The sequence below is a fragment of the Silene latifolia genome, chromosome Y, assembly GCF_048544455.1.
Source record: "Silene latifolia isolate original U9 population chromosome Y, ASM4854445v1, whole genome shotgun sequence".
In the NCBI taxonomy this organism is placed as follows: domain Eukaryota; kingdom Viridiplantae; phylum Streptophyta; class Magnoliopsida; order Caryophyllales; family Caryophyllaceae; genus Silene; species Silene latifolia.
The window spans coordinates 394,201,474-394,273,562 of record NC_133538.1 but is presented as its reverse complement, the minus strand read 5'-3'; the positions used below and the strand labels follow the sequence as shown (position 1 = coordinate 394,273,562).

The 72,089-nt window shown below is 37.1% G+C and overlaps 1 protein-coding gene and 1 long non-coding RNA gene across 2 annotated transcripts in view; both read left to right on the top strand.

Annotated features, from left to right (window-relative positions):
- Positions 1-23,099: 23,099 nt before the first annotated feature.
- Positions 23,100-24,707, top strand: LOC141634443 (uncharacterized). The gene is made up of 2 exons (XR_012539161.1): positions 23,100-23,226; positions 24,482-24,707. It is a non-coding gene; the product is annotated as an uncharacterized LOC141634443 (long non-coding RNA).
- A 46,764-nt stretch (positions 24,708-71,471) lies between these two features.
- Positions 71,472-72,089, top strand: part of LOC141632105 (uncharacterized) — a 3,078-nt gene continuing 2,460 nt past the window's right edge. The window contains exons 1-2 of the mRNA XM_074444684.1: positions 71,472-71,859; positions 72,040-72,089. The exon at positions 72,040-72,089 is cut by the window's right edge and continues 527 nt beyond it. Of these exons, the coding sequence (XP_074300785.1) occupies positions 71,472-71,859; positions 72,040-72,089 (438 nt within the window). The remainder of the gene's footprint in view (positions 71,860-72,039) is intronic.

Genomic DNA, 72,089 nt, shown 5'->3' with positions numbered 1-72,089 from the left:
TTTGAAAAGGAAGGTTTAGTGCTGAAAGGGAGCCCCGCTGTTTAGAAGCTAAGTGATGAGATGACTCCGGGACTCCTTTCCCAAATGAGCATGGAGATTCGCAATGGAAAACTGATGAGGACAAATCAGGGAAAGGGTAATGCAACTGCCGGATCTACTGTTGAACAGGGGGTGGTTCTTACAAAATTGGATCAACTTGTTGGGATCGTTAATCATTTGATCATGGAAAATGCAAAGCTACGGGATGAGGTGGCCGGTCTTCGTACCATGAACAAGGATCTATTTGAACGTCTTGATGATAAGAAGCCAAAATTCACGGCTTAAGCTCATGCCTACCTAACCCTTTTATCTATTATCCTACTTTGGCTCTTTGACTTTGAAACTCTTATGCACTTTTGGATGTTTTTTTATTTTTCTTGACCAATATTTGCGTGTGTTTTGAACTATTTAGCTATCCTTGAACATGTTGATGCTCTCTCCTTGATGATGTCAAGAGGGGGAAATGGTTTAATGTTCGGTCCGTTTCGTGTTCACAATTAAAGGTGTGGTCGTTGGGTCACGTCCGAATCAAAACACAATTTATAGCTTTACAAACAACTCTACAGTTAGTAAAGAGGCAAGTAAAGGTCGGATCCCAAGGGACGGGTATTGAAATGAGATTTCTATTGAAACTAGTGGTGTCTTGGGGGTGTCACAAATTGGGTTGATGTAGAAGGTCACTAACTAAAATAGCAATGAAAATAAACTAGCAAGATGAATTAAAAGGGGTGTAAACAATTGATTAAAAAGCACTAGGGTGTCATGGGATCATAGGGGAATCATGGGAATTGATCATACAAACATGTTCTCAAATTATAAGCAAGCGATTATTGTTGTGATGGATTGAGTTGGGTTATATCTTACAATCCTAGGAAAGTTTGGGTCCCGGAGCCGAATCGATTAGATTGTGCAACACCTACAAGTCGACTTAATCTTCCCTACTCAACAACATGCATGGTCTAATGAGACTCGAGTTGGGTTATGTCTTACAACTCTCATTGAAAAGATAGAAGATGGTAGTAAATGCAAGGATTCATAGGCTTAGCATTTCATCAAATATAACATGTGCATGAGTTGAGATCAAAACAAGCAAGCAAATAAAACATGAAAGCATATTAATTTAAGCATGAATCATTCCCCATGTTGGTTTCCCCTAATCACCCATTAACCCTAGCTAATAGACTACTCACTCATTATCATGTTGATCATGCTAGCAAGGTTGTCAATCATACCAACAAAATGAAACATGATGAGTAAATGAAAGTAATTAACAATAATTAAAAGGGATTAAGAGAATTATACCTACTAATGATTCCAATAATAAAGCAAAGATAAAAGAAGTACTTGAATGCTTGATTAAGAGGTTGTCAATCTCTCAATAATAACCCAAATAATCTTCAATTACCCAAAATAAAGGATGAACAAAAGAGAGATTAAGGAAATAAAACTTGTATTAGAACTTGATTAATTGTTGATTACAAAACTAAAGAGAGATTTGATTGGTATTAACTACTCTAATTGTTGATAAGAAGAACATGCTCCTCTAATTTAGACTAATGGGGTATTTATAGTGGAAATTAGGGAGGATGCATTAGGGTTAACTAAGGGCTAAACTAGTAATTACACTTTTTAGATTGAGCAGGGAGGAGCCGGTATTTTTCGAAGGAAGGGCTTCTTTCTTCGTAGCTTGGAGAAGAGGAAATCGCGTTGTGCTGGAATCCGGGCGGATTAAGGTCGGGACGGGCGGATTCTGGCGATGGAATTCGAACGGATTCAAGAGAATCCGGGCGGATTGTGGAGGTGGGATCCGAGCGTCTTGGTGGAAAGCCGCACGGATTCTACAGCTGGAGGACGGCCGGATTGGGGACAATCCGCACGGATTGTGCCTTAGCAAGGCTTCTTCTTCTTTTCTTCCCTTTTCTTCATAAATTCCTTGGGGATTTCCTTGGGGACTCAAGGATCCTTTCTCAACATTGCTCATCTACTATCATATGTACAAAGGCCTTCTAATCTTGTCTCTCCTTGATGCTTGGCCATTGAATTCGATCAATTTAGTCTTGTTTTGCCATGAAAATGCAAGATTCTTACTCCTTTCCTACCAAGGGATCAAAATCTCAAAGAATATGCAAAACAAAGAACTAAAGATAAGAAATGACCCAAATATGCACTAAAAAGCATGGGAACAAGGCTAATTCGGGGGCTAAATATGCGCTAATTATGGTCACATCATTTAAGTATGCTTATGTGTGATCTCTTAACTCTTAGGCTAAGGTTCACCGTGTTTATGTCTTAGCCACCATGATTAGATGTTCTACTTTAGCCAAGCATGTTGCACCCTTCGAATACCTTGATCATGTTTATAAATTATGTATATGTTGAAATGACCAAAGACCGACTAACCATGGGCTAAGGGGGAATATCACACATGTTTGGACTTGTCATCATCAAAGGGGGAATTTGTTAGAACACATTTTGTTGATGATGCCAAGTCCCTTTGTTATTTGATTGTTTGCTTTTAGTTGAAATTGCTTAGTAATTGAAGCAATCAAATGGACTTTCAAGATGATCAAGATGAAGCAAACAAGAAGTCAAGACAAAGATATTATCCTAGCCTTAGTCGAAAATTGTAAGAGTAAGTGTAACACTCTCACTTATGTCAAGTAGCCGCAAAACCATGCAACAGTGCACTGCACTGTGGTTTCTGATACTACCGTATGGAGGATCTTTTTACTCGAAATATTTAAGTGTCAAAATATTTACAAATTTGATATTCTCAAAGATTTTACAATTGAATTATCCCACTTTGAAAACAAATAAATCAATTTGCAAATCTCACATGTTGACTCTTCTAAAGTTGTGCATCTACTTTTACATAAATGGAAAGTTGATTTAGTCAAGTACTAAAGCACTTTTCCATTTGTGATAAGTTGTCACTTGTCAAATGTGTTGAAATTTTAAAACTGAAATAAGAAGCAAAGCAACCTGGTTGTTGCACTCACACGCAACACCTAACACTTACAATCAAATAAGGCTAGTTATTTTATTGTGTGATTAATTAATCTTAAAGTATTCACCTTAAGACTACTACTTCAACTATAAATATCAAGTCTTAGCATCATTTATTTCTCAAGACTTTCCAAAGCATTTATTGTAAAACCTTGCAAATCATTTGTGCATTTAAAGATTGTAATCTCCATGTTCATCAAGTGAACTCTTGAGATTCAAAGATTCTGTACACCTTGAGATAGAACCCATAAACTTTTGAAGCGGAGTAGCTTTAAGTTTGAGTTCAACCAGAGTAGGTTGGCAGTTATTTTCATTGTAAGGGGTTTAGTAAGTTTGAATAAATTTCTAAACAAACAATAAAATAACGGTTGGACGTAGGCCTCAGAATAGAGGCTGAACCAATTTTTAAATGTCGTTTGTTTGTTCAATTACTTTTACGTTCTGTCACTTTGCTATTTGTTGCTTATATCTAGTCAAGTTCTGTGTCACAATCAGCTATACTGTGACATAAAATGGCTGTACAATCTTGTGAACTTACATTCTATTATGAATTTCAAGGTTTGTACTTCAAGGTTCTTTACTTAAGTTATCAAGTAACTAAGTTAAGAACAAAATTTTAAAAAAGGTACACCTAATTCACCCCCTCCCCCTCTTAGGTGTTTATCGTTCCTAACTCTTCATATATGATCTGTTTTTTTCTAATTATAGCCCTAATTCTGCAAATACAGAAGGTAGCAAAATCTCCATAATTAGTGCATTACATATCTGAGAAATATATTACGCAAAGAATGCTATTTATTGTAACACCCGCAAAATTCCCGTATTGGAATTTATAACTTAATTAGCCATTTTATATTTTAAATCCTTTTTTTAATAAAAAGTTGCTTTATATGTATAATAAAAATAATGATGATGATATTAATCGTCATAGATTATAGTAGGCTTTGAGACGTGTTTTTAGTAGTAATCGACTCAATGAGTGATGTTGGGCCTAGTATGTCTATTGGGCTTTCTTTCCTACCCTTTTCTCTTCTCTAAACACTCCATCTACCTTCATATCATCATCTTCCTACTTCAACAATTCTGAAAATCCTCCTAAAAAATCATCATTGTTACACAACCTCCATACAAACCTAGATCCACCATAACTTGTTCATTTATCGCCAATTCTCGTGATTTTCGCGCCATTCTCTTCCTCTCCTCGCCATCCATCTATCTAGGTAAGAAAGTTTAGTCTTTTGTACCTTTTAGAAAATCCATCTTTTTGTGAGATGAGTTTTCTCACCCTTTTTGCCATAAACTTGTTCTAGGATGAAGCTTTAGCATTCCGGGATAGTATTGAGTCGGAATCGTATTCATAGAAGAGTTAAAAGGTAACGGTGATAAGTTACTCGATATTATGTCAATTTGTGTGCTTAATTGTTATTGTTTAGCCTTTTGATTGCTAAAGATGGAAACTTTACATGTTTCTTGCTTGATAAATTGATGTGTGAATTTGTCTTAAGTTAGTATGAGGAATTTTGAGTATGTTGTCACATTTACTTTCAATTGGGTGAAATTGGTTGTTTACATATATTAATTAGAGAATAATCCGTCTTAACTATGCCATGTTAACATGTTTAATTGAGTCATGAGAATGATTGGTTGGAAATACTGATATTGGAACAATTGGGTAAAGATGGATGCTTGAACATGTTAACTATTGAATTCCATCTCATATATGCTCTAATTTACATGTTTTAATTAGGTTATAGGATAATTGGTTGGAAGTGTTGGAATTGGGACAATTGGGTGATGTTGGATGAGAAATTAATTGCTTGTTAATTTCCAACTCAAGTTATATAAACTTGTTTTAATTACATATCTTGTTAATTAATTAGATGAAATCACATTAGAAATGTTTATGTTTTTAATTGGGTAGAAAAGCATGTATAAAACCGCCTCACTTGTGTATGGAATGGGTGGAACGAGCTTAGAACGAATCCCAAATCAATTAGACTCATCCCTTGCTCTCCCTTAGGCGTGCCCGGCCGTCCCACCGGGACAAATCCATCCCTGACGGGGACGAAGTCCAGCACTTGAGTTTTATTAGCCTTGAAGCCGTCCCACCGGGACACCCTCCATCCCACCGGGATGAGCCTCACCCGTACCGGCCGGGACACCTGTCATAGCGGACCGGGACGACCTCCAGCACCTCTAAAAATATGACAGTTAGATCAGCGTCGAAAAGCTAAGTGGTCTAGCCACTTGAATCATTCGATTCGGAGTCCGTATGAGTAAATGGCGCATGTTTTACCGTTTCAAGTCCTACCTTTTAGGTTGAGTCCATAAGTCCTAATTTAAGCCTTTGGATGACAAAGATGAAGGGCCAAGATTAGATCAAAATAAGGGAATGAAAGGCTAGGATTAAATTAAAATATGTGGCTGAGAGTGAATTGAATATAAACCCTAATTTCTCTCATTTCACTCACTGCACTTCTCTCTCTTCCTTCTCTCCTCTCTCTAAACAAACCCTAAATCTCCCCAACCACCACCTCTTCTCCTCTCCTCTCGCCTGCCACGACCACCACGACTACCACTACCACCACCACCTCGCAACCGCTAACCCAGCGCCGCTTGCCCTCCTTCTCCCCCGCCGCCTACTAGCTGCCGCCTCACCCCCCTTTTTTTTTCCAGATCTGAGCCACCGTCGCCTCTTCCCCTTCTTCCACCGCACTGCCGCCTCTCTCCCCCTCTTCCTCTTCTCCCGCCTACCCACCACATCTGTCGCCTCCCTTCCTTTCTCCTTTTTTTTTCAGATATAAGATAATAAGTGTTATTATTGTTGTTGGTTGTTGCTTTTTGGACATGGGAGTTGCGGCTGGTGGTATGGGTGGAGATGCGGTGGTGATTGGGTGATGAGGGAGGGGGAGTAGATCTGAATTTTTATGTTTGTTGAAGGTGTCAGGTGGTGGTGGTGGTAGGGTGTTGATGTCGTGGGTCAGGCGGGGGCTTGGGTGGTGATGTCGTGGGTGTGGTAGTGGGACTGGTTTTTTTCAAATTTTTTTTATTTGTGCCGTTTGTGGTCGGTGGTGTTTTTGGTCATTGCGGTTTGGAGGTGGTGGTGGGACTGGGGTGATGGTGGTGGTTGAGAAAGAAGAGTTATTAGTATAAAGTTACACCTTCGAGGACTAAAATTACAAATTCAAGGATTAGTATTACACTCGTAATACAATAAAATTACACTTCTATTTACTAAACTTACACCTTTAGATTAAAGTTACATTCTTGAAGGACAAAAGTTACACTTGAAAGGACTAAAGTTACAATAGTGATGTATATTAATTCAAATTTTTACATACTGAGAAAGAAGAGTTATTAGTATAAAGTTACACTTTCGACGACTAAAATTACAAATTCAAGGACTAGAGTTACACTCGTAATACAATAAAATTACACCTCTATTGATTAAACTTACACCTCGAGGACTAAAATTACATTATTGAAGGACAAAAGTTACACTTGAAAGGACTAAAGTTACAATAGTGATGTATATTAATTCAAATTTTTACATACAAACCACTATACGTCTAAAGTTACGACTCCAACGACTAAAATTACACTTGAAAGGGGGTAAAGTTACACTCGTAAAAGTTTATAAATTCAAATTTATGCATAGAAACCACCATACGACTAAAGTTACACCTAAAATGACTAAAATTACACCTAAAACGACTAAAGTTATACTCGTAAAACAATAAAGTTACATATATTTTTGTTAAAATTTATAAATTCAAATTTTCATATACATAATGACCTTAAAAGCTAAAAATTCAACTCATAAATCAATAAATGACTAAAGTTACGATCATAAAGAAGTAAAGTTACACTCAGAAAATGAATGGCTAAGAATAGGACTTACGGACTCAACCAAATTTGTGGACTCATCTGAACCTGACTCTCTCTCTATATATATATTGTGACACCCGCATATACTCAGGAGCCTTAACAAGACCTTCCCTAGCATATAAGGGCGTCACTATCCCGGTTGCCCGAGGACAGTAGTAATCAAATATTGATAAAAGAACAATTAAGTTACATTATAGTGATTAACAAACTAAAGGTACATGTATATAAAGGTACAACTCAAACTACTGTCAGCTATGTGGACTACTTCTGTTGTAACTCGTGAAAGACTCATCCCGCCAAGCACCCACCTAACATCCAGATCACAACCTGCTAAGACTAACTGCTCACCATAAGGGATCACGGCAGACACAACAGAAACAAACAACAAGACATAACCACACAAGGTCAGTAACTGAACAAACACACCAATAACCACAGACACAACACAGGGACAACAGAACATACACACATCACATCTCCTCCAACCAATCACCGTCACCGACTGTCCACTGGACCATCCCTGCCAGTGGGGGACCGCAGACGTACCCACCAATCCCTGCTCATCATAACAAGCGATAAATCCATGTCCATTAATGTGCACATCCCCTCCTGTGGTGGATTCCACGGAGGGCGAACAACGGGCGTGAAGCCACTCCCGCAAGTGACTCCACTCAGACGAGGACGCACCTCGAGAACCATAGACAAACAATCACAATCAGGTGCACCACAACAACGATAAATGAAACAACGCAACAACAACCAGTTATCACAATTGATCAACCACACCGACATTACAACAACCAAACCACATCAGAAGACACTTTAGACGACCAACAGTACTAAGTAGGCGAACCTACCTGAGATAGCAATCACCACAGACTATCTAGCAGCTAATCAGAAAGTCTCCTCTACGAATCCTCCTCCTATAACATGCATACATACAAATATACAATTACCACCACAACCATACAAATCACCCAAAACCCCCAACATTACCCAATTAGGGTTTTAAAGAAACTCAACGAAACACATAAATTATACAAGAATCTTACCCTTAACGCGACGAACTGAACGGTGTAAAGAACAAGACGATCCGACGATCCTAGTCCTTGGGATTTGCTAATAACGCGATGAATGAAAGCTACGTAACTTCTTCTTCTCTTTAAAAGGTTTTTAGAAAACTTAAAACTGATTAAGAAGGGTGACAGAACCCTCAAATACTAATCACGCGTTATTAACAAAACCCGGCTAAAATAACCCGTAAGAACAACTTACTCGATCGAGTGCCACACATACTCGATCGAGTACCCATCAGACAGACTACTGTTTCGTATAAAAACATACTTACTCGATAGAGTAAGCCCCACTCGATAGAGTACCCAAAGACATAGAAAACCGTAGTATTACACACACACACACATACATACACACACACACACACACACACACACACACACACACACACACACACACACACACACACACACACACACACACACACACACACACACACATATATATATAATATAGATTTAGATTTAGGATCCTATGAGAACCCCCTTCTCATGAGAACCATGAGAACCCAAGGTTCAGAACTTTAATACCAAATGTTCAGAACCCAAAAACACCCTTATCACCACCATAGCCGTACCTACCACACTACATCATTATCACCACCATTCACGCCTACACCAATCACCACCATTCCCGATTACTACCATCGCCCACATTTGCCGCAATAGCCTGCCACCCGACACCAACGCCGCTACTGTGACATAATAACCACCATTCTCCCTGCACTTCGACCAACATTTTTGCATAAATCACCATCATCATCGATATAATTAACAACAAATACAAACAACCCAAAAAGCCAATTTACCTCCATCGTTAGTGTCGATCATAAAATCGACACCGTTAACCGAACTTTATTCACCACCGTGAACAACCTGGTACTCACCATTGGCCGCCAATCACCACCATAAACCACCACGGCCTCATACTCCTCTGTTTTCCCCATTTCTCGCCGATCTCCTATTCGTGTCGCACCAAAGCCACCACCCCTGCTCCCTCATCCTTTCGTCGAGCCCAGTTTAGGCCAAGACCACCGCGTCTTCCACGCCGCACCACCGTGGGCCGCCGCCTTCCTTTCCTTCTTGCTTCTTCATCTCCTTATATCGTGTCCCTTCATTTTTCTCATCTAAATCGCAATTTAGACTGGGAACCTCCATAATATGTGGATAATCAAATACAAATTAAAAGGTGATAATAATTTACTTGTACCTTGTATGGTTTGATCATCCTGCATAACTACAAAATCAGCACTTTGATAATAACGGTAGACAACTTCATTATATTTAAAAGCACCATTTGTGAAAATCTGGTTCCGTGAGACAAAACAATTACGCGGATATCATGTATGTACCTGAATTAGAAGTTGCAGTGATTACCATACTCTCTTAAATGACCGAGCCTTTGGTATTAAAGTTCTGAACCTCATGTATAAAAGTTCTGAACCTTTGGTACAACAGTTATGAACCCGAGATTCTCACGGTTCTCATGTAAAGATGGTTCTCATGGGATCTCAACCCTATATATATATATATATATATATATATATATATATATATATATATATATATATATATATATAGAGAGAGAGAGAGAGAGAGAGAGGGGTTCTTATGACTCCTCCATATTTTTTGAGTCTCTAAGTCCTATCTTCAACCACTAGATCTTCAAATATGGGTGGTTGAGATTGAAGACAATAAACACACTTAACACTAATGAGTTTCCTATACTCTAATTAATCCCAATTTTTCTCTCTAACTTTAATTATATATTCACTAATTCATTCTCATACACACTTAACATTATTTTTTGTCTTCTTATACTTCAAAGTATACAAATTTTGTAACACTTTTAGTATTTTACAAATGTAACTTTAGTCTTTTACGAGTGTAATTCTAACAAAAAAAGTGTAACTGTAACAAAAAAAAGCGGTTTTGACGTATAGTATTTTGTTTTTTGAATTTTGAGATGAGTTTACGACATTTTAGTATTTTTAGAGTGTAACTTTAACAGAAAAAAGTGTAACTTTAAACTACGAAGCGGTTTTGAGGGATATTATTTTGAAATTTGTAATTTTAAATAAAGTTTACGACAATTTTGCGTTTTTACGAGTTTAACTTTAGTCTTTCTCGAGTGATTTTGACGAATAATGTTTTGAATTTTTGTAATTTTATCACAATTTATTGTAACTTTAGTCTTTTACGAGTGTAATTTTAACAACAAAAAGTGTAACTTTATTCTTTTAGAAGTGTAACTTTAGTCCATTGAAAATGTAAATTTAGTCCAATGAGAGTATAACTTGGTCCATTGAGAGTATAGCTTTAGTCCATATTAAAAGTGTAACTTTAGTCCATTGAGAATGTAATTTTAATCCATTGAGAGTGTAACTTTAGTCCATATTAAAAATGTAATATTAATCCATTGAGAGTATAACTTTAGTCATTGAGAGGGTAACTTTAATAGAGATAAGTGTAAGTTTAATGCAGATAAGTGTAATTTTAAAGGAGAAAAGTGTAACTTTAATAGAAAAAATTGTAACTTTAATAGAGATAAATGTAACTTTAATAGAGAAAAATGTAACTTTAATAGTCCATTGAGAGTATCACTTTAATAAAGATAAGTGTAACTTTAACAAAAAAAACTGTAACTTTAATAGAGAAAACTATAACTTTAATAGAAATAATAAGTGTAACTTTAATAGAGATAAGTGTAATTTTAGTCCATTAAGAGTGTAACTTGAATCCATTAAAGTATAAATGTAACTTTAATAGATAAAGTGTAACTTTAATAGAAATAAGTGTAATTTTAAACCATTAAGAGTGTAACTTTAATCCATTAAAGTATAAGTGTAACTTTAATAGAAATAAGTATAATTTTAAACCATTAAGAGTGTAACTTTAATTCATTAAAGTATAAATGTAACTTTAATAGATATAAGTGTAACTTTAATAAAGATAAGTTAAAATAGAAGATTAAAATCAACAAAAAAAAGTGAAAAATGAGATTTGAAAAAACAAATCTAAAAAATAGAAATGAGATGACATTTTAAATATATCTAAGATTAAAATAAACAAAGTATATAAGTAGATCTATGAATAAAAATAAAAAAATTACACTTAAAAAATCAAAAATCTACTACATATTCTATAGATCTAAGATTAAAATAAAAAATCAAAGAAATCAGGAAAAACAAAAAAGAACCAAAGTTTTAAAGAAATGAAAACACAAATAAAAACAAAAATTCGAAATCATAAACAAGAAAAGAACAATATTTTGAGAAAGAATTAAAACGAAAAAAAAAGCCTCTTGGATTTGAAACGAGCCGGAGAGAGGAAGGACGGCTGGTTGTCGTGATTTTCGTGGGATAGGGCGCGGTTGTTGGTGGTGGGAGGGCGGATGTTTTTGTTGTGTGGTGGTTGAAGGACAGACGGATGATGGTGGGGGGATTATATCTGGGAAAAAAGAAAGGGAGAAGGTGGCGGGGTTGGTGGAGGTCGTGATGGTGGAAAAGAGGGAGTTGATGCGTCGGGTGGTGGCCGTCGTCTTGGGTGAGGAGGTGCGTTGGTGTGGTGGCCGTGAGTGGTCTTGTTTGTTGTGGGTGGTGGCGAGGGGTGGGGTGGTGTTTGTTGAGGGAGGCCGATGATGGGTAGGTCCGTGGTTGTGCGTGGTGTTGTTGGCGGTGAGAGAAGAGGAGGAAGAAGTGGGTGGTGGTGTGTCGGGTTGTGGGTGTTGTTGTGGTGTGGTGGCTGTGTGGAGGTGGTGGCCGGTGATGGGTTGGTCGGTGGTGGTGGTGCAAAGTAGTGGTGGGTGGTGAATAAATTTGGGTTTTTTTTTGGTTAGGATGAGAGTATTTATTTGGGTTTTGAATTAATTTGGGTTTTAAAGAAGGAGTAGACAAATGAATTGTGTGAATGAGAGAGAAGTGGGTAGAAAAATAAATGTTATATAGTGGATTAATATTTGATTAATGTGGATTAGTAAAATAGAGAGGGAGAGTGTTTAATTAGGCATTAATCCCCTCTTTTTTGCTTTCAATCTCAGCCCTCCAACTCCCTCATCCAATGGCCCTAAAGAGGACTCCATGGACTCACACTTAGGAGGTGAACTCATGTGATCCAAATACTAATATATATATATATATATATATATATATATATATATATATATATATATATATATATATATATATATATATATATATATATATATATATATAAGATGGTTGTTTATGCTTTTTATTCGTATCGTGACCCAAGTTTCCCTTGTTGACTCGTATATATGTTTATGGGTAGACCTGACAAATCGGGTTAACGGGTTGGGTTCGGGTCGGGCCAATTCGGGTCAGGTCATTTCGGGTTTCTAAAATATTCGAGTTAGTTCGGGCCGGGTCATTTTGGGTTTACGGGTCTATTTCGGGTTTGTTGGTCGGGTTGTTTCGGGTCAAGCGGATCGGGTCATTTCGGGTCGGGTCATTTTCGGGTCAATGATTAAGAAGGAAAAAGGAATTTTAAGTCTTTTAGGGCCAATTAAAGTTATGTTTTGTCGGGCCATTTTCGGGTTGGGCAGTTTCGGGTCGGGTCATTTCGAATCGGGTTAATACGGGTCTATGAAAGCTCGGGACATTTTCAGGTCGGCTCGGATTAATTCGGGTTTCAGGTGTTATCGGGTGCGGCAGTTCGGGTCAATTTCGGATCTCGGGTCGGGTCAATCGGGTCGGGTTGGTTTTGTCAGGTCTACTTATGGGTGGTTCAGATTTTGGTTTGTTTACGTTTTGCCTCGTGTTTCGTATTAGTTAATTCATTTGTTATCGGTTGTTTATACTTTGTTCAAGTAACATGTAAATGTGAAATAAAATATTTATTCATGATAGGAAAGTATGAAATGTTGCTATATACTTTATATTTGAGTTCATATCCATTTGTTTACATTTTGCCATGTGTTTCGTATCACTTAAGTCATTTGTTATCACTTGTTCGATTTTAAGCTCAAGTGACATATAAATATGAAACATAATGTTTATTCATGCTATAAAAGAATGAAATGGTATAGTATATTTCACTTATGGGTTGTTACTTGCTCCTTTTCATTTTTCATCATATTTGAAGTATGAGTGATTTATTCTAAGTAACTACTTGTAATGAGTCGTATTCTTGTGAAAATACCATAATGCTATGTCTTCTTGCTTAACTTATCTATACGCCTTACTTGTACCGTTCTGCCAAGTGTTGGTTAACTCATGCTCTTTCCGCCTCTTTCGTGCCGTTTGGCCGAATTCGTGGTACTCGACTTTTGTTTTGTTGCTCGAGTCTTGGATGTGAGATGTTTATCACATACCGAGAGGATAGTGGTCTAGTATTGTTGTTTGGTTGTTTAATTATGGTAGTGTCATTGTGCATAGCATGCTAGCTTGACATTGTTTACGCCACTTCCATGCCGTTCTGCCGGATTTGATTAACTCATGCTCTTTCCGCCTTTTTCGTACCGTTCTGTCGAATTCGGGGTACTCGACTTCCGTTTTTTCGATCGAATCTTGGTTGCGAAACGTTTATCACATGTCGAATCGGGAAAAGTACACCCCGAGAGTCTGGCCAGATTTAGACTAGGACCGTATTATGATCGTCATCCTACCGGGAGGATTTGAGTCTTAGAGAGTAAAAGTCTTGTATAGTTATGATGCTTTACATATGCCATTCCCGTGGGAGCGATACCTTGATTGTTTCGATGATGTATCTCTCATTTAGAGTCTTTTGATCGTATCGGCACTAGGAGGTGAGATGCAAGCCTCTTAGTCTCAATATGATCGGCAAGTGATGAATGTTTCTCTCATTTCTTTCGTACTCACAAGTTTTACATATGTCGGTCTATATTCCATTGCCTTGGATAGTTGCATGTGCCATCTTTCATTGGAACTCGCACTGGTGTTGTTCTTATCATACCTATGATTATTTCTTTTACTTCACTAGTTTGAGTATGCCTTGGACATTTTCAATTGCTATTCTACTATGCTTTCTCTTATCATGTTCGACATGTATGATCCCATGATTATAATTGTTCAAGTTATTTACTTCTTGGTTAACATGCCTTGTTTATTTGAGTTCTTTGTGATGTTCATTTTGATATAATGTGGCTGGGAGAACCTTGAGTTACTCCCCACTGACTGTGGCGTTCATGTTTACATGAAAGACATGTGATAGTGTTGCTTCTTGGGGGTGAAGACGTGTGAGCTAGCGAGCGTTGTACTTACAACGATTGCCTTCCTCGTTGTAGTTTAGAAATGTACATAGTTTTTATATTTGAGTTTTATTTAGGGATTAAGATTCCGCTCATCTTGCTAAGTTGTATTTTGTATAAAAGCTTTATTAAAACTCAACTTTTTGATTTGCATAGTGACTCTGTGGTTTTCAATATAAAGTTTTAAAAACATCGCTTTTTCCGCTGCAAAGTTTGCATTTTCTTTTCGTAGAAATCCGAGGGTGTCACATTTATTGCCAGAGGTCTCATGGGCATCTCATTGTAAAATACTATAATACATTCACCAGGTCAAGTCTTTGTGAAGGAATAATCGTGTTTCTTGTTAGGTTGAGCTCTTAATAGATATATTTATTTGTTTATAGCTTTTATCCACACTTTTCAACAATATTGGAGAATGATTTTGTAGTTTGTTGTTTATAGATTATACCATTGGTTGTAGTACAAGTGGTCATGTATAGTTCCTCAGTTTTATACTAAAGTTATAGAATTTTGATTTCATGTTTGTGATTTCTGAATTTTGTTTTAGTACATTTTTCTGATTAATTTTCCATATTTTCAATGGAGCCAAAGACTCATTACTCTTTGGTTATGGATTATAATGGAATAAATCAAAATGGCTCACAAAAGTGTATGTGCTTCTTTCTTTTGTGAAGTAGCGGTCCTTCGATGCAGTTCTTGACGCAATTTTCATCTTGGGTCATTCGGAAATAGCCTCATTGTATTGCTAACACAAGGGTAAGGCTGCGTACATCTGACCCCCCTTACCTCGCAATTTGCGGGAGCCATTAAGGCACTGGGGTAATGTTGTTGTTGTTGTACAATTTTCTAATTAAGATATGGAGTACAATACGATTGTATAGTTCCTGACATTTGTTGTGCGGAAGCGTGAATATCTCGTGTTGGGCCTCTGCTGCACCGGTGTCCACATTTTGGAGCTTGTGTCCTCCACAAATTAGTGTGATAACAATTGTAAATCTCTTACAGGTTCACAAGGGTATACTTCGTATTTTAATCAGTTGATTAACGATTACCTAATAATGGTTGGCTTGCTAGAAAGTTTGACGTTATTATCATACAGATGGCGGTGATCAACTGGTCCCTAAAGGTCACACCTATAGGATGTGTTTGAGAGATGTGGTTATAGAAATATAATCACATTGATGCCTTATATGACTAAACAGTTAGTCAATGTGTTGATGAGACAATTATTTAATGAAGATTAAATAATATTAGTTGAGACGAATTAACTGTCAATTCGTAAATTGAATATAATAAGTTATATTTAATTAAAAGTATGTAATGTTAGCTTGGACGAATTAATATGTTAATTCGTAATTAAATGTAATTGGTTATATTTAATATCAACAAGATGAATGTGTCATAGTGGTAATAGTGAGGGTACTCAAACCAAGAGGTCATGGGTTCGATCCTCACTAGATGACAATTTACACATTTTATACATTTTTGAAATAACCGAAAATAAGAGAAATAACTCTCCTAATTTCGGATTATGGGCCGAGTAATTAGTAAAAAAATTCTACCCTAATCTCTCTCTCATACACGGTTAAAGGGAGAGATAAGATTAAATTTTTTTTACCTAATTTTTCTATCTCACTCTTGCCTCTCATCTCTACGAAAAACACAAAAAAAAAACCTAAAAAATTAATCAGTTAATTCTTGGATCGATTCTAGCATAATCAAAGGACATTTCTCATATCGTCTTGGGTGCAACTGATAGGCGAATATCAACTTTGATATTGTTCTTAGGCCGTTTCTTCTAGGACCGAAGGTTATTTCTTAATCCTTTATGTTTTTGTTTATGCAATTTAATTTTATGACTAGTAATCATCACTTTATGATTCGTTATAATCCTTAAATTAAAGGGATGCATACAGATAAATCCCACAAGTGGTATCAGAGCTAAGGCCACGAATTTTAATTTTGATGATTTTCATAAAATTGTTTGTAAACAATAATTAGGGTTAGCGAGAAAAAAAATATAATCGGCTGGATTTTTTTTGAGCCGTGGAATTTTTGTTTTTCGTTTCCGTTACTGTTCACGGATGAACAGTATTATTTACAAAAAAAAATTATTTTATGTTTTTTTTTATTTCGGTTTTTCCTGAAAAACCGATTAAAGTTTTTGTTGCGGCTGTTTTTGTTTATGCCGATTTGAAAAGCATCCGAGAAAAGAAATTTTTTTCTTGTTACTGTTCACGTGGTTACTGTTCAAAGAGGACAAATTGTTTTTAAAAAAAAAAAATTTTGTCTTGTTTCGGTTTTTACAGATAAAACCGTGTACAAAATAAGAAAAAACATGTTTTTTTTTTTTTTTTTTTTGTTATTCTTAAAAAAAAAAAAACTTGTTTTGTTTTTCCTTTATTAGCCGAGACATATAAAAAAAAAGGTATTTTGTTTTTGTTTGTTTTGGCCAATATTAATTATACATTACCTTTACAATGTATGATTAATTGTTGTGAAACGGTTCACAATTTTAAGATACCAAATTATTTTAAAGCAGTTTAAAATATTGATAGATTAAATTCATATTACAAGTTTAATATGAATTAAGATTAAATTTAATGTGATTAATTGAGGAATTGTCACTTAATTTGATTTAAATAGGTGGTTTGGATAAAATTAATCAACATAATTAAGGAATTGTGTCATATATGTTTAATTTATTTTTAGTTGATGCATTTTATTTTTGTTGAATGAATCGTTGAATGAATTTATTTACGTATTTTTTTTTTTGCAATCGGTTGTAATTTGTAATACTTAGTGTGGCCTTAGTTAATTATGTTTTCGTAATGAAGGAAACATAACTTTTATGTAATTATGAGATCTCGAATCTCCTTTATTTTTCTTTAGTTTTGGGTTTTGAAATTAGAATGTAATAAATAGGTTTATTATGTAAATTTTATTTATTGTATTTTTCAAAAGAAGACTAAAGATGGAGATTGGAGCTCACTCCCGCTACATGGATCAAGATGAAACATCAAGACAAGCTTCGCGGGTCCAAGGATGGATTCCAAACTTGTATTTAATGTTTATTTTGATAGGATAGGCCACACTAGGACTTTTATTGTTTTACGTTTTCATTCATATTGCTTTTCATTCACATGATAGTTTATGCATCATATTCCGCCTAAAACCAAACCACCTACTACTAAAATGCATGAAAATTGACTCATATAGGTTGTATGTTAGTTTTCATGGACATACAGATGTCATAGACTTATTAAGCCATCACCTTAGTTTATTCATTCTCGCATGCTAGATATTAGTTCACTTAAAATGAATTTAAAAAAAAGTTGATGGGATCTTCCTCTAAAACGGAAATTGAGATTAGTCTTTATAAGGTCAAACAACTATGAATCTCTTCTTCGTCGGTAGGCATAATATGACCCCTTCTACGTTGGGTAAGTAGTTGTGTTGACTTAGTTTACCTCAACATCATAGTCCGAAGAGTTTCTCGTGGTTATGATGGACTAAAGATAGAATTTATAGAAATTTATCGACCAAGAATTCTAACGGTAGAATTAGCTAAAAGGTTAGCTTATCAATTTACAGAGAATTGAGTCTTGGGATCATTTATATAATTCTTGAGGGAGGTCAATTGTATAAATGTTTTGAGTCTTCGCGTTATGACAGTAGTTCATTAGACTTAAAAATATAAACGATGCACATGCTTATTATTTTTATTCTTCTTCTCGCAGTGTAGAACACGTTTATTTTGATAATACTGTTACAACAAAATGTCTGGAAATAACGCAACCCAAATGCCTAGTGCCACACTTGAACGCGAGTCCTGGCTGAAAATATTCATGGACCAAATGAATCAGTTCACACGTCTGAAAAACGACGGGTCCAACTTTTGCGGATCGGGAGGCAAAGACTACGGAATGCCGCCATTCTTGACGGTAAGCTCGGTACTTAATCGAGCCAATACCGTAAACCAGGCCCCAATGCAGGAGTCAACGAGTCACTCGCTTATAGTGACTTTGTTATGGAAGCGGGTGCGATAAAGAACGTACTCATCTTTGCAATGGAAACCAATTTGCAGAGACGCTTCATTGCTTAGGGTGCAAACAAGATTTTCACCACGCTCACTAACGAGTTCTCAAAGGCACCGAGAATCGTTACTTATGAGCATACCTGTCGCTTCTTTGATGCGAAACTCCAGAAGGGCCAACCGGTTAGCCCACACATTCTTCACATGATTGAGAATGTCGAGAAGCTGGAGGCACTTGATTGTAAAATCAGTGAGAGCATTGTCATAGACCGAATGCTTCATTCTCTTCACGATGGTTTTGCCCTTTTCAGGGCGAACTACTATATGAATGACTTGAAAAAGAGTCCTCATGAGCTACACTCCCTTCTCGTACAGACCGAGAAGGATATGAAATTGAGTGGGAGCATGAAGCAGGATGTTCTCACGATTTCCAACAAGGGTAAAGGTAAGGGCAAGGCTCATGGCGACCTAGCTGTAGGTAAGCCAAAGTTTAAAAAGCCAGGAAACAGTAAGAGTGCGCCCGGTGAGACTAGTGGCTCACAGGGCAAGGCAAAGAGCAAGGGCTTTGACATTGAGTGCGACCATTGTCACAAGACTGGACATTGGAGGAGGAACTGTCCCGTCTACCGTGATGACATCAAAGCAGGCCGCGTCGTTCCTGTTGGTATGTCATCTTATATTCATATGATTGAGATTAACCATGCAAGTTTCGGAACTTGGGTACTTGATACTGGTTGTGGTTCTCATCTGTGTAATCATTTGCAGGGCCTAAACAACATCATACCTCTCGAAAAAGGTGATGTAGACCTGCGAGTCGGGAATGGAGCACGAGTTGCTGCTGTCTCGAAGGGAACATACGTAATCCAACTCCCTAGTGGTTTGGAGTTATTTTTATATAACTGTTACTATGTACCCAGTTTGTCTAAGAACATTATTTCTGTTTCTGTACTTGCTAAAGACGGTTTTGCATTTTCAATAAAGGATAATAGCTGTATTTTCTCTTTCAATGAAATGATTTATGGCAAAGCAGTTTCCATGAAAGGAATTTACATCTTAGACCAAACCACGGAAGTATTACACGTGAATAATAAGAAAATAAAGGTTGGTGACAAAGATCAAACCTATCTATGGCATTGTCGAATGGGACACATAAATGAGAAACGCGTAAAGAAACTCGTCGATAATGGGACTATTCCCGCATTCGATTTTTCTACATATGGCACGTGTGAATCATGTCTCATTGCCAAAATGACTCGAATTTCCTTCAAAGGTGTTGGAATGCGCGCTAGTGACCTATTAGGACTCATACATACTGATGTTTGTGGACCTATGTCAATTACAGCTAGAGATGGCTATAGATATTTTATCACTTTCACGGACGATTTGAGTAGATACGGATATGTCTACTTAATGAAGCATAAAAGTGAGTCCTTTGAGAAATTCAAGGAATACCAGAACAGGGTTGAGAACCAACTGGGTAGAAAGGTTAAAGCACTCCGTTTAGATCGGGGTGGCGAATATCTTTCAAATGAGTTTGATCAACACCTTAAAGACTGTGGAATCGTTTTACAGTTAACTCCACCTGGAACACCTCAATTAAATGGTGTGTCCGAACGGAGAAATCGAACCTTACTTGATATGGTTCGATCCATGATGAGTCACACGGTAGTGCCTGATTCATTATGGGGTTTTGCTCTTTTGTCAGCTGCTCTTATACTTAACCGAAGTCCGACTAAAGTTGTCGACAAGACTCCATATGAAATGTGGAAGGGAACGGTCCCTAACTTGTCCATTATTCTGGTTTGGGGCTGCGAGGCTTATGTCAAGTGGAGACACGAGGATAAGCTTGGCCCGCGATCGGTCAAGACATACTTTATAGGTTATCCAAAAGGAACATTTGGGCATTACTTCTATTCGTCTACCGAACATCGAGTTTTTGTTGCGGCTAGTACGACGTTCTTAGAGAAAGAATTTCTCAAGAACAAGACGAGTAATAGAACCTTCGAGCTGTCGGAGATTCCAGAACCAACAACCGAGGAACAGATGGAGGAAGTTATTCCTCCAACTGATGATACGGTTAGTATTCCTGAGGAACCTAGGAGGTCGGGCAGAGTCTCTCATCCTCCGGACAGATAAATTGGTATGGTCGAGGAGAATGACATTTTACTCCTAGAGAGTAATGAACCCGCTACATATAAAGGTGCTATGGCCTGTTCCGACTCAAAGCTATGGCTCGAAGCCATGCAATCCGAGATGGACTCCATGTATGAGAATGACGTATGGGATCTAGTTGATTTACCTAATAAGGTAAAACCTCTACAGTGCAAGTTGGCTTTACAAAATAAAGCGTTCTGTAGACGCACAACCAGATACCTATAAGGCACGACTAGTGGCAAAAGGTTTCACTCAAGTGCACGGATTGCATTATGATTAGATTTTTGCACCTGTAGTCATGCTACGTTCCATTCGGATAATCTTAGCGATTGCCGCTTTTCATGATTATGAAATTTGGCAAATGGATGTGAAAACCGCCTTCTTAAACGGTTATTTGGAGGAAGAGTTGTACATGGTGCAACCCGAAGGTTTCATAGATCATTAACATCCTAAGAAATTATGTAAACTTAAGCGTTCCATTTATGGACTTAAGCAAGCTTCTCGGAGTTGGAATCATCGTTTCGATCAGGTGATAAAAGAGTATGGTTTCACTCGATCGGTCGAAGAACCATGCTTATTCATCAAGTCGAGTGGGAGCAAGATTGTATTCTTGATATTGTATGTCGATGACATACTCCTGATTGGGAATGACATTTCTCTCCTATCTTCGGTTAAAGAATGGTTGAAGAACCATTTCCAGATGAAAAATCTGGGTGAGGCACAGCGCATTTTGGGAATCCGTATCTACAGGGATAGATCACGATGGACGTTATCACTTAGTCAGGAGTCTTATTTGGATAAGATTCTTGAGAAGTTCAGCATGACCAACTCCAAGAAGGGGAACCTTCCAATGACGTCTGGGATGCAGTTGAACAAGTCTCAGTCACTCACGACGCCTAAAGGGATTGAGCGCATGAGTCGTGTTCCTTATGCATCTGCAATAGGATCAATCATGTATGCCATGATATGCACACGTCCAGACGTGGCATATGCATTGAGTATGACGAGTCGGTACCAAAAGAATCCAAGTGAAACACACTGGATAGCTGTTAAAAATATCCTCAAGTACCTACGGAGGACTAAGGATAGGGCATTGACTTATGGAAGCGATACTAAGCTATGCGCAATCGGTTACGCAGATGCTAGCTTCCAAACGGATCGAGATGATTCAAAATCTCAGTCCGAGTTCGTCTTCACTCTTAATGGTGCTGTGGTCAGCTGGAAGCGTTCCAAACAGAGTGTTGTAAAGATTCTACATCGAACTGAGTACTATCTTTGCTTCGGAAGCAGCTAAGGAAGCGATATGAATGCGTCAATTCTTACAAGGACTTACGATAGTTCCTAGTTCGAATGACCCGATATTGTGACAATAGAGGTGCCATCTTCCAGGCTAAGGAGCCAAAGTCTAGCAACAAATCTAGACATGTACATCGGAAAGCTCACCTGATCCGTGATTATGTGGAGCAAGAAGAGATAGTGATTGACAAGATTGCGACGGATGATAACATCGCGGACCCTCTAACTAAACCGTTGAATTTTGATAGGCATGAAGGGCACGTTATTTCCATGGGAATTAAACGTGTTCCTGAGTTGTAGTAGTCGATTATGGATTTGATACATTATCTTTTTCATATACTATTTATAACTTCATCGTTTTATAATAATATTTTGTTTTTCATGTGGATTGTACTGACAACTTTGAACGCCACAAAGTGAACTGAATTACATTATATTTTGTTTTGGTCCGTAATCGCCTACAAGAGCTGATAACTCTGGCTATTATATTGTGCAGTCGATTGATGGTGGGTTCAACGAGCCATAAGTCAAACTGTTGACTGATCGATCACAAATGCGAGATTATAACGATACCTCGTAGGACAAATTTTTGTGACAACGTAATGGAGTCCTAAATGTTTAAAAACATTCGGTGCCAGGTCGTGGATAGGACATCCATTGTGTTCCTAGAGTCGATTCTTTTGACTATCGACTGTCTCTTGAGATTAAGGCAGTTTTTGGGTGACTTTGGTTTCTTTCTCAAGGTCTGCCGTAACTGGAGGCTAAGTAGTTTTTTTTTCTGGGTCATTTCATACTGTGCTTACATCTGCAGGATTCGAGTTGAGGAAAATATCCAGCCCTTATCAGGTATAGTTATTTCTCAGGGCCACACGAGGAGTTGTAACTGAAATGCATGGCCATGCTCGAATGTTGATTCGTTTATCAGTTAAGTTACTCTCTAGTCGGGGAAACCATTCTTGATAATGATCGCTTGTAAAATACGACCTTTGTGAATACGGATTTGCAAATTGTTTTACATTGAGTGGGAGAAATTTTAGGATATGAGAATCGGTTATCGCACATACACTTGTGAGGACAAGTCGGAGTTTGTTGGAGCTTGTGTCCTCCACAAATTAGTGTGATAACAATTGTAAATCTGTAATACCCCGCGCTTTTGGTCAAGTCAAACATAGTCAAAGGTCAAACCGAAGTCGGAGATGAGTGAGAATTACCAATAATAATAATAATAATAATAGGAGTAATAATATATATGAAATATATATAAAAAAAAGGGAATGGGCCATGGATAGTACCGATTGTTATGGCTTGGGAGCCCACTTTGTCTTGGATTTGTCTTAGATTTATACCAACAAAGCTCACCCTATTTTTCTCACAAAAACTCAACCATAAAGAGGGAAATCAGAGTAGGTGAAATCGAGAGACCAAGAGAGCACGCAGAGGACGAAAGGGACGAAGGAGGACGAATTCGGAAGACAAGTACCGACCTTTATTCATTCCGCTTCATAGTAAGTTTAATCTAGCCCTTCTAATTAGTTTAATTGTGACGGTTAGTGTAGTAGTTGGTAGTGAAATAGTGTCAAGCCCTTTATTACCGATTAAAGCATGTTTAAGATGAATTGGGAAAGGGAGTTGCGGGATTAGCTTATTATTAGCGATTTATTTACGTTATTGATGCACTGAACCGGTGATGTCGCGACCTTGGCCCGTCTTGACCGAGATATGGCTGCTCGGTTGTGCTGGCTGGACTCAGCCGGGATGATGGTGGTGGACTAAGATTGGTTAGTTGTGACTCGTGGCCGAGTCGGGCAAGGGGGATGGCCGTGGTAGTTATGGGTTTCCATTCAGACCCGAGATGCTCACTTGACTGGACAGTCGGTCTAAACCAACCTGGATAGGAATGTAATTGGTAAACCCTCTGTTTATTTACGTATTCAGGTCTTGGTGTAAGAGTTGACAGTGCTAAAGTATTGTTGATTTGTCATTAGTGTTTCAACAATGAAACTCTACTTTCTAGCTGCTGTCTTTAACAGTAGAAAAATTAGCTCCTTTTAGTTTATGAAAATTTGGGAATTAGATTAGATTAATTTGTTGAAGGAATGATAAAATTGATTGTATGTTATTAATAAATGCTAGGTGACGGGTTCGTAGAAGAGTCTTTTTAGTCATTGCTTGTTGAGACGGAATATTTGCTGAAAAGGTAGGGAATCCTACTCGACTATTTAAGTGTTGATCTTGTGCTTGGCATATTTGTAGTAACGGAATATATTTAATTTTCGTAACTGTGAATGAGCATTCTATTTTATGTGTATTTATTTACAAGTTGTTTGGTATTGGAAGTGGATACAGAAGCTGACCGCTGAGTCAGTTGGCCGTTGTGCCGTATATATTGAGTTACAGAAGCTGACCGCTGAGTCAGTTGGCCGCCGTGCTGTATATATTGAGTATATATTGAGTTACAGAAGCTAACCGCTGAGTCAGTTGGCCGTCGTGCCGTATATATTGGGTTATTGAGGTTGACCGCTGAGTCAGTCGGCCGATGTGCCGTGTATTGTGATTTATTATTATTATTATTATTATCGTGAGAGGAAGTCTATTTGGTAATCAAGTAGTGGTCTGAATGATTCTGCTGCATTTACTAATTTATATTGTCTTACCGTTGTTTCTTACTCAACATTAGTTGACGTGGTTTGTTTCTGTTGTCTATCTTAAAAACCACATGTGATGAACCATATGATGTTTTCTTATCATATTGGGGAGCAGACTAATTTACAGGTTGGTTATTGTTGCCTTGAGACGCGTGATGGGGATGGACGGATCACTTGGAGGGCTAGGCGTCATTTCACAATGATTATTTACGAGTTTTAGTTTGAAATAAACATTAGTTATCAGTTGTACTTTATATTTATTATTCCATTTAAAAGACAGTTATCTTTTGTGGCAGACTTAACACTTATTTATTTTAATAAAAGTACTTCAATTGTTGTCTTATGATATGTACTATCTCGGCAACCGAGATGGTAACAACCCTATTTATTTGGGAAGGTCTAGTTAAGACTCCTAGATAAATGGGGGTGTTACAAAATCTCTTACAGGTTTACAAGGGTATACTTTGTATTTTAATCAGTTGATTAACGATTACCTAATAACGGTTGGCTTGCTAGAAAGTTTGACGTTATTATCATACAGATGGCGGTGATCAACTGGTCCCTAAAGGTCACACCTATAGGATGTGTTTGAGAGATGTGGTTATAGAAATATAATCACATTGATGCCTTATATGACTAAACAGTTAATCAATGTGTTGATGAGACAATTATTTAATGAAGATTAAATAATATTAGTTGAGACGAATTAACTGTCAATTCGTAAATTGAATATAATAAGTTATATTTAATTAAATATATGTAATGTTAGCTTGGACGAATTAATATGTTAATTCGTAATTAAATGTAATCGGTTATATTTAATATCAACAAGATGAATGTGTCATAGTGGTAATAGTGAGGGTACTCAAACTAAGACGTCATGGGTTCGATCCTCACTAGATGACAATTTACACATTTTATACATTTTTGGAATAATCGAAAATAAGTGAAATAACTCTCCTAATTTCGGATTATGGGCCGAGTAATTAGTAAAAAAATTCTACCCTAATCTCTCTCTCATACACGGTTAAAGGTAGAGATAGGAGTAATTTTTTTTTACCTAATTTTTCTATCTCACTCTTGCCTCTCATCTCTACGAAAAACACAAAAAAAACCTAAAAAATTAATCAGTTAATTTTTGGATCGATTCTAGCATAATCAAAGGGCATTTCTCATATCGTCTTGGGTGCAACTGATAGGCGAATATCAACTTTGATATTGTTCTTAGGCCGTTTTTGCTAGGACCGAAGGTTATTTCTTAATCCTTTATGTTTTTGTTTATGCAATTTAATTTTATGACTAGTATTCATCACTTTATGATTCGTTATAATCCTTAAATTAAAGGGATGCATACAGATAAATCCTACACCACAACCAATAATAGTACAATATTGTCCGCTTTGAGCCAAACCCTCACGAATTTACTCTTGGGCTCCTTCCCAAAAGACCTCGTACTATTATATTTAGTAGATACTTATAAAGATAAGTTTTCATCTTTATTCTACCGATGTGGGACATGATTTTGCACCCTAACAACCCTCCCCTCAAAATAAGGACCATTATCTTGACTCGGACCTTGACCTCTATGGAGAACTCCCACACTTCTATAGCCCCAACTTCTAGACAACCGAAACATCACAAGTCTTGATATCCTCTCCTTAGCCGATACATCATGCTACCACGAGCCATGTCTTGCACCACATGTCACCGCCTGGTCAAGTGAGTGCCCCCACATGCTCCTGAGCCTGTATGTCCATGTGCCATTCTTGGGAATTTGCTACACATGCATATCGAACATCCTCTGCATCCAATATACCCTGGACCGGGTCCGTCACTTTAGAAGTCCTAGAACACAAACAGTTTCTAACATCCAACCTGGAAAGGACCTACCAAACTTGTGGCACCCAATCTGATAAGGTCCACTTGATCAACAGTTCTAGTACACAAATAGTCCTTGTCCCCACAAGACCTATGACGCCTTTCATACATTTAACCCTGGTTCGGGCTTTCTTAAGGACTTACCCCGAGCTAGGAGTTCCATGCCTTACAATATACAACTTCAAGTCTTGGACCTACTGATGCATCCTCGTGTCTAGCCCAAGTCGAACCTTGGGCTCGGATACCACGTGTTGTGCGGAAGCGTGAATATCCCGTGCTGGGCCTCTGCTGCACCGGTGTCCACAAATAATAATAGTACGATATTGTCCGCTTTGGGCCAAGCCCTCACGGATTTACTCTTGGGCTCCTTCCCAAAAGGCCTCCTACTATTATATTTAGTAGATACTTATAAAGATGAGTTTTCATCTTTATTATAATCGTACGATATTGTCCACTTTTGGGTTGTGCACAGATGAAGGAGAGGCCCAACACGGGATATTCACGCTTCCGCACAACATTGACTTGTCATTTTTTTTATTCTTGTCTTAGTTTTCTTAAAACGGCTAAGCAGACTTAAGTTTTAATGTTGTTGTCGTTATTAGAAAGTTATTTTTTTGGGTTAGTTCTGCAATTTGAATTCAATTGATATGCGTTTTACTGCTAAATTGTGTTTGGCTAGATATCGGGAGATTAGATTTGTTTTGTACTCTATATCACCAATGTCTCACAATTTTAATAATTTTTAAATAGCATTGTCAGTATAATATTTAGTAAATGGTGCAATAACATTGTGCACAATTTGTCTTTATCTACAACCCAGCCATCACCCTCGCTGACCTAAACCACCATTGATGCCAAACTTTGGTTGATTTGCTGAAGGCAGTTGCATTCCATCCGTATCTAGGTAATATATACCATACCATCAAGTCCTCAGAAGAACTGACTTTTTAAGCAGACGACTTCTTATCTGTACCGTCAAGAATTATACGTTTTGGGGGATTTTTAATGAACTCAAAATAACCATCAGCCATTTGTTGATAATAATTCCTTCTTTTCTTTTGGATTTCCAAATACCATGGTTCTAATTTTAAAGCCTTCACTCTCCTTTTATCGTCTTCAAGCTTCTCACGGTGCATACGTACCCATGGACAATTTTCAACCACCATATTTTAGGTTAATTGTAGTTGTTAATTATAAAAAATTAAGGAGTTTATAAAGGGAAAATAGGAGTGGTGGAAATGGTAAGCCAATGAGGCTATTTTAATAGGGTCGTCGCGTGGGAACACTTTTCAGAAGTGATTTTTCAATTGTCCAATCACGGGGAAGTGAGATTAATATGAACCATTTAAAGTAATTAAGTATTTGTTTTTAATTATAATAAATGAACCGATGTTATTAAATAATACGTTGTAAAACTAAAATATATATATATATTTTTTTTTTTTTTTTTGGAGAAAGAAGTGCATAAATAAAAACAAGAGAACAAGAGTACACAGGAATAGGGGGGGGGGGGTCGGGGGGAAGCGGTTCGATAGCCGCAACAAAGTCACTAGTACAAAGGCGAAGAACGAAAGGGGGAGCAACGTCCCAATTAATACAACCATTACTAGGGCTACTGTCGACTAAACCAGCTTTGGCAAGAGCATCCGCAACAGCATTAGCCGATCTTTTTTCAAAAGCAATCTTCAAGCGGGGGGAGCTATCCAAGAGATCCCTACACTCAAGAATAACATTAGCAAATTGACCACAAGGCTGAGCCTTACTCAAAATAGAAGTAACCGCATTAAGGCAATCCGAAGCAATGATAAAACGATCCATAGACGCAAGGCCGGCCCTAAAACCCTCCCTAATGGCTAAGACCTCCCCAACAAAAGGGGAAGGGGCAAGAAGCCGTCTAGACCAACCCCGAACCTAGGATCCTATGTCGTTCCTAATCACACACCCAATACAAGCTAAAGAATTAAGGGGGGAGAAAGCCGCATCAACGTTGATTTTGAACCAACAAAGCGGGGGAAGGGCCCAACTACAAGGGTAGTAAGAGGCAGAGGTAGACCCGGGTGAGGAGGGAAGAGAGCTAGGAGACGAGGCAGAGGTCCAAGACTGGGCAAAGTGTGCAAAGTGTGTTTAACAAGATGGCTGTTCATTATTCCAAATTGTTTTCTATTGGTCAAATTATTTGAAGCTCAATATTCTATTTGAGGAATTCTAGTTTGAAGAGTGATTTTAATTTTAATTTTACTTTGAAATATTCTTTGAAAATTGTACTTATGAATTTAAATAAAAATTAATTAAAATGACAATGGGACTTGAAATAAAACGATAATTGAATTGCATAAACGACAATGTGAATGGCATAAACGATAATGTTAAATGATACAAAATGGTTTCTAAATACAGAAAAATACAATGAAACGATATTCATTGTAATATGACATAAATATTAATTGAAACCTAAAAGATGACATGAAGATATAATTACACGATCAAGCATCCAAGTAAGGGATTGATACATCAACCCAGAAAAACTGCAAAATACATAAACAACAAGCGATAAAAAGAGATATTAGATACATCGACATAATACAAGTCCTCCAAAACAATTAATACAATGGATACTCATAATACAGTGATTGTACTCTTTGGTAAAGATGGTAGGTTCTTTTTTTGATTTCTCCGTCGAGATACCTACAGAGGCAGTACCTCTTAACATCTAAATCACCTCGACTAATGACTTGTGTGCCTAGCCGGAGTTTATAAGTTAGAGATTGATCGTAAACTCTGTCAACCCTAGGACCATCTATACCGATGAGGAACCATTTTGCCCGGGCTTTGTTAACCTTAGCCATGCTCTTCTTATCTTGGACCTCCAACTTATCGAAAACTTCATCCCTCATAATCTCTTCCACGTTGAGAACTCTATTACGACTTTGATTTCTCCTTACCTCAACTTCTTCAACTGTGTGATTATAATTAAATAGCCATCCAATTCAACTCTCTTGCTCCTTCACATGATTTTCCTTGAAGGACTTCCTATTTTCATCCATTATGTTTATCTGCATCACTGGGCATGTGTCACTGTTGACGTTGAACATCATTTTGGAAAGCTAGCTGATAAAATATTTTAGTAGAATGTATTTTTTAGGATAGTTATTCTACTATAATATGTTGATATATGTAGGAGATAATGAGTGATTAAAAAGTGTGGGTTTTGACCTGTTAAATAACCATATGATACAATTATAAATAACACCTAACTATTAAATTGTTGTGACGATTAATTTTTTCGGTTATTAGGGTTTATTTGGTTATGTATTATATCCCGTATCCGAGTAGGGCTGAGCAAAAAATCCGATCCGAAATCGATTTCGGATCGAATTTCTGGTCCATGCTCTGCCCTACCGTCCCGTGTATTACTCATAATAATGTAGTCGTAATCCCTCGAGTACCACAATATGTCTAGTTGAAGATATAATATAGTCGTTCACGCCCGTTTAAGAAAAATATGTGTTACAAGTTTTAATTATGAATATCTCTTAAATGGGCATGACAATAAATTGATACGGATTATACAAATATACGTAGCGTCGGGTTATAGGGTTTCTATGGTAATGTATATCCCACACCGGGTACTACTGTGATATGCATTTCATAATAGCATACTACTATGATATGTATTTTATAATAACGATCGACCTAAAATAACAACTCTTACATGTGTATCTAGGTTTTCTAAGGTAATTAGGGTTTCTAGGGTTTATAGACCTCACCGTGTATTTAAGATGATATCATTGTCTACAATTAATAAATATTAATGTACGGAATAGTCATTGATGTTAAAAGTGTATTAAGAAACTCGTGTAGGTAATCACTGTGATTGGTCCGGACAATGTCGTTTATTATATTATGTGAACTCCATATTTCATAATACTTCATATATGACTTCATATATACATTATAAATACAATGTTGACATTCTTGAGTCGGTTTCATCTACGTAATAGTTATCTATGTTAAAAGTGTATTAAGAATCTTGTGTAGGTAATCCATGTGATTGGTTCCGGACAATGTCGTTTATTATGTTATGTGAAGTCCATATTTCATAATACTTCATATATGACTTCACATATAGATTCTCAATACAATGTTAACATTCTTGAGTCGGTTTCATGTACGGAATAATTATCGATGTTAAAAGTGTATTAAGAATCTCGAGTAGGTAATCCCTGTGATTGGTTCCGGACAATGTCGTTTATAATGTTATGTGAACTCCATATTTCATAATACTTCATATATAGATTATCAATACAATGTTTTTTATACTGTTTGCTAGAACTGAACAACTGAAACTATGAAAGTAAATCTCATGACAACGGAAGCTAGACTCGAGTGATGACTCCCCATCTCGTCCCCAAATCTAATAATCATCATCACCTGCCACAATCTTCTCACCATTTCCGAATGGATCATCACAGATTTTACAAAACAATAATGGGGTCAGTTTACTGCGTAATCAAAAATAAGGCAAGTACGATAAGATAAACAGTTGATCATCATCCACCTCCAACTCCCAATCACATCATGTAACTGACTACACACTAAAGTGTGTAGCTCTGCCAGTGGGGGACCGCAGCCGTACCCACCAAATCCCCGCTCATCAACGAGCGATAACTCTGTTTATTAATGTGCACACCCTCCTTTGGCGGGTTCCACAGAAGGCGAAACTAGGGCCTGAAGCCACTCCCGCAAGTGACTCCACTCAGCCGAGGACGCGCCTCGCGAACATCACCAACAGCCATCACCACACCAACACCAAACTCCAATCCAACAACAGCAGATGATCACAATATCAATCGTACAAACAATTACCACATAATCTTAAATCCATTAAATAGTAAACCGAGTAGGGAAACCCTGCCTTTTTGCAAACCAAGCACACACAAGCAATCAATAGCAATTCTTCATGACACCGTCACCTACACACGAATAATCACATACCATCACTATAAACCATTCCCCCAAATTAACCCAAATCAATAATTATGGCAAAACCCTAAAAAGCAACCCATTAACTGATTACAAAGCACTAGAGACTTACCAAATAAATAGACGCAAGAGAAAAATGAACAAGGACTCACGAACAATCAACTATCTTGGGATAGATTAGAGAGGATTAGAGTTACGTAGAATGTTTTAGGTTTTGTAAAACGTAAAAAGTGAAACATTAAATCTTAATTTATAACTCTAACCATCTCTAATCAAACCGCGAAAATAATCTCCGTCAGACCGGATACTCTGTCGAGTATAGAGTATACTCGGCCGAGTATCCCCTACTCGGTCGAGTATTACCATACTCGGCCGAGTATTCCTGGACAGTAGCCTGACCAGAAACACATGACGCATTACTCGGCCGAGTAAGCCATATTCGGCCGAATAACAGACTTAGAAAACCGTAGTATTACATTCTTTCCTCCTTACAGAGAACTTTATCCCCGAAGTTCCAACCCAACTTATAAAACATGAACACCTAACACTAACTCCATCAACCATGCTTATTTCCACAACACGGCTCACGATATCGTCTCAACTACAGCATAGCCTCTCGATACTAACTCCATAATACTATCAAATACCCACAACATAAGTGTTGCCAACTCTGTCTTACTTCCGTAACGCTTACTAGCAACTCAATACCAAAACAATCCACCAAACAAGGTCAACACCAAAACAGAATGTTACATTCTACCACCCTTAAAACGAACTTCGTCCTCGAAGTTTACTCATACACATAAGCATCATTACCCAATCCATCAACACTATCGGAGTTTACTCCCCCTCATAAACATCATACTACTACAAGCACTGCCATTACCAGTAATAAAATTAACCACAACACAAATCCATCTTTTATTCTACACCAACAGTCAAACTTCCAATTAAACTACAACATGTACAACCATCAAACTCTCTTTGTCGCATTCTACTCCTCTTAACATAAATGTTACGTCCTCGTAACTCACTAATACTAGATCATTAGGTATATCCTCTCATTATCTTCATCACCACCGCATGTCAACGATAACCGCATATAGCCTCAACACCTACCTACATCTATTCCTATATCCAAGGCTCTCTTACTCTAGTCGTTCTCATACTTCAATTCATTCGGCACACCACCTAACCTATACCACAAAGTCCTTAGCATAACCATTACCGCAAACGACATACTTCTTTATACCTGCACTTATCCCCACAATCATAACTCGCGATTCACAATTGTTACACACACTCACACTAGATCCTCAAGTGCTCCTGTTTATTGTCGTAAAACACATTCATAAGTTAACATAATACTAGGTCCCAATAAAGATTACGATCCACTTGCCGCTTACAGTTTAGCGCACACACATTCCACGAAGCTATTGCCACAACTATTTCAACCAATGCCTCATCTAAAACATGATCGAAAGTACCCTAACAACTTCTCACCATTGTGTCCCATAAACAAAATATCAATATACCATGACAACAATGGAAACATACACAACTTTCTTCCATATTCTACTCTACCCTCACTCCTAAGCTGAAAATGTAAGAACATTAATAAACAAACAACACTCTATATACCCAAACTGACACTGACAGGAAACAGCAGTAAACAAACAACAATTTATATAACTGATATATACTTTCAAAAGTTCGTCCCATCAGTATCCCGCCTACTCCACCACAACCGATGACGGCATTGCAACATCGCCACCAACAGTCGCACCACAACGCGGAAATACTCGTATCACAACACGAAGTACCACGCCCGAATCGCCACCCGAGGCACAACAACCACATCGACAGTCATCGCAACTTATACAATCCTATAGACACTGACTCAGTACAACTCCCTTGACCAGAAGACTTCCTTAAAACCGCTTTACTAGATCACAATGCTGTTGGAATATGTGTCCTCCGACAATAATGCGATCACGACTGTTGATCATGATGATCACATGTTTAAGTCTCATTATAAAGAATACAATTGGGAAGTAATATTTTACTGTCAACTGATCAACATATATCGGTAATGATTGGTCGACTAGAGTTTGACATTATTCGTCGTGCGGCGGTGGTGATCGAGTTGATCCCCTAGGTCATACCTCTAGGGCAACACTCTTAATTGATCATTTAATTAATCGTATAACGTTACGAGTTAATTAAATTACTTGAAAATTGAAGGACGATTTTGGAAGTAAAATTTACGTATCACATTGAAATTGATTAAAATGAGATACGATGTCGAGTATTTGAATTGTATCATTACTCAGATGAAATTATTGTTTAAAGAAACAATTAAAATTGAATGAATTATTATAAATACAATTTATTGTGATTTGTAAATCGGTAAAATATTTTGGTACAAGTAGTTATGAATTACTAAGTCGATTTTTGTATATGACGTATTTTTATTAATACGTTGATTTTTAATATGTTAAAAATACATAACTAATTTATGTAACATATGACATGTGACATAAGACAAAATTGACAAAAATAAAATGGATTCCATTTTATGTATGTACCGAAATTAAGGGGAGGTTTTGGCTAAAATTGTGTTGTTTAAATTAGTGGAAAACATAATCATTCACTAATAGCCTAGCCATGCAACCCTAGTTTGCATTGTGAAGGCAAACAAGAGCATGCATTGGGTCTCCTTTCTTCCCTCCTCTTCCCTCCTACCCGGTTTTACCAAAGAAAAGGCAAAGGGTTTTTGTCTTATATTTTTTGATATACACTACATGCATGAGTGTGCATTATTCATTCATTCTAACTTATCAAAAATTAAGATTTTAGAAAGAGAAAATACTTCATCTCCTATTCTCTCCCAACCGGTTTTTGGGAGATTAAAAACCAAATTGTTTTGGGTCATTTTTCTACAAGATTAATATTGTACTAGTATCTATAATATTAATTTTAATTAAGAGAAAGCTTTGGGTATAAATCCTTGGGAGAGATCCTACACTTGGGTCTTAGTTCATCCAAAAGGGAAAGCTCAAGAACAAGAGAGAAAGGTGATCTCTCTTGTGCCCATTAAACCGAAAATCACAATGTAAGAACAATGTTTCTTCCTTATTCTGTTTTAATGTTTGCATGCATAAGATCAATCATTAATTTTATGACAAATTAAATTATAACATATATGAATATGTAAGTATATAGATCTACTTTTCCTTCAATCGGTATCATGAGCCAAGGTTGTTTGCATGCAAATCGGTTAAAAGTTTTTCCGAGTTATAAAGATTAACATATAAAACTTGTAAAATTTGTGTTATTATGATATATCACGAAATTAATTCATGCATATTAAAATTTCTGGTCCTAATATGTTTTAGGATATTTTGGTTAATTTACGGATTTTTATTGTTCATATTATACAATAATGGCATTTAAATATGATTTTATGAGTAAAAATGTCATTTTCGGTCTAAAATTAGCTATACTTCGAATTTTCCAATGATTTTTGTATATGTTATCACATATATTATTTTGAGATAACCTGTAAATTTTTATAATTTTTGGACTTGTTATGCTCGAAAAATGGATTTTTCATTATTAAATTCGGATTTAGGTGAAAAATAGGTTAATATGAGATAAATTTCGAATCTGGTCATAGAAATTTAGTATGTTGTCACATGCAATTTTACAAGATGTGTGTAAAATAATGGGCTATAGTGAAGTCTTTTTGCATGATTTATGGATTTTTGAAGAAAAATGGCATGAATAGTGACTTAATTAATGAAAAAAAAATTAATAAAACATACTCTATGACTAAAGAAAAACATCATATGTTGCATTTTATTATCTTTTTCAGATCTAAAATTGAAAAGTTAATGTATATAATTTTTCACATGTTTTTATGATTATTTTGGTTAAAACCGATAAACCGCAACATTGTTTTTCCGGATAAATTTCGAAATTTTTAACCTAAGTTTGTTTAACATTATGAGTGTCATGGTATTTTTCCAGAATGTTCATGAGTTTAAATTTCAAATTTCAAATTTATTTGAAATTTTGTGATTTATTTGAAGTTTATAGCTTATTTTTGAAATTTTTAGTCCATTAATGAACAAATTAAGAAATATGAGTTAATTATGGTCAAATTATTAGTGAAGACTAAATTTTGAGTCCTAAGTGGTTAGGGTAATTAACTTATGCATAAATATGAATTTATGTAATTTTTGTGATTATAAAATGTTGAAATCACGCAAATCCGTAAAAACCGAGTAATATATGATATTGGCTAATTAAAGGCGATTTGGCATAAAATTGGGCATGTTCATACATATTATAATGCTGCATTTTTCCTTTATGATTGTCATAATTTTATTTATGTAATTTTGAATTATGTAATTTTACTTAGTATGGCCTTAGTTTTAATTGGCATTTCCCGAAATGTATGGGAATATCGATTCGGTTGTAATTTTATTGTGATCTCGTATCACCGTTTTGTAATTTAATAGATTTATTTTATTTATTTTATTTACAAATGTATAATAGGAAATTATGTAATTTGTTATGTAATTTAATTTATCTCGGAGTTCCCAATGACGGATTTCTTCAAGATGGCGATACATAAAGCGATGTTACCTCGAGATGCGTGCCACAACCGAATTTCAAGGGACCAATGGAGTTGGTTTCCGAATATGTAATAGTTAAATAGTTTTTCTATTTTAGGAAAGGCCATACTAGGATTTATTTATTTTATGCTTGCATTTTATTTATATGTCACATGCATCGCTAAATCGCCATAACTAAAACATGCATCTTCTTTCATCGAGTTTAATCGACCGTGTCAATTAGAATTATCGTAGTTCACCGCTTTAGTTCACTTAAAACGTGATAGATAATAAATTGACATCACCTCTCGCTAAAACAATTAATTGAGACATAGCCTTACCAAATAGTAGAAACCATGAAAACCTATTTCGCAAGGGAGTGCACTCAGCCCTACCGGGGTACACAACTTGTTACGTAGGGGAAGTGGGTGATAAATGTCTATCCACCGAATTCATGTTGATAAGGGATGAATCGGCCCTACCGTGCCCGAGTTGATGTGGATTTGGATCATGGACACATTTATTCGAAATTTGGATTGAACTCAACAAAAGTTTTTCGATAAGGGTTTCATCGGCCATACCGTGCCCTTGTCGGATGTGTTTTGGGCTATAGATAATTATTAGAGTAATTTTATCGACCAAGAGTTCTAAAAGTAGAATCGATTAAACGTTAATCCACCGAGTTATATTGATAAAGGATGAATCGGCCCTACCGTGCCTAAGTCGATATGAATTTGGGTCTTGGAATCATTTATCTAGTTGGGTAGAGGTCACTAGAAAAAAATGCACAAAACTTGTTTAAATTAAAAATTTTACGAGTATTATTATTAAAACGACATTTGTTTTACTCCTTTGTTTTGTAGACCACTTTTTCCTCATAACAAATGGCAACACCAACCCCTATTGCAACGCCTCTCGCTAGTTCATCATGGCTCCGATCCTTCATGGATCGATGTAAACTTGAAAAGAATGGGCCAAATTTCTCCGATTGGGATGCCCAACTCAAACTAGCCGCCCAAGGTGACGACAAGCTTCGTTACCTTACCGAGGCATCTCCACTCGAACCTACTACTAGGTCGACCGCCGCCACTAGGGAAGCATATGAGGCTTACCAAAAGGAGTCCGCCGCAATGAAAAATGTCTTGATATTTGCAATGGAGGCGGACCTCCAAAGGAGAGCCTTTAAAATGGGAAATGCTAATGAGATTTACTCCAAGCTTGTGACAATGTTTTCACAAACCTCGCGGATCGTCCAATATGAGGCGGCCGCGGCATTCTTTGATCTCGACTTCAAAGAGGGCCAAAAGGTTAGCCCTCATGTGCTCAAACTCATGGAGCTTGTCGAGACCTTGAAAATTCAAAAGGTTGAAATCCCCAAAGAACTCATTGTAGATAAGATTCTACACTCCTTGTCCAAAGTCAAAGCGTATGTTCAATTCCGGGTGAATTTTAACATGCTAGACAAGGATGTGTCTCTTGAAGAATTGCACAAGTTACATGTGCAAGCCGAGAGGGACATGGGGTTAAATGTGAATCCTCCAAAAGATATGCTTAACATAAGCACTAAGAGTAAGGGGAAGTTCAAGAAGAATGGGAGGAAGGGTAAGAAGCAAACTCCCACATTCACCAAAGCTAAGACTTGTGAAGCTAGCACTTCAAAAATCAAGAAGGGTCCTCTTGATAAATGCCATTATTGTAATGGTATGGGACATTAGAAAAGAAATTGTTCCAAATACCTTGGTGATATTAAGGCTGGAAAGATTACTCCAAAGAGGTAAATGACTATCCTTCTTTTATGTTTCTAATTCAACTATGGTATTATGATGCAAAGTTGTGATAATGTATCTCCTTTTTATTGTAAATAGGGCCTCCACCAAGCAAAGACAAGGGAAAGGAAAAGCAAGCATGAGAAACCATCAAGAAGCTAGGGATAGCTTTCATGGAGCTTTGCTTTTCATTGTCTTATTTTAAATTATGTTTTGGATTTTAGAACCTTAAGTTTCCGTGTTCGACATGGAAAGGTATTTTGGATAATGGGTTGTATTTTGGATAATGGTGACTTGGTTTGCAACCCAAGTCACCCGTTTTATCATTTTATCCTTTTGTTCTAAAATTCATGTTTAAATGCTTGTTCTTAGAAACATATAACTTAAAGTGATCTAATAGACAAATATAATGACGGGTTTCATTATATGTCCACATGCTTAAGGCTTGTGTATGATCATTTATAAAGCGATTTTGAGTCTATGAACTCTCTTAAAGGAATGTCAATCACCAAGTACACTTACGAAATCTATAACTATTAGTCAATCTATGAGATAGTTCTCCTTATACTTCAAATCATTATTTGTGTCTCATATGATATCTTTGAATCTATAGTGTATTTATTCTAAAGATAGAGTGGGAGAAAAATGAGGACACAACACACGAGACAAGATAAAAAGTAGATCTATTGTGTAAATGAAGATCTACGCAAGAAAGAATGATTTGAATGAAGGTATATCTATTTACATAGTATACCAAATATATGAGATCTATGGTCTCAAGTAAGTTCTATATGACAAAAGAGACCAAGTGAAGTAATCGAAAGAACATATTCTTATGATAACTACACGAGGAGACCAAAAGAAAGTTTTGGAACAAAATGACTAATGTAAAGTCTTATTAAGTTTTTGACTAAGTTTATGATAAATTTTGACCAATAGTTTCAACCTTGAGATTTACTTAAGAGCCTAAATGAATCAATGTAACATCCTAGTAATAAGCGATATTTATCACTAGAAGTTGCAAGGATTGATATACCGATATCTCCAATAGCCAAAGTTTTAAACCACGCAGATGTCATTACTTAACCTCATCATGAAAATGGGTTGGTTAAACATCCTTCTAAAAAGGATATTTTGAAGGATGTGTATTAGATATTACTTATATTTAATAAATGACATTGCCACACATCATTATGACATAAGTGTGTTAGAGATTTAAAATCTCTTTCCGTAAGGTTAAAATGAGACCTCTTCGAAATAGGTATTTTGAAAGGATATGATGGGAACATATATGGTTTTATCTTAATAACTTGGCAATGCAATTTATATTTCAATTCTTGAAAAGTTTCGATTGAGAAGTCAATTTCGAAATATGTGGAATTGAGTGGGAGTTAGGAAATTATCATGTGAAGACATGGAATTTAGTGGGAGCTATCATCCTTTGAATGTTTACAACTCACCACTCATTAAAGAATGACGAGCTAACAGCTTCCTTCATAGAGGAAGTTTTGAGTTTTCAATTCTGGATGAAAATGGACTATGATGAATCCAATTACATCAAGGGATGTTGGATAAGTATTGGGAGATACACATCGGATCAACAGAAACATAGGTTATTCATCTAAATGAAATGGAATTGCCATTAGCAGTCATGGTCGTTCCTTGAACCTAAATATAGTTGATGACATGATTATAAGTTACTAATGTTTCCGCCATTAGAATGATCATGCACATGTCCAATGGTGAATCATATGCATAAGAGCATGATGATTCATTGGTAAGCCACAATAGAAACGTCATGAATTCTCAAGTAGAATCCGATGAGCGATTTCGGTGTTTGTCAGAATGCTCTTATATGTGTCAAGAGGTTGCGCATATTAATGAAAATCCGAGCACATGTAAGGATTTATGAGAATCCTAAATCTTTCAAGCCTAGAAAGAGAAATAAGAAGTTTTGGAAAGATACTTAGTTGAATAAGAAGTTACTCAAAACTAATCTTTCCTAACTATGCTAGGACTTGTGAGAAGTGCTAGGCTAATCATCTTGTCAAATTGTTGCAAGATTCTGCAAAACATATACCTAGTGCATTGTGTGTGGATGGAGTACTTGATCAGTACAAGTTATATCATTCACCACAAATTCGTTCGTTATGTGATAATCGATAAGGAAGTTCTTTCAAGATAAAGAACCAAAACCGAGGTCGGGAACCTTGATGTGTACTTGGTAAGATTCATGCTATGAGAGAGAACATGAATGTAAAGGAAAATGCGATTATAAGAAGTTTGAACACATGGACACATGGCATGTTAAACTTCTATTGCAATCAATAAGTGTTTACACTTACGATTTGCATCACAAGGTTGTAATATGGTATTGACTACCCGAGTGTGATGTGGACATTTGTCGTTTGAGTTATTATTAACTCACCTTGTACATTGTTATATCCAAACGGGTTGTGGAGACAATTGAACCCCGTTAAAGTGAACATGGATTAACATTGTATTTGCCCATAGTTACTTACATGAGGTGACGTCTCGAAGTGACTAGAGTGTGATGCGATTGATGGCAAGTTCAAGTGCCATAGAGTCATGTGAGATGACTGGTCGATCACATAGGCAGACTGTTAGGAACATTTTGTCGGGCCTAATGACCGCTTATAGAATTCTGGCAAATTTATATAGCATGTTCGTGGCGAGAGCTACTATAGTATTCGAATGAGTCGATTCTTTTGACTAAAGACTATTCGCCTAAGATGGCACAGTTTCAGATTAACTTTGATTTGTGTTACTACGACCTTCGTAAATGGGGTCAAATGGGCATATTTTAGGTTATGATGGTTGTGGCTAGTCGAAGGGAATGAGTGCGATAGGAATTGTCCATCCCTAGTCAAGGTTATAACAATATCTCAGGGCCACTCGAGGAGTAATGAACTGGAAATGCGTGGCCACGCTCGGAAGGTATCTATGATAGATAAATCCGGTCAATCAGTTATTCTCCAGATCGAGGAAACCACTCTCGATATGATCACTTGCAAGTACGACCTGAAAGACACCTTGCATTGAGTGGGAGATAGTAATAGGATAAGAGAATTGGTGACGCACACTTGTCGAGGACAAGTGGGAGATTGTTGGAATATGTGTCCTCCGACAATAATGCGATCACGACTGTTGATCATGATGATCACATGTTTAAGTCTCATTATAAAGAATACAATTGGGAAGTAATATTTTACTGTCAACTGATCAACATATATCGGTAATGATTGGCTGACTAGAGTTTGACATTACTGTCGTGCGACGGTGGTGATCAGTTGATCCCCTAGGTCATACCTATAGGGCAACACTCTTAATTGATCATTTAATTAATCGTATAACGTTACGAGTTAATTAAATTACTTGAAAATTGACGGACGATTTTGGAAGTAAAATTTACGTATCACATTGAAATTGATTAAAATGAGATACGGTCTGAGTATTTGAATTGTATCATTACTCAGATGAAATTATTGTTTAAAGAAACAATTAAAATTGAATGAATTATTATAAATACAATTTATTGTGATTTGTAAATCGGTAAAATATTTTGGTACAAGTAATTATGAATTACTAAGTCGATTTTTGTATATGACGTATTTTTATTAATACGTTGATTTTTAATATGTTAAAAATACATAACTAATTTATGTAACATATGACATGTGACATAAGACAAAATTGACAAAAATAAAATGGATTCCATTTTATGTATGTACCGAAATTAAGGGGAGGTTTTGGCTAAAATTGTGTTGTTTAAATTAGTGGAAAACATAATCATTCACTAATAGCCTAGCCATGCAACCCTAGTTTGCATTGTGAAGGCAAACAAGAGCATGCATTGGGTCTCCTTTCTCCCCTCCTCTTCCCTCCTACCCGGTTTTACCAAAGAAAAGGCAAAGGGTTTTTGTCTTATATTTTTTGATATACACTACATGCATGAGTGTGCATTATTCATTCATTCTAACTTATCAAAAATTAAGATTTTAGAAAGAGAAAATACTTCATCTCCTATTCTCTCCCAACCGGTTTTTGGGAGATTAAAAACCAAATTGTTTTGGGTCATTTTTCTACAAGATTAATATTGTACTAGTATCTATAATATTAATTTTAATTAAGAGAAAACTTTGGGTATAAATCCTTAGGAGAGATCCTACACTTGGGTCTTAGTTCATCCAAAAGGGAAAGCTCAAGAACAAGAGAGAAAGGTGATCTCTCTTGTGCCCATTAAACCGAAAATCACAATGTAAGAACAATGTTTCTTCCTTATTTTGTTTTAATGTTTGCATGCATAAGATCAATCATTAATTTTATGACAAATTAAATTATAACATATATGAATATGTAAGTATATAGATCTACTTTTCCTTCAAATGCAACATATTACATGGAATAACAGATAATAACCTTATGAATATCATCCATACTATTACTCATGAGGCCAGAACCTTACACTATCACTTACAGATATCATACATACATATACAAGTATAACATATGACGCGGAACACTCATATAATGACTCAAAACTATCACACCATACCATTACTCGTGAGGATAGAACCTCACACAAAGATTTACACATGACGGGGCAGTCGTATACCTATAAAAAATAACCAACTGGCTCTAACTAATATAGTTAGGGAAGTCGGGTCGATCTCCACAGGGAGATGGGAAAATGTCAGTTTTGTCTAAGTTCGTCACGGTAACCAAATTGGGGGTTTTAATTGGGTTGTTGTTCTAAACTAATAAGAATGAGAGAGAGAAAAAACAGAGAAAAAGGATTAAACATATAAGGAAAGCAGCTAAGACAAACGGTTCACCATAATCATTTAGTCAAGTAATCTAAGTCTCAGGTCAATGCGAGTATGGTCTGAGGAGCAGTGAATATCTCCTTCCGGTCTCAATTCGCCCTAAAGCACAGATAGCTTAGCTTCCGCCCTCACTACAGTGCCCTAATGTTTGCTACGAGTCTCACCCTTTCCAACCTTCCGGTCCAGGTCAAGGTTTACTATGATAAAAATGTCTAATTGCATCGACTCAATTAGACAGATACAATTAACTGCAGCGATTAACAACAAAGACTACACAAGCATTAACCTAATATGGCAACTACTATTCCTTCATAATCATGGATCCCCTAGCCTTAGCAAGAGGGAATTAGCTATGCATCACCATTGAATTAACAACAATAACATAAAAATGATAGGAATTAAACATGATAATAAAAATAAGATGGAACAAATAAGCAATTGCAAAATAAAGGAAGAGGGGAAATAAAAGCACTAATTGTATTAAGAATAAGAACAAGAATTAAAAGGGAATAATAATACCGAATAAAGGTTCGAATCTGAGTAGCAAAAGGGTAGAAAGAAGATAAAATGAAGAAGCAGTAGAAGTTTTTCCAGTGAAAAGTGAATGAGGAAGAGTTAAGCAGTCTACTGTATTTAGTAGTATGCGAAAATCCTCTCTAAACCTAATCCATAGCTTAATTACAAAAGCTCATACGAAAGTAGGCGGAAAAACTCTATTACAAGCAAAATCACTCGATCGAGTGGAAATAAACCACACGATCGAGCAACTAAGCGTCAAACCTCTCGATCGAGTGGAAATAAACCACTCGATCGAGTAACTCCTTGTAATATCTTCTCGATTGAATACTGGGATTGCTCGATCGAGTAACCTCCAGTATATAAAGCATTCGATCGACTAGAAAAGTAGTCGATCGAGCTATCTTGGCACGTTTAGGCACTAGACACCTTCTGAAACCAGCTCATGCGTCTTCAAAGTGATAGATTCCAAGCTCCGGCTCCTTGTTCTCCATAAATGCATGCAAATGGGACGAGTTTAGGCTCGATTTGTCTCCTCTTTGGTTTATTCCTGCAATTTACTTAAAACGAACCAAAGTAGAATATTCGGGGGCATTTGTAGCTAGATGCCACGTAAATAGTACAGAAATGCGTGTAGAAATGAGGTAAAAACCTTATATAAAATACACGCATCAAATCTCCCCAAACCAACCTTTGCTTGTCCCCAAGCAAACTATGAATGCAACTAAGAATAAACAGTGGAACGGGACCAACGCATCAGCTACAAATCATCCACCAAAACCAGTTTAATGCAACAACTAACAAAGTGGCAAATGATAAGTACAAACGAGTTAAATCAATGTCTCAAACTTACTGAACCGTCGACCTTGCAAGACTCAAAAGTATCGGACTCTCACGGGTCGCTCATCACTCAAATGTAGGCACGAGGTGAGTATATATGTGAAAGATAGAAAGAAGTAAAGACACTCACCTAACTCGACCTATAAGAACATGCATGCAGTTAACGTGAATAAAGTCTCTACAACCGTACATACGCATTCCAACCATACTAATGACCAAGACACATGCCGAGGACTTACATTTGGGTAAGTGAGGTAATGGGTAAGAAGGGGCTAAGTTGAATTTGGATATGTGGGGTTAATAGCCAGGCTAAAAACAACGAATCCAAATACTGAACTGCATCCCAACTTCGTACTCAATATAACAAATCAAAACGGTGCCAATTCAATGCATTCAACTCACAATACACCAAAAACTTGTCAACTACCCATAAAATATAAGTAAGACATGGGAGTGAAAATCATTAACAATTTCTCAATTCTCTGCACATGATTTTTCTTTTTTTTTTTTCTTTTTTTTCTTCTTTTTTTTTTCATTTTCATCCATCATTTTTTTTCTTTCATTCCCTTCAATTCTTCCACCATCTTCTGAATTCAGATAAAAGCAACCAAACTGCAGTAAAGTATTCCAAACAGCTACTCATTACTAGCTCGGCTAGGGTAGGAAAAATTATAGTATGTAGCTAAAAGGACAAAAGGGCAATTTGGCTATGTGGGGCTCATGGGTAGAATGAAATAAAAGGGAACTTCCTCTCCTAACATGTGTCACCATCCACAGACCGAATGCATATGCAAATTGATGTTACATGCCTTACAGAGAGTACTACTCACATCCTAAATGAAACCGGTCATGAATGTCACCAGTTTATAAAGCTCTAACCTCAGAATGTAATGTAGCTTGCCGATATGTGAATCAAGTCTATTCGTTCAGATAAGAGAGAAACAAAAAACTCGTAGATCATGCACATAATCATGCCAATTAAATGTTAAGAATATGCAAGGCTAAGGTAAAGATTCAATGTCGCGTCAAAGTTCAAACGTTCCGACTCAAATTTTGAAATTTATGATTTTTGAATTAAAAAAACGACATTGCATGCGAAAATAAATAAACGTGCAAACGAAAATGCAAGAAAACATGCGGACACAGATATGGATGCATACCTCCCCAAACCAAACCGTACAATACCCTCATTGTACCAAAAAGAGGGAAAGAAATGCAAACTAAGGAGAAAAGGATAAGTGGAGTCGGAAGACATACAAAACGTCATGAAGAGGGACCTCTCCAAACCAACCATGAACATGGGAGGTCAAAGGAAGTCAAGCAATAGCTCAACAGACGAAAAGTAGCAGCTGGAAGACAAAACTACTCGATCGAGTGACTTGGAACAGCTCGATCGAGTGAACTGGTGTCAAAAAGAACTCGATCGAGCAAAATTATTACTCGATCGAGTGGACGTGATTATGCATCTTGTCGATCGAGTACTTTAACTACTCGATCGAGTGAATATTATCCCAAAAGTGCTCGATCGAGTAGAAAAACTACTCGATCGAGTAACTTAACCTGCAAAACACGCATAAAAAGCAAAGAGAGTACATAGGGTGCGTAAAAAAGCGTCTAAAGTTCAACAAAAAGCTAAAGGAAAAGAAATAGTTCAACAAAAATACAACAAAACAGTCCGGGTTGCCTCCCGGAGAGCGCAGGTTTAAGAGGTCCCGCACGACCTTTCTGGCATCAATTAACTGGCGCGTCAAGCTCGTCGAAGTACATGACTTTAACACGATTATCTGCTCCATTTGCCTCGTGATAATGCTTCACATATTGCCCATTCACCTTGAACCGATTTCACCCGGGACCTTCTAGCTCAACGGATCCATATCTAGTAACAGCTATCACCGTATAAGGACCACTCCACCTGGACTTCAGTTTGCCAGGAAATAATCGCAGTCGGGCATTGAACAGCAACACCTTCTGCCCAACATGAAACTCCCGAGGTAGAATTCTTTTGTCGTGCTATCTCTTCGTCTTTTCTTTATAAATGCGCGAGCTATCATAGGCATTAAGCCTAAATTCTTCCAACTCATCTAGCTACAAAAGATGATTCTGACCACACAACATAGGATCAAAGTTAAGCTCACGAATTGCCCACCAAGCCTTACATTCCAACTCAACAGGTAAGTGACATGATTTCCCATAAACTAACCTATAAGGTGATGCACCAATTGGTGTCTTAAAGGCAGTTCTGTAAGCTCATAATGTGTCTTCTAATTTAAGACTTCAGTCCTTCCGTGATTTAGAAACTACCTTAGACAAGATCTCTTTCAACTCGCGATTAGAGACCTCAACCTGACCACTAGTTTGGGGATGATACCCCAAACCACGCCGGTGTTGGACACCAACTTTAGACAGAATGGAAGTTAGTTTCTTTTCTTTAAAGTGCATTCCCCAAACACTAATGACAACCCTAGGGATACCAAATCGGGGAAATATGACCTTTTTAAACAGTTTTATCACGGTCTTGGCATCACAATGAGGTGAGGCAATTGCCTCAACCCATTTTGACACATTATCTACAGCCACTAAAATGTACCTGTTACCTTTATTAGACGGGAACGGTCCTTGGAAATCAATGCCCCAGACATCGAAAACCTCAACCTCTAAGATACCATTTTGTGGCATCTCATGTCTCTTTGAAATGTTCCCTGATCGTTGGTAGGCATCACAAGCTGAAACAAAAGACTTAGCATCATCAAACAGAGAAGGCCAGTAAAAACCAGACTGAAGTACCTTAGCCACGGTGCGCGATGGACCGTGGTGACCACCATAGGAGGAGGAGTGACAGCCTTCCAGGACTACTTTTGTCTCCCACTGCGGAATACACCGTCTATAGAGACCGTCTGCACATTCCTTAAACAAATAAGGATCGTCCCAAAAATACTGCTTAGCGTTATACAGAAAACGCTTCCTCTGCTGATGAGAAAGGTCAAAGCGCTGACTTGCCACTGACAACGTAGTTAGCTATATCTGTATACCAAGGTTCTTGGTTAACAATAGACGATAATACAACAAATAAAGTATCGTCAGGGAAAGAGTCATCAATAGGTAAAGAATCTTCCCCTTCTTGTCGCGTCAGTCACGACAGATGATCAGCTACAACGTTCTCAGCTCTTTTCTTATCTTTAATCTGCAAATCAAACTCCTGGAGAAGGAGTATCCATCTCAATAACCGTGGTTTAGCCTCCTTCTTAGCAAGGAGATGCCTTAAAGCTACATGGTCAGTAAAAACAGTAACTTCTGACCCAATCAAATAAGAACGAAATTTCTCTAAGGCATAAACTACAGCTAGCAGCTCTTTTTTAGTGGTAGTGTACTTCACTTGAGCCTCATCCAGAGTTCGGCTCGCATAGTAGATTGCATTTAAAGCCTTGTCTTTCCGTTGGCCTAGCACCGCTCCTAGTGCATAGTCACTGGCATCAAACATTATCTCATACGGCAAGTCCCAGTCGGGAGGCTGTATGATCGGCGCAGAGACTAAAGCCTGCTTTAACCTGTGAAAAGCAGAAAGACGCTCATCAGTAAACACAAAAGGGGCATCCTTAAGTAGCAGCTGTGTAAGTGGTTTAGCAATTTTCGAGAAATTCTTGATAAACCGGCGATAGAAGCCGGCGTGGCCAAGGAAACTCCTCACCCCCTTAACATTAACAGGAGGTGGTAATTGCTGAATCACTTCTACCTTTGCTTTATCAACCTCTATTCCCCTATCAGAAATTAAGTGCCCTAAGACAACTCCCTCGTTGACCATGAAATGGCACTTCTCCCAGTTAAGCACGAGATTAACCTCAATGCAGCGCTGCAACACTTTATCAAGGTTAGACAGACAGTTAGAAAAATCACTTCCATAGACACTGAAATCGTCCATGAAAACTTCCATAATAGACTCGATATACTCTGAAAATATCCCCATCATGCACCTTTGAAAGGTGGCAGGGGCATTACATAAACCAAAAGGCATCCTGCGATAAGCAAACACGCTTTGAGGACAAGTAAATGTAGTCTTAGCTTGAATGTCTGGGTGAATAGGGATCTGAAAGAACCCTGAATACCCGTCTAAATAGCAGAAAAACTTATGAGAAGCTAACCTTTCTACCATTTGATCAATAAAAGGAAGGGGAAAGTGATCTTTCTTGGTGGCGGCATTCATCTGTCTGTAATCTATACACATCCGCCAACCAATCACTACTCGAGTGGGTATTAACACATTCTTATCATTCTTAACCACAGTAGTCCCTCCTTTCTTCAGGACCACCTGCACTGGATTCACCCATTTAGAATGACCAACGGAATAGATAATACCTGCGTCGAGCAGCTTCATTACCTCAGCCATCACAACATCTTGCATCTTCTGGTTCAGCCGGCGCTGACCCTGTCTGCAAGGTTTGTGATATTCCTCCAGCTTTATCCTGTGTATATAAATATCGGGACTAATCCCCTTGTATCATCCAAAGAATAACACAAAGCTTTCCTTTTTTTTTAAGCACACCTAACAAAGAAGTCAGCTGATCATTATCAAGCTTAGCACTAACGATGACTAGATATCGCTCAGTATCATCTAAGAAAGCATATTTTAGATGAGAGGGGAGAGGCTTACGCTCTGGCACCTTTACCTCAATGGAGCAAAGAGTACTGATCATCTGTTCCACTTGCTCTCCCTCAGCGTCGGTGAGTTCACGCTCATCTAAATCATCTACAAGCAAATCCAACACAGCATCATCGTCATCTGGGTTATCTGCACACTCATCCAAAATCATAAGAGCTTCTAGTGGGTCCTTTATAAAAGAACCCGACCAGAAGTCATAAATAGACTCGTCAATAATATCAACCGAATAACAAGTATCCTCTATCATTGGCCGAGCCAAAGTGCTAGGCAGGCTAAAAGTGATCACGTCATCCCCTACTGCAAGAGTCAAACGCCCTTGCTTGACATCAATAATGGCCCCAGCTGTACAAAGGAACGATCTTCCTAAGATAATTGGGGTCCGGGTGTCCTCAGCTATGTCTAAAAAAATTAAATCGACTGGTATAAAGAACTTGCCTGTTTTCACAGGCACGTCCTCCAAGACACCCAAGGGTCTCCTAACAGACCTATCAGCCATCTGTAGGGTAATGTTAGTCAATTTAAGATGACCCATATTCAATTTCTTGCAGACAGATAGGGGCATGACGCTGACGCTGGCTCCTAAATCACAAAGAACCTTATCAATAACTAAATAGCCTATAACACAGGTAATAGAGAAGCTACCCGGGTCTTTCATTTTAGGCGGAGCCTTATTTAAAAGTAAATTACTAGACTCTTCCATAAATGAAACCGTCTCGAACTCACTTAGCTCTCTATTACGCGTCACAATATCTTTCATAAATTTAGCGTAAGTAGATACCTGGTTAACAAGCTCGGTTAAAGGGACAGTTACCTGGAGGTTCTTCACAACGTCCACAAACTTATCGTACTGTCGCTCGACCTTTGCGTCTTTCAGATGACTTGGAAAGGGTACTCTGGTAGCAATGAGTGAACCCGCGACTTTCTCTTTACCTTTATCAGTGCGTGACGTCTCCACAACAGGGGAAGATGACACGGTAGCGGAATTAGATATCAAAATAGGATCTCCACTGCTTCTGGTACTGGATCGAGTACTTTCCTCACTCGGTCGAGTGGTTTCATGTTGGAGTTTACTCAATCGACCATTTTCTTCACTCGATCGAGTGATCTCTTTTTCAGGCCTGCTCGATCGATCACTTTGTTCACTCTATCGAGTGATTTCTCCAACTATTTCAGTCAATCGAGTAGGAATATCACTTGATCGAGCATCTGTAAATTGAGCACTACTCGATCGACCACAATAATCATTCGATCGAGTGATGGGATGGATTATTTTACTCGATCGAGTAGATTTTTCACTCGATCGAGTGTCTGGACAACACGCAACAAGGATTTCGTCCAAAAACTCATCCAAATCATCTTCCGGGGCATTATCAGCTGTCAAAACCCCGTCTTCTGGTACTTTTGGCCCTTCATGAGTAAGGCCACCTTGGAGATTCATAGCATTAACCGGATCGCATGTCGGTAGAAGGTTGGCTTGGTCTTTCGCGAGTGTTAACTGCGTGACTTGTTCTCTTAATTCCACAATAACAGTTTCATTCTTGCTACATTTCTCCCCAAACTGTTGTGTTAAGTTCAACATCAAGGATTTCAGTTCGGCATCCTTGTTTGTAGAAGGAGAGACCGGCTGCGTTGCCGAAGGAGTAGAAACATTCTTCATTTCCTCGTATAATTGAGAAAAAGGAACCCCTAGCTGTATTTCTGATAAGTAAGGACGCGCTCTATACTTGCGAGACAATCAATAGGGTCATGCGCTTCCATGCCACATCTACCACATATCTCCACATGCTCAGTAATTGAACAAACCTGTGCGCTCTCACTCATGGCCTCCGTAATCTCCACATTACCTAGACTCTTGCTAGGACTTTCCACTGCAGCTGCTACCAACTCGTTAACTTGCTCACTACCTCGGAGATTTCCATATTCTGCAACATGGATAGCCATCTCTTCAATAGACGCCACCCTTGATCGTCTTCCACATTTTTAGTGAATCTCCCCTTAGCTACACTATCAAGTATAGCTCTTTGGCTTCGATATAGTCCATTGTAAAACTGAGTACAAAGGAACCAACCTTGAAACCGTGGTGGGGCACAGAACGGACGAGCTTCTTGAACCTCGCCCACGCCCCATCCAAATCTTCATTAGGCAATTGCTCAAAAGAAGTAATCTGAGCTCTCAAGGCATTAGTGCGCTGCGGTGGGAAATATCGCCTATAAAAGGCCAAAGCAAGGGAACTTCAGTCGGTTACACCGGCTGCCTCCCTATCTAGATCCCTCAACCATTCCCGGGCATCATCAGCTAAAGAAAAGGGAAAAAGAGCTCCCTTCACTTTGTCCTGTGTCACCCCAGCAGCAAGAGAAATGGTAGAGCAATACTGTAAAATGACTCTATATGCCCGCATGGATCTTCTTCAGGTACCCCCTAAAGAGATTTCTCTCGACCAGCTGTATGTAAGATGGGTGGATTCCAAAGGTTCCCGACTCAGTAGTGGGTAATAGGAAACCTTTTGGAAGCAAATCCACATTAGGCTCTGAATGGCTGGCTATATTAGGCATTCCGGCAAATAGAATTTAAAAAGCAAAACAGGTGCGACGATGTTCTCTTATAGAACAGATAACCTGCAAAACTAGACAAAAACTTCGCAAAAATGAGATCAGTCTCATGGAATAAATTCCTTGAGACGAGAGACAAACTCAAATAAAGCAACAAAATTGTGCCACCTCCCCGGCAACGGCGCCACAATTTGACAGGGCAGTCGTATACCTATCAAAAATAACCAACTGGCTCTAACTAATATAGCTAGGGAAGTCGGGTCGATCTCCACAAGGAGATGGGAAAATGTCAGCTTTGTCTAAGTTCGTCACGGTAACCAAATTGGGGGTTTTAATTGGGTTGTTGTTCTAAACTAATAAGAATGAGAGAGAGAAAAAACAGAGAAAAAGGATTAAACAGATAAGGAAAGCAGCTAAGACAGACGGTTCACCATAATCATTCAGTCAAGTAATCTAAGTCTCAGGTCAATGCGAGTATGGTCTGTGGAGCAGTGAATATCTCCTTCCGGTCTCAATTCGCCCTAAAGCACAGATAGCTTAGCTTCCGCCTTTACTACAGTGCCCTAATGTTCGCTACGAGTCTCACCCTTTCCAACCTTCCGGTCCAGGTCAAGGTTTACTATAATAAAAATGTCTAATTGTGTCGACTCAATTAGACAGATACAATTAACTGCAGCGATTAACAACAAAGACTACACAAGCATTAACCTAATATGGCAACTACTATTCCTTCATAATCATGGATCCCCTAGCCTTAGCAAGAGGGAATTAGCTATGCATCACCATTGAATTAACAACAACAACATAAAAATGATAGGAATTAAACATGATAATAAAAATAAGATGGAACAAATAAGCAATTGCAAAATAAAGGAAGAGGCGAAATAAAAGCACTAATTGTATTAAGAATAAGAACAAGAATTAGAAGGGAATAATAATACCGAATACAGGTTCGAACCTGAGTAGCAAAAGGGTAGAAAGAAGATAAAATTAAGAAGCAGTAGAAGGTTTTCCAGTGAAAAGTGAATGAGGAAGAGTTACGCAGTCTACTGTATTTAGTAGTATGCGAAAATCCTCTCTAAACCTAATCCATAGCTTAATTACAAAAGCCCATACCAAAATAGGCGGAAAAACTCTATTACAGGAAAAATCACTCGATCGAGTGGAAATAAACCACACGATCGAGCAACTAAGCGTCAAACCCCTCGATCGAGTGGAAATAAACCACTCGATCGAGTAACTCCTTGTAATATCTTCCCGATTGAATACTGGGACTGCTCGATCGAGTAACCTCCAGTATATAAAGCATTCGATCGACTAGAAAAGTAGTCGATCGAGCTATCTTGGCACGTTTAGGCACTAGACACCTTCTGAAACCAGCTCATGCGTCTTCAAAGTGATAGATTCCAAGCTCCGGCTCCTTGTTCTCCATAAATGCATGCAAATGGGATGAGTTTAGGCTTGATTTGTCTCCTCTTTGGTTTATTCCTGCAATTTACATAAAACGAACCAAAATAGAATATTCGGGGGCATTTGTAGCTAGATGCCACGTAAATAGTACAGAAATGCCTGTAGAAATGAGATAAAAATCTTATATAAAATACACGCATCAACACACATCATGGACCCATAATCGATTCTAACTAGCCAATCCTGATCACGTAGGTTACCACTTAATAATGAATATCTCTTATTCGAACTTAACTCAGATGCCCTTCATAACATATCCTCCTATCCATACAATTATCGCCACCCGTCGAATGTAACCATATCATCAGTACCCAACTACCAGCAAACACCTCCTATATCCACCTCTTATACTCCCTCACATCCATACATAACAATCAGGCCTCCACATAATCAACCTTTTTAGAACGACTAACTTCCCTATTTAACATCATCCTTATCCACTAGTGACAACACTACGATATCACCATCCTTCATGCGACTACTCTCTTACTATCACTTCTTAATATAACAATCCGTTTCCTCTCTTTGGTTGTCATCCCCATATAACGAACATCAAATCCATCAACAAAATTTACCTCAACATTACATCTAATTATATCCTTTATTGTATCTTCACCTAACTGTCCACCAAAATCTCATATTGTGCAAATACTCTACCAGCTTCTTACTCTCTTACTACCTCGAAACTCATGGCTAACATGTCGTCCTGAACTCCTATATAACCATTAACTCACACCCTCTCATGACGCTATCGTACATTTCCATGATTCCTTACTTTCATGTCCCATGACTTTGGTCAACGTTCTCCCAACTTACTTCCATCCAATAATACCAATTAATAATTCATCTCCTTCCTTCTTCTACCTAACTCTTTAGTAATCCGATTACCTTCTTGTTGCTCCACAACTCAAATTCCATTAATTCATATCAATATCTTCTCATTCTTTCTGCTCCTCTCCCATCATACTACTTACTCTTACTTATCACCATCAAGTCCACATAACTAACGGTTACTCTTCAATTAGTTATATCTCCCTTTTGTGTCCCTAGAAAACCAAAATTTCGCCTCATACCGTTAATTGCCCAAAAAATTACCCACTAGGCTCACCTCTTGATAATACAAATTCCCAAACTCGGCCACTATCTACACAATGTGGCAATACTCGACCTCACTATACACCATTCGTTTTCATCCCTCTATGACGACCTTTCCTCACATATACCCTTAACCAAGGTAATCCTAACCGTCTCCCTCCATAAATACTTACACATCCCAATTTGCGACTATTCACATCCCTTATCTCAATCTTTGCATTCTCACGTTTCTTTACACTTACATCACCCTTGTCCATATACTCTTACTTTCATATTACTCAACACGCGACTATATCACTCATTACATCTCACAGGACATGCTCCCTGCCTCGATAAGCCCATCAATCTTCCCTCTCCTTTTCCACTATCCCTCACAACCACATATAACTCATGTCCTTCCTACCCAACACATATCCCTCATAAGCCGGCATTCTCCACATCATAGCATCTGGTAACTTACAGATCAAGACCGTCACATATGTAAAATAATGGTTTAAGACCCAAAACATACTTGTGCACATAACCTACGGCTCAAAACATATGTAAGAAAGTAGCCGTCGACTCAAAACATCCGCCCAAAGAGGTACTCGGTCGAGTACATGACGTACTCGGCAGAGTACAGGACACTCGGTTGCGTAATGAGACTACTCGGCCGAGTTCACGACTCCAGAAGCTGAACAAAATTATCACAGAAAGATTACTCGGCCAAATATGGGTTAATCGGTCGAGTATAAAATATACTCGGCCGAGTAGGGCCTACTCGGTCGAGTACCGGCACAGTTCTCAGCAACGTCCAGCTTTCGTAAAACAGTCATATCTCCCTCGTTACTTGATCATTTTGGGCATGTGACCTATCGTTAGAATCGTAAGAGGACAAGCTATCACCTCTAATTGGAATTTCAGCAATATCATTTCTAAAACTTGACTTATAACAGTTTTAAAACAGCCCTCCCATAATTGGTCTTTATACAAATCAAATTTTCTAAACAAAACAACTTGAACATGAGTAAGGCAACAAATAATACCTCAATACCTCTAAAAACCCGTACATAGGTGAACTTTTATCATACCCATATGTAAATTAAACACAACATTCATATATATAGACGCATGACCTTAATCACATGCTACTACCAACAAACCAAACATTAACATCATCATGATCATATACACATTCCCCACATCACATTCCATATACTCCAATCGCTTCCATTCAACCCAAAACTATACTTAATCCAACATATACTTAAAGGTATAAGTACAACACACATTACTTTCTCACTTCATCCAACAATTTCACAAAAATCACAGCTACAATTACAACACACAACGATTCCCAAGACACCCCCATGTTGACCGGCTAGAAATTGTAAGGGCCTCAATGCGACTTCGGGACGTCTCCCAAGTCATTTCGGGAGCTCCAAACAACTCTGCCCGGGTTCATTTTAATTAGCCTCCCTATGTTCATTAGGTTCATTGGTTTTAGGTTCCACAATCGTCGTTCTGATACCACTTTGTGACACCCCCACATACCAAGGTGCCTTACCAGGACCACCCTAGCATGAGAGACCATCACCATCTCGATTTTCCGAGGCTAGCATATCAAAGTTATCATTCCAAAACAACAATTATAAAAGTATAAAGCATTAATGTTTTACATGTTCCAAAATCCAAAACCAATATACTGTTTGCTAGAACTGAACAACTGAAACTATGTAAGTAAATCTCATGACAGCGGAAGCTAGACTCGAGTGATGACTCCCCATCTCGTCCCCAAATCTAATCATCATCATCACCTGTCACAATCTGCTCATCATCCCCGAATGGACCACCACAGATTTTACAAAACAACAATGGGGTCAGTTTACTGCATAATCAAAATAAGACAAGTACGATAAGATAAACAGCTGGTCATCATCCACCTTCAACTCCCAATAACATCATGTAACTGACTACACATTAAAGTGTGTAGCCCTGCCAGTGGCGGACCGCAGCCGTACCCACCAAATACCCGCTCATCAACGAGCGATAACCCTGTTCATTAATGTGCACATCCCCTTTTGTGGCGGGTTCCACATAGGGCAAAATTAGGGCGTGAAGCCACTCCCGCAAGTGATTCCACTCAGCCGAGGACGCGCCTCGCGAACATCACCAACTACCATCACCACACCAACACCAAACACCAATCCAACAACAGCAGATGATCACAATATCAATCGTACAAACAATTACCACATAATCTTAAATCCATTAAACAGTAAACCGAGTAGGGAAACCCTACCTTTTTGCAATCCAAGCACACACAAGCAATCAATAGCAATTCTCCATGACACCGTCACCTACACACGAATAATCATATACCATCACTATAAACCATTCCTCCAAATTAACCCAAATCAATAATTATTGCAAAACCCTAAAAGACAACCCATTAACTGATTACAAAGCACTAGAGACTTACCAAAGAAATAAACGCAAGAGAAAAATGAACAAGGACTCACGAACAATCAACTATCTTGGGAGAGATTAGAGAGGATTAGAATTACGTAGAATGTTTTATGTTTTGTAAAACGTATAAAGTGAAACAGTAAATCTTAATTTATAACTCTAACCGTCTCTAATCAAACCGCGAAAATAATCTCCGTCAGACCGGATACTCGGTCGAGTTTAGAGTATACTCGGCCGAGTATCCCCTACTCGCTCGAGTATTACCATACTTGGCCGAGTATTCCTGGACAATAGCCTGATCAGAAACACACGACGCATTACTCGGCCGAGTAAGCAATATTCGGCCGAGTAACAGACTTAGAAAACCGTAGTATTACCGTTTCATCTATGGAATAGTTATCGATGTTAAAAGTGTATTAAGAATCTCGTGTAGGTAATCCCTTTGATTGGTTCCGGACAATGTCGGTTATTATGTTATCTAATATAATCTTCATGAGCATAATACATTTTTAACATCGATCCTAGTAGAATAATTTTAAATAGTTGATAAATAATAAAGTAATTAAGTCAAGGAAAATATATTATACAAAGTTTCATTGACAATAATACTCCTCTATTTCACTAAATCCATTCCTCCATAGTTCGAATAGTTCAAGGGTATAATTGAAAAAAATTGTTTAAAAAATAAGGGAAAATAAAAAAGGGACACATCCATTCAGGCGCTGAAGTGAAAAATCGAAATAGCTGAAAACACCCCTAAATCCAAAAATTCAAAACCCTATTTTGCGTAAAATTAAAAAATTACACTTCCGTCCAAGCTGAAAATAATGGATATAGACAAAGAATATTGGGGAAATATTCTAAATTGTTGTGGAGAGATCAATATAGGACTAGACATAGGTGAGAAAGGAGTAGAAGACAAAGTAACATGTTCGAACAAAGTTGATGAAGACGTTAACGAAAATGTATTTCCACAGTCTCTTTACAGTTTTATATTTGTTCAAGTTTTACACTCACTTATTTATTTACTCAGATATTTGAGATGTAATTTAACAATTGTATTCTAAATGTTGCTTAACAACGACGGGGAATCTGATTCTGGATTCGAAGAGGACGAATCTAAATCCGGAGATGAAGAGCAGAGGGATCAAGTTAATCTGTATGTCATGAAATTAATTTCATAATCATATTACTCCGTATGTTAATAGATTGGAGTTGTACTAAATTAGGTCACTGGTTGTTTTGAAGGACTCCTCTTCAAAGAATAGAAGCAATGATAAACCCAGAAAGCGTGGGAGGCCAAGGAAGCTTGACAAATCGTCTGGGTCGAGAAACGTAATATTTTAATTAGTATAATTGTATTGTTCTCTAATAATTTAATTCTGATTAATTTAACGCTAAACCAAATCCCTGTTATTTAATTTCAGTATTTTCCAATGCGCATTTATCCTCCTAAAGTAATGGAGCTCATTGTCAACTTGAATAGTAATGAAATCGGATGGGTAAGGCAGTCCATTTTTGAGACGATCCTTCACCTCAAAATAAATAAGTCACTGGACCGTTTTTTTCCTGTCATGGTTGAGTCACAGGTAGAACCCTAAATCCTTTGAACTGAAAATTAGGGTTGATTATATTGTTAAAGTTGAGAAAGAATGATTGGGTGGGTGCTTGGTTTACCATTTGGTGATGATGCCTTCGACTTTGAAGAAACATTTTTAAGGCGTGTACATTTTAAGGAATTGAAGAAATAGCATGAATGTTATGGTGGTGTCCCCTACAACATCATCTATAATGCATGTATATCTGAGGTAAAAAATAGAGTAGTTTACTTGTGACATTTCATTTTTTATGTATTAGGTGTCCTTCTATGTACTACTAAGAGCAACTACGCCAGTCTAGAGCTGCTACGAGCGGTTAATGATGATTATGTTTCTGAAAGTTGGATATGGAATTGGTCTAAGTTAATTTTACAGTGGATGGTGAAATCTAATGGGGAAGGTACATTGGATGGTGTTTCAGGCTGTGCATTAGTCTTGATGGTAAGTGAATTCTCATTATATTTCAATTGTTTCAGTTACGATGGTTCTTATTTTAGCCTGAAAGTTAGACATCATTATGTATTGTTTTTGTCACGTGCTGTAATTGCAGATTATATATCTTGATTTGTTGAACTTTGAGAGTAAGGGGCATAGGTGGAAGGTTGATGAGCCAAGGTTGGGTGCATGACAACAATCTGATGTTCAAAAGGCAATAGCAGGTGATAGGTTAGGAGATTCAGAGGAGGAGTTTGGAAGGTCTGATGTTGTTCGAGTTGTCGTGTACGGGCAACCTTACCTAATAGGTCCATGCAACTATAGACCAAAGTGGCTTGAAGGTAAAGGGTGCTCCTCGATGACTACGAAAATGGCTGCTGATGCAGATTTGAAGAAGGTAAAGGTAAAGCGGTCCACGGTAGGACGTAAGCGCATTAAAAAGGTTACAAAAAAAGAAAAAAAATAACAATAATGAGGAGGATGGAGACCTAAATACATTTATCAATCCAAGGGTGGACAAACTTATACGCCGTATAGTTCTAAATCCTAGCAGAGGTGAACGTGCGTTAGTGCATGAGCATTGTTAGGATTCCTTAATTGTCAGGTGTGGGTAGAAGACACCATCTATAGGTTCTATCGTCGAAATTCTTATTTTGCAGGTACAGAGACGACGTAATTTTCAATGACGGAGAAATTCAATTGTCGGTCTATCATGTTTGTCATTGTATTCTTGGAGAACAACCCATTGGTGTAGAGGTAGTTTAAAAGGCTTTCCTTCTTCATCCGCTTTTGTTGAAATTCTTAATTACCATAACTTATTGTCGGTTGTTTAAGTGTTGCTAATTCGGTTGTTTAATGTTACTAGGTTATTGAGGCGTTGGCAAGGGTAATCAATTATACTTTATTTATGGAAGATCCGATAGACACTCAACACTACATACTTTGTCCAAATGTGATGGTAAAGTGTCAGACATATTAATCCTAACTTTGTATTGTACGTTCTTAGAACTAAATCTTTGTTCAATGTAGGGGGAGATACTTGAGATGGCTGTAAAGGGTCGAGGCTGTCATAAGGTCATGCCAACTGACCACCCTCTTAAAGAATGGTATAAGTAAGGGGTTTAAACTAAGTGAGACAACACATGTAAGTGCTTTTTGTGGAGAAATTTTCATACGTTACGTGATTGTTTTATTTGTTTTTATTCGTGCCTGAACCTTCCATGTGTATTGACTAGTTCCATGTTCCTGTATTACTTGATAGCTTGTGGATGTCGTATGTGGTGAACAAGTGCAAAAAATCAGTACGCGTCTACAAGACAACCGAGGATTAAGTTGAGAACGGAAATGTTCATGATGATATGGTAAGAAAGTGTTATTAATGTGCTAAAATGCTTCGTATATGTTATGTGATACTAAAGCCTTATTGATGTCATGTTAATAGTTTAAATTTTCTTATATGTTTTTTGCAGAAAAAGGACGTTAGACAAGGCAGCGACATTGGTCAGCGGCATTTTGCTCAAGTGTAGTAAATGAGAGGTGAAGGAGAATAAATGAGTGTCAATCGAAGGGGATTCAACAACTTACATTGTGCACCGTTTTGTTAAATTACTGTATCCGTCTGATGGAAACCTAGCTGAACTTGGAAAAGACGGTAAAATGTGCTGTAAGTTTGCGTTAGGATTTTTGTTGGGTCACAAAAATAACGGGAGTACGTACATCATTAAGAAACTGACTGGAGAAATCTATTAACTAGATACTCCGTATGTACTAATTTTATGTAACTTTGTTTGTAGACACTTTAAATTACCGTAATGTATTTCCACGTAAAGTATCTCCGTTCGTTTTTTATGTATTAGACGGACCTCTACCTCTTCATTTTATTGAAAAGACATCATCATCATCTCCTATATATATATGTGCCCCCATTACCAATTGTTCTCTCAACCATCATACCTCCTTCTTAACCAAAAAAAACCGAAAAAACCTACATGATAGGTGTTAACCTAACAAAAAAAGAAAACATTGGTCGGTACGATGCCTTAACCCAACCAGAACTGGGAAACATTGGTGGAAACGGTGCTTTATCTATGGACCAAATAAATATAAGGTTAAAGTATACAACAAGACATCACCCATCTTTAAAGTTTGTTCGTTCAAGGACCTTATCGTGTCATATATCTTTCCAAGGTGCGATAGGGATACTAGGAGAAATGATACCCTAGTTTGCAAAGCATGGGGCAATTGGGACTTTACGGAATGTAGAGATGAAGTGAGAAAGCATAACTTACCTTTTGTTTGGGGTATGAAACCTAGAAAAGAAGGCGAGAAGTGTGTCTACAAGTATTGTCCATGAAAATGGATGATATTCAACAATGGATCTAAGGAACTTATTACTTATCGATTGCTAATAATGCAAAGTCTTATTGTTTTGTATTTTTATGGAATAATTTAATATCTAATGTTTATTTAAGTAAGTTTTGTTCTTTTTTTTAGAGATGAATATTAATGGAATATGTTCAAAAGGACTAATGTTTATATGGTCAATCTTTATCTTTATTATTATTTATTACTGTATTACCATGTTTCATATTTGTATTTCATGTTCATAATTTAAGCAAAATATTGTTAAGATATTATCTCTTCTAGATAAGTCTAGGACTCTAGGTTAATTGTTAACCTATAATATAAATAAAATATTTAATGTAATACTTAAGATAAAAAAATGAAAATAAATCTAAGGCGGATATTTAGGCGCCTATTCATTTTTTTTCAAGTTCCTCATATAAACTGATTGGAGACAGTTGAAGAGACATTCTCCTTACCTTCTGATAACGTCTACATCACGCCTACCTTCATCATCAACATCTTCTTCTTCATACTTCTTTCAAGACGTTCCATATTTGTTCTAAATATGTTTATTTATTAAATATGCATGTTTTTTTCTTAAGGGATTATTGTTCTTAATCGATTACTAGAAGATGAAGTTCTTGATGGAATATTGTTCTTAATAATATACAAATTTAAGCTTAAATTGATATAATGTTTAAGTTTGCTAAGTCGGATCCGATTCTAATCCTCCATATATGCATGCTTGTTGATAAAATCCCCAATTATGCACGTTTGTTTTTTATTTAATCCTCTATATCTTGATGCTTGTTCTTCATCTTAAGTTAAAATGAACACGTTTCAGTTTAATTTTCAAGAGATGTTTCTTTGAATGTGTTAAATTAAGTTTGCATGTTTGCTTGTTCTTCATGTAATAATTTGAAGGCTTGCTTGTTTTTCATATAAAATAAGTATCTCCGTATATGCATGTCTCCGTATATAAACATGTTTAATTTTGGTAATTTTGATCTCCATTTTATAATCATCAGAAAATAAAATCCCCAAATATGCATATGTGTTCTTAAATTGATGCTTATGATTATATTACCAAGATATGCATATGTTTAAGTTTGCTAAGTAGGTCGGATTTTACTTAGATTATGCATGTTTGTTTTTCATGTAGTCGTTCATATATGCATGTTTCTTCTTCATAAATTGATGCTTGTTCTTCATCTTGAGTTAAAATGAACACATTTTAGTTTAATTTTTAAGAGATGTTTCTTTGAATGTGTTAAATTAAGTTTGCATGTTTGCTTGTTCTTCATATAATAATTTGAAAGCTTGCTTGTTTTTCATATAAAATAAGTATCTTCGTATATGCATGTCTCCGTATATGGACATGTTTAATTTTGGTAAGTCTGATCTCCATTTTATAATCATCAGAAAATAAAATCTCCAAATATGCATCTATGTTCTTAAATTAATGTCTGTGATTATTTTACCCAGATATGTAAATGTTTAAGTTTTCTAAGTAGGTCGGATTTTACTTAGATTATGCATGTTTGTTTTTCATGTAGTCATCCATATATGCATGTTTCTTCTTCATAAATTGATGCTTGTTCTTGGGACTTTTACTAAAATAATCATTTAATAAAAACTATTTACCAAACTAGCTATTTTCATAAATTAATTTCCAAAGTAACCATTTTAATTGATTTATAAAATTGTAATGTGAATGCTTGATTAACACTTGCATAAATGAGGAAATTTAGTTGGCTAATCATGAATAATTCATTCTCGCATGCAGTTTCGATTGTTCAAAACGTTCACAAAATTAAACGTTTTATATCTAACCTTTTCAAACTAAACAAAATAAGGGTTCATCATCTTCACACAACCATTGTGCAATGGATTACATGAAAACCCCAGTTATTAACATCTTTTACAAGAACATCATAACTACGGCTAAGGTAATCGATAACGATTAAGATAATGTAAATTTATGTCGATTGATTATTTTTTATGTAATTATCATGTCATAGTAATATTGGAAATAATCCAGGACCTACTATAATATTTCTCTATCATTGCTCTTTATAATTATGAAATCATAAAACTAAATTTATCTTTGATCTAAACTAAAGGCTAATTGATTTTGTTTGGCATTTAGATCGAATTTGACGATCTTATTAATTTTAGACCAAGTAGTCCTTGACTCCTTTCTCCCTCTGAAGAACAAGGAGAGTTAGAGCAAAAAGAACTTTTAAATGGTTAGTATAGGAATTAGTTTTACATAATGGTTAGTTTGGGAAATACATTTTCTAAAATGGTTAGTTTGGTAAAAGACCCATTGTTCTTCATTTTTAAGTTAAAATGAGCATGTTTCAGTTTAATTTTCAAGAGGTGTTTATTTGAATGTGTTAAATTAAAATAGTTATCCCCGTATATGCATTTTCCTTTATAGTATAGTGATTTGCGAGTAGTTTTATATATCTCGTATGATTTTAATGGAATATTGTTTTCAAATTAGTCGAAGAGGAAGTCCGTAATAGATATGATGTACAGAAAGCGAAAGTGTGACCCTAACTGGTGCACGTTTCAACATCCAAATAAAATACAATATCCGGATTGTCCTTGGGAGGCAAAGATCAGAAAACTAGAAGAAGAAAGATTTCTTAGAAGGGCTAAGCATGTACCGAAGTCAGTTGCGTATCCCAAAGATAAGATCAAACTCGAAGGGACGGACGAGAAATCATCGTCTTATGAAGTGGGATCTAGTGAGGACTTAATGGTGGGTTATATAATACCGAGGTGCGGCTGGTGGAAACGGTCTGTGAGCAAAGCAACGAAGGCATGGTATACCTGGTGTTTCCACTCAGGTCCGACCATTGAATGTATTGAAGACCAGGTGCATACTGAGAACCTATTGTATGATGAGGATTATAAGAGAAGATATTGTCCATGAAATTTATTTACTTTAAGATGATCTTTTGGGGTTCTAAAGTTGGTATGTATATTTATAATTATGAACTTATGGTTTGTGTAATTATCTTAGGTATGGTATTGGTATGTATAATTAAACTTGGTAGGATATCTTTTGGATGGAATAATTTGGATGAACAATGAAACTTATTGCATGTATATTATTTATATGACATATTAGACTTAATCATTTCATATTTGTCATTTAAATTTGCGGCGCGTGGGCAAAGATTGTGTGCAAGGCACTGAAAGCATGGTATAAATAGGGTTTGTTGATCGTTTTTGAGCCTAGAAGCGCTAATGTCGTGGCCGATGCCCTTGCGAAGTTCTCTGCTAAAGATGATAGCTCAAATTATGGAGAGTTTATTTGAAATGATATTCTCTCTTTTGTTGAAAATATTTGTAATTTAGACTCTACTTGTTGTTACTTAACCTTGATGGGTCGTACCGAGCTTTCCCCCGACCCCCCTCCATGACTAATGCTATTCGTTTTGTAATCCTCTTTATTTAATCTAAGTTCCTATTTAACCAAAAAAAAAAGTTAAGTTGCTATGCATATTTGTAATTTAACTTATGGTATGTGTAATTAAACTTAAGTATGGTATGCTTAACTTGGTAGGATATATTTTGGTTGGACAATGAAACTTATGGAATGTATATTATTTTTATGACAAATTTTACTTAATTAAATAAATGGTTGTGCAAACTAAAGTCAACTAACATTATAAGTGATGGAATGGAACAATATGCAATTTTTCATTGTTGCAATATGATTCATATTAAAAGCGTCGACACAAACGTTAAGTAATAAACACATGAACGGTACAATTAGCATGACGACTCATACATCCTTGATCGCTCAACATCCCCGTTCACCCCATGCAAAGGAGGAGTAGATTTTGACGTAGCAAATGTGCTTCTACTAGGTGTAGAATAAGGTGAGCGGAATTGCGATGCACCAAATAGGCTCATTGTAAGGGTAGATTGTGATGCATTAAATAGGCTCTTTGTAGGGGTAGATTCCGACACATCAAACTGGCTCATTTTAGGGGTACATTGCGACGCATCAAAGTGACGCATTGTAGGGGTACATTGCGAAACATAAAACTGGCTCCTTTTAGGGGTACATTGCGATGCACCCAACAGTCTTGTACGAGTAGATTGCGATCCATCAAACTCGCTACATACAATCTTTAAATGATTTCTCTCATTTGTGGTGCATGGGTTCGCAACTCCAGTTTTTCTCTACAATTAAAAATATGATTAAGTTATTAATATGGTTATGCATAAAACCCGAGTACACGAGTTAATATAAAAATGAACAACAATTACTCTATTAGTTACCTTCATATTCTTTCTAGCATCGGGAGTTTTATTCCTTCGTTGTACCCTTGCAGATTTTGTTCTGTCAATAGGGTCCTTGAGAAGACCATCCCTCGGGGCTACGTTCCTTTTCATATGTCTAATATTGCATTCTTTTGACTGTAGCCTTCTACGACCCCAAACCCTTGAAGACACACCACCAGGGATATAAGAGTCTATAGTTTCATCACCAGCAATCCCCTCCAACTCCTTGATCAATTAGAAGACAGTCTATCGTATACTTCATAAATTTCATCGTCTCGAAGCGCTAGTGTGGAAATGTGGTAGTTCCTTATAGTCACCTCCAACGACTTCTTCGCACGTTCTGAGGCTTCCGGGTTATAGTACCCAGTTTTGATAGTCTCATATTCTCTAACCAAGTTCTTTCGCCATCGATCAAGTATGTACTTCTCGGGGATCACCTTCACATCTTCGATCACCACGCATATAATAGTATGCCGATAAATTATACCCTTGAACTCAAATAACTTGCATGAGCACTTGAGCACTCCCTCGCTTTTGTCAATGTCAACCCAATAGGTTTTTGACTTACCAAATGGCCCCACTTTTTTATCTTGAACATTGAACGTCGCATAATGCCCCATTCTGCTAGGCGGATCAGCGTTTGTATAAATTAGCCCAATTACCTCATCACGTACCAATTTATAGATCTTGTTACTGTACAACTTATGAAAAACTTGCTCAACAAGTAAGTTGCAATCAATATTATTTGGTTTTTCTATGCAATTGTGATTGTTCGTGGTCTCATCCTCAACTTTCAATTTCAAGGCTTGTTCAATTTTCTTTACAAACTAACTTAAAGTAGTCCTCGCATTGACATAACTTTTGAAGTACCGGTTTTGTTGCTCACTCCTTTGTGTCAACGACATCCCAGCACAAAATATTCCATGCCAATATGCGGAGACTCAACTCTCCCTGATCGAGTATGACTCCTTCACCCATGAATTTTCTTCAATACCATATTTACGAACCATTGTCTTCCATGATATATCAAAAGCAACCGCATCCAAACTATCGTGAACTACTAAGTTCAAGTCAGTTTGGATATCTTTCCAAAGTGCATGCTTTCCCAGATTCTTACTACCGTTTTTCAATAGGTGCCACAGGCAGAGCCAGTGGTGAGTGTTAGGGAAGATCTTGGCAACTGCATTACCAATTAATTTCTCCTGGTTTATCAATATTACAGATGGAGCTCCACCCATGCATTCTAAAACTTCGTAAAAACCCAGTGGAAACTTTCCTCATAATCGCGCATAGCCAAATCACAAGCATAAACAACTGAACTTCCGTGTTGATTAACCCCTACGAAAGGTGAAAAAGGCATGCAATACCTGTAACCCCATGATTGATTGTATCAGATTAACCATAGAAGCAATATTGATAAAAAATACCAAGAAACTATATATATATATATATATATATATATATATATATATATATAATAGATTAAAAATACCAAACAACTAAACTAAAACCCAAATAAAAACACCATACAACTATCCTACGACACCAAACTTAAACTTACAACTCCAAACAAAATAATATGACTAATCAGATTAATGATATAATACAATTTAAATTTTTATTTTATAAAAACACCATACAACTATCCTACGACACCAAACTTGAACTTATAACTCCATACAAAAAGACTTGTACTCTTACATTAACCAAACAAAACAAATATGACTACTCACAATAACATTTTAATACAATTAAATTGAGATATAAAAGCTTGCATATTCGTCAAGAAAGTTGTATCGTAAGTCACAACATCGCCGTACACTTTAAAGATAGCTCGGCAACATGCATCAGACCAAAAAAACATTCATTGGAGCCTCATAATCGTCGAGCTCAATTGCGTAGAAAAAATTAGGATCCTCTTCTTTAATCTTCTCAAAATATGTAATACTCCGTATTTATGAGTCTTTGGGTACTCTATCGAGTAGGCCTTACTCTGTCGAGTAAGGGTAAGTTGCGTTTTAGAATAGTTTCTGACCTGTTGGGTACTCGATCGAGTAACTAGGGTACTCGATCGAGTAAGGGGCACTCGATCGAGTACCTTAGCTACTCGATCGAGTAGCCGGTTTCTGGGCCGTTTTGTCGGGTTTTGTTAATAATGCGATTAAAGTATAAAACACTTCCGTCATTGTTTTAAATCACTTTTACAAAACCTAAAACCCTGTTTAAGAGAGAAAGCAGCCACTTCATCTTCCTAATCGCATTCTTAGCAATTCCCGGAGTTCAGACGGTCGGTTCTTGTCGTTTTTCGTGTCGTTGGATTCCTTGCGTCGAGGGTAAGCTTTTAATATAGTTTTTATAATGTTTTGTTAAGATTGGTTAAACCCTAATTTAGGAATTGGGGGTTTTGGTGTGTAGTTTGTGATGTGTAGTCTTTATGTGTTATGTATGATAGGAGGAGAATTCGTAGAGGAGCCGTTTTGATATGTTGTAGATACCGTCTGCGTGTTGTGCTTTCCAGGTAGGATTTCCTACTCGGTATTAGTCCCATAATGGGATATTGGTGATGTCTTTGTAGTTAGTTGTTTGATATGATGATTGTGATTGTGATTGTGATTGTGATTGGTTGTTGATGGTTCTCGAGATGCGTTCTCGGTTGAGTGGGGTCACTTGCGGGAGTGACTTCACGCCCTAGTTTCGCCCTTCGTGGAACCCGCCACGGAAGGGGATGTGCACATTAATGGGACGGGGTTATCGCTCGTATGATGAGCGGGGCTTAGGTGGGAACGGCTGCGGTCCCCCCCACTGGCGTGGCTGGTCCGGTGGACGGTCAAGTATTGAGACGATGGGAGTTGGTGGGTGTGTGTGTGTGTGACGGTTCATTTGTCTGTTTATCTTATTGTTGATATATGTATTGAATTGTGTGATTAGTACTGACCCCGTTTAAATGTTTTAAAACTGTGGTGATCCATTCGGGGTGGTAAGCGATTATTGAGCGAGGTGTGATATGACGCGTATGGGATAGCCGGGATGAGTCATCACGTGGCTGTTAGAAGTCTTCATTTGTGTCGACGAAGTCTAGTAGCTTTGATAGTTTTAGCTGTAGACCGTATGAGAACCTTGTAATTCCTTTTATTAGTTTTGGTTTGAACATGTAATCACTTAATCTATAATTACTTTAAAAGTACGTTTCTTTATTGTCTTATGATATTCAGTACCTCGGGCAACCGAGATGATAGTATCCTTATACCTGAGTGGTCCTGGTAAGGCACTTGGAGTATGGGGGTGTTACAAAATATGACTTCAATTCTTCAGCATCGCCTTCTGTAAGACTACATCTTCGTTCTTGATTGATGGCGTTTTGACCATCACTCAACTTAAAGCCAAGGTTCTCATGACCTCCCCCCTCCAAGAGCAACGACTTGTAATTATTTAATATTGAAATACCAGCAGCATCATTGATCATTAACCTCTTTTTGAAGTAGTCATTTATATGTCTAAACTCAACAAAAAAATCGGCTATTCTTAGGATCCATCTCATGGTTGTGTTCTAAATGACATTTCGTTATCTTCACTACATCTTCATCGTCGAAATAACGAGACTCAATGTAAATCGGGCAAGCTTCTATGGTTCTAACAACATGACCACAACAAAGCCTTAATCTTTCATACATATGATACCGTGGTTCATTCCTGCCAGAACCTTTTCTATAAACACCGTCTTCCATGTACTTGTGAAAGATTTTATTGGAACGAATATACCATGAAAACCCTTCTTATATGCATAGGTGTGGGTGAAAGATGAGAGTACTTCAGATGACTTGTAAGCCAAAGCTACAACAGGTTGCACGATGTTATCGTCTTCAGTAGCAGTAACGACGTTGTCTTCATCATCCACTATTGGGCCGTCGCCATACAACCGGACAAAGTCTCCAATCAAATCACTTTCACCATTGGCATTACCTCCTGCTGCGTGTGAACATTCACCTTATTCATACACGTTATTGAGATCAAAATCGTTTGCCATTTAATTAAAAAATAAGGTTTCAAAAATTTTAATTTATGCGTTGTTTAAGTAATTTAATTTTAGTTTGTTTAATGTAATGAAAATAGGAGTAATTAACTGATAAGTATGATGTTAATTAGGTGTTAATAAAATTATTAATCAAATGTTAATTAAAGAGATTAGATTATTTTAATTGTTAATTAATGTTGGGGTAATTCCCAATAATCCTTCTGCCAAAATCGAAAAAATCTCACCAAAATTTCCCTCCAACTTTCCTTTCAAACCCAAAAGGAATCTTTATCTCACCTTTTCACGTGTCGCGCTCTCACTGGCCCGTGTATAATGCCTATATACATGCCGCGTATTCCTAGCATCTTTGCCCGTTTGGTTGCCTACACATGAATTTAATTCCACAAGAGTTTGCCATGACCTGGGAGTAGCTAGGTAATTGAACTTCTCCATTGTGGAGGAGTTGGAAACTGTTGGAAACTTCTTGAAAAATTAAATTCCTACATTTTGCCAAAAAGTAGGCAACCAAACAGGTCCCTATTTTCTAATTCATGGGATTTTTCAACTCCCATGATTTTTAAGGGGTAACTAACAAGCACTAACATTAATGAGAGACTGTCCCTCTTAAGAATTTGTGATTTGGAAAATTCTGTATTGTACGCAATTATCACATTATGATAAATAGTAACTATTGTTTATGATTAAAAAATAATTTTTTTTCATAGAAGTTAATATTTCGCTATAAAACGGTCACTATTTACCAAAAAGTAATTAGAAGACACAAAAAAACAGTGGTACGTGAGTGTGTCTTGGTAGAATTTACCTTGCGTTAAAATTTAGTGTTTTCAAGGTTGTGCAAACTTTAAGTTACTCCTTATAACATAAGAATTTGAGTAGAATTTAACGATTATTTTACCATTAACATCTAATAAAAAATTTATAAGATCATTATATCATTAACATCTAACAAATGGTAAAAGAAGCTAATATGTTTATGCGTGTGGGTAATGATAGATATTGGGTATCTCGTTACCATATTCGTGTCATGAGTTTACCATTATGCAGTATCTATCAGTACTGCCTTTTTTAAAAAAAAAAAAATTGCCCCTCTCACTTTTTTCCAACACAATTCTTCTTAGCTAATCGTTTTTAACATCCGAGTGATATTAGAGTTTCCAAGGAAAAAAAAAAGGAATGCGTGTCTGATCTATTACATTAAACCTTTTTTAGTAACTAAGCTTACATGTATTTTTTTTGGAAATCTTTATAAGTTACCCAACTAGTTGAAATACCTCTAATGTCTAATCTATGAACTGAGCCCCATTATTTCCAAACTAAATCTAATAAGTAATAATAATTTTTAAATATAGAGGTAGAATCATATAAACAACCACATAAAACATATTTGAACAAAAAGGTATCACTATATGATTTAAGACACTTTTACTTACCATGTTTAAATAACTTTAGTGTTAGTCCTTTATGTTGCGTACTCATAAGCTAGATTTAAACAGTACAGTTTAATGGAGTGTCTTTTTCTTTGTTAGACGGTACACCACACACTGGACCGACTATAAAAATGTTTAAAACTCTCATACACATTACTCGACAATAAAATCGACAAGATATTATTATTATTATTGATAACAAAATTTAGATTTTTGTAAGTTAATTCAAACTTAACTAAGCTAACTCAAATTAAAGTTAGCTTAATAGATTTGGTTTTGACCAAAAATATTAATTCTTTTAGTTTAATTTTTTTAAGTATTCTTTTAGTTTAATTAATGATTTCAATACGTATATGCTAAATCCCGCACACCTGTTTGCTAAATCCTACACATTTTACCCCAATTTTCCACATTTGCCCTTTGAAAAAAAAAACTGAATAACAAAGACTACTAAAGAAAAAAAAAAGGACTTCTCTCTCTTAACCTAATCAATCCCTTCATCGTTCGACTTCTATGGATTGTAATTCGCACATATCAAATGTAATTTCGTCGTTTTATCAATAATTATTAAGACCCCGTTTTTTAATCGATTTACTTGATGTTTTCGTTATTAAAAAATAGAGTTTTTCTATCAATTAGGGTTTGGGACGTGCTAGTTGTTGAAGGGTGGTTGTGGGGACGTCGGGCGGAAGTAGGGTGGTTAGAGAAGTCGGCGTTGACCACCGGTGACTGTAGGTTGTCACGTCGGCGTCGAGTGACGATTGAAGGATGGCTTTGGGACGGGGATGGTCGAACTGGTGGGTAAGGGGATGTGAACGTCTGTTGGCGTGTGGAAGCGGTTGTGACCGGTGGTCGGCGCGGGGACAAGGGTGTGCTCGGTGCTCGGGGGGCGTGGGGAGGGGTGGGGGAAGGAGTGTCGGGCATGTGGGTTTGTGGGGTATACTGGTTACTGCGTGATTTTCCATTTTTTTTAAATTAAGTTTCCTGCGTGATTTTCCAAATTTTTCATTTTTTTTAAAATTAAGTTTCCTGCGTGATTTTCCAAATTTTCCATTTTTTTTTTTTAAATTAAGTTTCTTGTTGGGGGTTTGTGGGGTATACTGGTTACTGGGTTTTGTTAATTTTTTTTTTTTCATTTTTAAATTAAATTTTTATATATATTTTATATTAATCTCTTTATTTTAATTTATGTTGCAGGAGGTGCCAAATAATGAAAATGAACCGAACAAATTGATCGATAGTGCACATATATTCAACATCCCTACCAAATTTTACGAAAATCGTTTGCAAATGATAGATGAAATTAAATCACTGGGTTTGTTACATAATATTCATGTCCAAGTTGCGCAACATTTTCCAAAACGTGGTTTGGGGGAGCAAATGCTTAGGTGTGCCCAATCTGGAAACTTCCGTATGCGCAAAAAATCCTTCGTGTCATCTAAGAGATCTTATACGGGAACCATCAAATGTCAATGCCCGTTTAGTTTGAAATGTGTTAAACAAGAGGACGGTATATGGAAAGTACTTGTTTTAAACGGGTATCACAACCATAACCTTGCTAAAAGAACACGTGCTTTGAATGCAAGTACCAAGGAGGATATTGTGAGAATGACAACCAATAAAATTGGTGTTTCCAACATACTGATTGACTTGGGTAACAAGGGTATTAACGTCACTCGTAAGTAAGTTTACAACGTTCGTGCTATATCGAAAAAGAAGGCGAGACATTATCGTACAAGAGCAGAACAGTTGTTGAAACTATCTACTGATCATGGTTATCGTGTTTTTCGCCAAACAATTCCTATTGTAACACAAGAAGGTACACATGAACTGACTGATGTGTTATTTGCTCATCCAGATTCGCTTAAATTTTTGAAGGCTTATCCCTATGTCCTTATTGCTGATTGT